Source organism: Cucumis melo, chromosome 4 (genome assembly GCF_025177605.1).
Source record: "Cucumis melo cultivar AY chromosome 4, USDA_Cmelo_AY_1.0, whole genome shotgun sequence".
In the NCBI taxonomy this organism is placed as follows: Eukaryota; Viridiplantae; Streptophyta; class Magnoliopsida; order Cucurbitales; family Cucurbitaceae; genus Cucumis; species Cucumis melo.
In genome coordinates this window covers 28879688-28948336 of record NC_066860.1, presented here as the reverse complement: position 1 = coordinate 28948336, position 68649 = coordinate 28879688, and the positions used below count along the sequence as shown (strand labels likewise).

General features: G+C 34.1%; 11 protein-coding genes across 16 annotated transcripts in view; 7 read left to right on the top strand and 4 right to left on the bottom strand.

Moving 5' to 3' along the window:
• LOC103487021 (FACT complex subunit SSRP1) overlaps positions 1-2063 on the top strand; it is a 6781-nt gene extending 4718 nt beyond the window's left edge. Inside the window, exons 13-16 of the mRNA XM_008445209.2 lie at positions 1015-1113; positions 1191-1370; positions 1471-1549; positions 1661-2063. Of these exons, the coding sequence (XP_008443431.1) occupies positions 1015-1113; positions 1191-1370; positions 1471-1549; positions 1661-1788 (486 nt within the window). The 3' untranslated portion in view covers positions 1789-2063. The remainder of the gene's footprint in view (positions 1-1014; positions 1114-1190; positions 1371-1470; positions 1550-1660) is intronic.
• Positions 2064-3937: 1874 nt separating this feature from the next.
• LOC103487022 (probable pectate lyase 19) lies at positions 3938-6173 on the bottom strand. The gene is made up of 4 exons (XM_008445210.3): positions 5718-6173; positions 4945-5605; positions 4617-4859; positions 3938-4531 (listed from the first exon to the last, which is right to left on the bottom strand). The coding sequence occupies exons 1-4, from the start codon at positions 5912-5914 to the stop codon at positions 4307-4309; spliced, it is 1326 nt and encodes a 441-aa protein (XP_008443432.1). The 5' UTR covers positions 5915-6173; the 3' UTR covers positions 3938-4306.
• Positions 6174-11735: 5562 nt separating this feature from the next.
• Positions 11736-14382, top strand: LOC103487029 (auxin efflux carrier component 8). The gene is made up of 5 exons (XM_008445216.3): positions 11736-12347; positions 13068-13242; positions 13320-13563; positions 13667-13743; positions 14097-14382. Exons 1-5 carry the CDS (start codon positions 11840-11842, stop codon positions 14161-14163), a joined length of 1071 nt encoding a protein of 356 aa, XP_008443438.1. The 5' UTR covers positions 11736-11839; the 3' UTR covers positions 14164-14382.
• Positions 14383-15205: 823 nt separating this feature from the next.
• On the top strand, positions 15206-18342 carry LOC103487026 (mitochondrial outer membrane protein porin of 34 kDa). The gene is made up of 6 exons (XM_008445214.3): positions 15206-15539; positions 15663-15730; positions 16408-16518; positions 17201-17287; positions 17466-17674; positions 17768-18342. Exons 1-6 carry the CDS (start codon positions 15491-15493, stop codon positions 18072-18074), a joined length of 831 nt encoding a protein of 276 aa, XP_008443436.1. The 5' UTR covers positions 15206-15490; the 3' UTR covers positions 18075-18342.
• A 13525-nt stretch (positions 18343-31867) lies between these two features.
• Positions 31868-33512, top strand: LOC103487024 (thioredoxin H2). Its single transcript, XM_008445213.3, has 3 exons — positions 31868-32358; positions 32530-32652; positions 33184-33512. The coding sequence occupies exons 1-3, from the start codon at positions 32110-32112 to the stop codon at positions 33328-33330; spliced, it is 519 nt and encodes a 172-aa protein (XP_008443435.3). The 5' UTR covers positions 31868-32109; the 3' UTR covers positions 33331-33512.
• A 1078-nt stretch (positions 33513-34590) lies between these two features.
• Positions 34591-39809, bottom strand: LOC103487023 (uncharacterized). Of its 5 annotated transcripts, none has more exons than XM_008445211.3 (4): positions 38955-39809; positions 35708-36331; positions 35214-35502; positions 34591-34966 (listed from the first exon to the last, which is right to left on the bottom strand). In XM_008445211.3, the coding sequence occupies exons 1-4, from the start codon at positions 39567-39569 to the stop codon at positions 34941-34943; spliced, it is 1554 nt and encodes a 517-aa protein (XP_008443433.2). In that variant the 5' UTR covers positions 39570-39809; the 3' UTR covers positions 34591-34940. The 5 variants fall into 5 exon arrangements, with proteins under 5 accessions (XP_008443433.2, XP_008443434.2, XP_050939864.1 ...); XM_008445212.3 differs by lacking the exon at positions 38955-39809 and adding an exon at positions 36679-36919; XM_051083907.1 differs by having other exon boundaries at positions 34591-35502; positions 38955-39648.
• A 1043-nt stretch (positions 39810-40852) lies between these two features.
• On the top strand, positions 40853-43465 carry LOC103487030 (pentatricopeptide repeat-containing protein At5g39980, chloroplastic). The gene has a single exon (XM_008445217.3). The coding sequence runs from the start codon at positions 41257-41259 to the stop codon at positions 43297-43299; it is 2043 nt and encodes a 680-aa protein (XP_008443439.2). The 5' UTR covers positions 40853-41256; the 3' UTR covers positions 43300-43465.
• Positions 43466-44748: 1283 nt separating this feature from the next.
• LOC103487174 (protein REDUCED WALL ACETYLATION 2-like) lies at positions 44749-48776 on the top strand. Its single transcript, XM_008445396.2, has 16 exons — positions 44749-44781; positions 44954-45045; positions 45118-45258; positions 45350-45406; positions 45609-45681; positions 46172-46330; positions 46417-46566; positions 46669-46924; positions 47083-47204; positions 47310-47396; positions 47728-47816; positions 47953-48015; positions 48117-48173; positions 48285-48381; positions 48515-48673; positions 48771-48776. The coding sequence occupies exons 1-16, from the start codon at positions 44749-44751 to the stop codon at positions 48774-48776; spliced, it is 1641 nt and encodes a 546-aa protein (XP_008443618.2).
• Positions 48777-55373: 6597 nt separating this feature from the next.
• On the bottom strand, positions 55374-56923 carry LOC127149077 (uncharacterized). The gene is made up of 5 exons (XM_051083906.1): positions 56813-56923; positions 56467-56723; positions 56161-56376; positions 55894-56085; positions 55374-55812 (listed from the first exon to the last, which is right to left on the bottom strand). Exons 1-5 carry the CDS (start codon positions 56898-56900, stop codon positions 55465-55467), a joined length of 1101 nt encoding a protein of 366 aa, XP_050939863.1. The 5' UTR covers positions 56901-56923; the 3' UTR covers positions 55374-55464.
• A 6536-nt stretch (positions 56924-63459) lies between these two features.
• On the top strand, positions 63460-67216 carry LOC103487031 (beta-glucuronosyltransferase GlcAT14B). 2 transcript variants are annotated; one of them, XR_537162.3, is made up of 5 exons: positions 63537-64443; positions 64544-64619; positions 64727-64842; positions 66175-66793; positions 66877-67216. XR_537162.3 is itself a non-coding variant. In XM_008445218.3 (4 exons), exons 1-4 carry the CDS (start codon positions 63864-63866, stop codon positions 66687-66689), a joined length of 1287 nt encoding a protein of 428 aa, XP_008443440.2. In that variant the 5' UTR covers positions 63460-63863; the 3' UTR covers positions 66690-67216. The 2 variants fall into 2 exon arrangements, 1 of the variants encoding a protein (XP_008443440.2); XM_008445218.3 differs by having other exon boundaries at positions 63460-64443; positions 66175-67216.
• Positions 67217-68545: 1329 nt separating this feature from the next.
• The window catches only part of LOC103487032 (AAA-ATPase ASD, mitochondrial-like), a 1565-nt gene continuing 1461 nt past the window's right edge, over positions 68546-68649 (bottom strand). Inside the window, exon 1 of the mRNA XM_008445220.3 lies at positions 68546-68649. This exon is cut by the window's right edge and continues 1461 nt beyond it. Coding sequence (XP_008443442.1) covers positions 68639-68649 — 11 coding nt within the window. The 3' untranslated portion in view covers positions 68546-68638.

Below are 68649 nucleotides of genomic sequence, written 5' to 3'. Positions count from 1 at the left end.
GAGTACTATTTCAGAAAAATAGTGGGGAATAACATTAGGAATACTAGCCGTGACATGTTTGTATAGAAGATGGTTTGTGTTTGAAAGTTGCTAATAAAGTTTTGAAAGTGTGACTTCCACCAAAAATTATTTGCAATTATGGGTTAATACATAGAACTAGCTGGGTGAATTCAACACCCACTTGAAGGAATGGATGGATGATGGAAAGGGCTTGTTATGTGAATCGGACTCCCACCAATAGTTATTTGTAGTCATGGGAAAGGACGAAAAGGGAAGGCATGGATAGTTTAAGGGTATGGTCAATTATTGAGTGTTCTGTGATCCATCGGCAACTAGGAATACAGTCATATCAGATATTCATTGTTTATTCATGACACATGGTACTTTTGGATGCCCCTGCCTGTGTATGGTGGTTAATTTATAATACTTGTGCCTCTCAAATTCTAGCGTTGCAGACTGGTTAAATGGCCTTTTACTCGGTTGGATTTTGGAAGTTTTGGAAAATCTTTACATCAAAAGTTTTGCATGATTGCCCAACATTTAGTGGTCAATAAAGAATATTGAAATGATATGAGGTATCTGAGGCTCAGTACAGTCTATATATTGAGAGCCATGGGTACTTGTGAATATCCATTCAAATGTAGATGTCACTTGTTGGCTTCTAAAAAAAATTGTCATTTGTTAATAGATTTACCATGGATTACCTTGTATGCAACATAATTTGCGAATTGTTTTGTTGTCTATTTTGTATTGCAACTTTTGCCTATAAGTTTATAAGTGCCTGATAGTTGCATCCTGGCATGTATTCAATGGACAATAGGTAGTACTAATGCTGAAGCTAACGAACTTATTTAGTATTGCAACTTTTGCCTATAGTTTATAAGTGCCTGAATTTGCATCCTGCCATGTATTCAAACATATCATTGTGTTTGAATGAACTTATGTGCGTATATATTTATATTTGCCTTTTGATGTTCATGTCCGGATCCATATAATTTGGTTGCGTTGTTATAGGATTCAGATTTTGTTGCTGACAAGGATGATGGGGGTTCTCCAACTGATGATTCAGGTGGGGATGATTCTGACGGAAGTGCAAGTGGAGGTGAAAAAGAGGTCTGCAATTTTTTTTTAAAACCCTAGAGTTGAAAATACACTTGCATTCTATATGCTCACTGAGCTTCCCTTTTCAGAAACCTGGAAAAAAGGAGGCCAAAAAGGACCCTTCGGCTTCCAAGGCACCTGCCAAGAAGAAATCTAGAGAAGGGGCTGACGATGGTTCAAAGAAGAAAAAACAGAAAAAGAAGAAGGATCCAAATGCACCAAAGAGAGCAATATCTGGTTTCATGTTCTTCTCTAAGATGGAAAGAGAGGTTATTTACTCAAGAAACCTCCCTCTCCCCAACTGTTGTTGGGTGTTTGCCATCGTAGGATTATTTTGATAGTTTGCTTACCTGTATTTCCTCATTGCAGAACATAAAGAAGAGTAATCCTGGAATTTCTTTCACGGAGTTAGGGCGAGTACTTGGAGACAAGTGGAATAAGATGTCGGGTATGTGGCGTTTTAAAATTTTAATTGGATATCTTGTATCAAAGATTCCTATGCCAACGTAAGCTGAGAAACACTTGTATTTTATCTGAGCCTTGATTAATGTACTTGCAGCGGAAGAGAAAGAACCTTATGAATCGAAGGCTCGGGATGACAAAAAACGATACAAGGAAGAAATCAGTGGATATAAGAATACACAGCCAATGAATATAGACTCCGGGAATGAATCTGACAGTGCTTAGATGATCGGATCAATTTCTAGTTCTATTTTGATGCAACTTTATGGGTGAATGGCATATTTACATGTACTAGGTTGTTCTGTTTTGTATTAGAGTATAACATAACCTAGTTCAATTCAGTATTAGGCTGAGGAATCTCAAATGTTGAGCAAGTAGAGGTTCTAGTTATGGCTTCTATGTATGCATTCTTTTTGAAGCAACTGAAAGAGAGATTGAACAGCCTAACTTGGCTTCTCTAAGCTGACACAACCTGGTAAATATTTAGAATCACTTCTTCACATTGAGAAGGTTTTTTTTCTTTCTTTTTTCTTCCTTCTGTGTTTCTCCACATGTAGCTGCAACTCATTATTAAAAGAAAAAAAGGAAAGGAAACAGCAGACGAGGAAGAAGAAAATGTCACAATTGCCAAAGTGGCCCTTTCGCAATTCCCATCAACTAAATATTGGTGTTGCATTTCAACTTTTACCCTTCCCGACATAACTAGCAACCATTAAGGACCTTCCAATGCTCTTTGAGTAAAAAGAAACACATTGTTCTCCATGTAGAAATAAAGGAATTGACACTGAATTCTGTCCCAAGGATTCCCAAGTTTTCAACATGGTGTTTTTAAGAGAACCAATGTCTGGTACAGATGAGTCGATGTTTTGAAGAAGCATCAAAGCTTATTTTGGTTTCACAAAATTCATTCAAAGTTGTCGGTCAATGTTGGTGTTGTCGCCATCTAAATTTTCGTCCAAAAGTAACTAACATAACGTAAGATCAAACAGTACTAAGTAGAAAAAGGTAACCAATGTAACAAAACGTCACTTAAACCTTGAGTAAGAAAAACTACGGAAATGTGCCACTTTCCTTTTTAGAAGTTCATCAATAAAGTATGCAAGTATTTGCTTAACCATTGGGTGCAACAAAGGATATGAAAGCCCCTTGGTAAATTATATATACTATCGATATATCCTCAATGTGATTAGCATAAATTGCTCATGAGCTCAAGATGTTTGTATGCATATAAAACTTGAGCGGGTTCAAGCTCCTTTGCGCATTACATGATCTTGAGCATTATGTTTATGCAATTTTATTTTTTGTTGTATCTTTTTCGATAGAATTTTTTATAGCTAAATAACCACTTGTTTCCTATGCCTTTTTTAATCTTCCACCTTACTAAGAAAAATGTTATGTACATTTAACTTTTTTCTCCCCTAGTTATCTTTTCCTACTAAATCATAACTAAATTAGAGAACATCAAGAAAACAAATAAAAGGTATTCACCAAAGAATGTGTACCGATAAGAGAGACATTCTTTCTTTTATCACCTTTCATGCAATTGATGAATCAAGAAGTTGTAATCTTTTCAATTTGGTTAGATACCTCAAAAAGATCACCGACCCCTCAACTATGGTCATTGCTTTTAACAAACTAAGAATAAAACATCATATGATTTTTAAGAAATTTCATCGAGGAAGGCTAAACATCTTGATGATCAAAAGTTTAAACTTTGAGAGGCCTTAGCTATGAACTCTATCGGCCATATTGGAAAAACCTCTTGATTTGAGTAACCTTTTGAGAACTACACGATGGAAGGCAGCTTATTTCATTATTTAACCTAAAAAGTATTTTGGCACTGAATTTTGACGATTACACAATATTATATTATAACATCCTAAAGCAAATGTATATGAGACAATAAACAACCAAAAGAACAAAGAGAGTAGATTGGCACTAACTCATTGTCATTTTAAGTCTCTTCCGAATTAAAGGTTGAGAGATATGATTCTTGGTAGAATCTTTGAAGATTTTGAGTTTGATTCAAAGGCTTTGATGATGATGGGAAGATTGTCTATCTATTTCGAGTTTGTTTTCGCGAACAACAATATATCATCAACAAAGTATAAATGAGATTATGAAATATTCCCAATAATATCAGATGAGTTATTCAATTATGCGATCATATCATGTTTTTCCTTCTCTTTGTTTTTTTGCAATGGAAACTGTATTTTGTAATCCATTAATTCTTTTTTGTCATGAGCTTCATGTTTCTACACTACATTGATATTTGAGATAGAAACAAATCGATATCCAAAAGGGACAGCCAACTTTTATCAGGATAATGAAAGGACAAAGAACAAAAACATATAAAATGAAAATAGATCAATAATAATAAAAATAAAATATTTTAATAAAAGGAAATGAAATTTGTCTCTTATAACCAAAGCAAAGTGAATGAATAGTACAAGCAACTGATAGAAATGACAAACAACAATAACAAATCGTCTAAATAATTTAAAAAATGAATGAAAATAGATCAGGCCTTCTTCCAGTTGCTTTGTTCATAATCTTCTTCCCTTTGCAGCTGATTGGTTTTCTGAAAGATTCCATTTTTGCAGTTCTCTCATCCTCTACGTTTCTCTTATTCTTCGCCATGATTTTGTGTTTTTTTTTCTTTTTTGGTTGTAAAATAGTGAAATAAATTAAAGTTTGAAAATAAAAATAAAATTTGGTTTGTTGATGGTCTGTTCTGTTCTGTTTAGCATGGGCGACCAACAAAACAGTTGAGTGAGCCAGAGAAGCGAGTAAGCCTTCTAACAAAAGTGCCAGGCTTAGCCTTTATCATGTCGAACCTGCTGTATGGTCTTCGTTTGCTTGGATTCCCGGACTGAATGAAATATGCTCCATTCATCATCAAATCTCCTTCCGATCTCCATGTCCATGTTTTCCATACACTCTCTGGTGCATAGTTTCTATTTGTAATCTGCATGTATACAAACATTATTCGTTAATGAATTTCTTTCTGTCAGGGTATCTATTAGACTGTTTTGGTTTTTTCTTCTTTTTACCTGTCTTGCAGCAGGGTTGGGTGGGGCAATGAAACGGTTTCCTTGACTGATAATGGTGGGATGTTGACTGCCACCAATGGCGTACATGAGCCAGTGAGTGTAATCATTGTTGACGACATGGAAGAAACCCCATCTGCATCTTGGCATTCTCTGCACTAATCCCTTTCCAAAATGGTTGAATGCGACGGTCACTTGCATGATCGAGTCGCCTTGATATGAATCACTTGCACCAAACAGCATCACCTGTGTAATAAAAGGGTGAGTAGAAGTTATGTTTTTGAAAGGTTAAAGAGTATGTGTAATAAGTAATTTGAATCATATAGTTTACATCATTGTGATGAGTGAAATGAGAGTTGGAGATGGTGATGGCAGTAGAGCCTTGGATTGCGTCGATAAGTCCATCTTGGCAATTAGACATGGAGAGATGATCGAGCCAGATGTTGGATGATCCAAAGATGGAGATACCGTCTCCATCACTAACTGTTCTAAGACCGACATGGTTGGCAGTGTCTCGGATCATGCCACCACCAGTCGAGATGACATGGTGGATGCGAAGGCCATGGATGATTACATTCCGAGCGAATTGAATGCTAAGACCAGCACCATAGGCAATGTGAACATTGGAACCACGAGCATCAATTGTCTTGTGGCTAGTCACCATAAGCTCCTTGGACAGCCTAATGATCATGCTACGCGCAAAAATGATCCATAGTGGTCGCTTCTGAAGAGCGCCATATCGAAGGGTTCCAGGCTTAGGATTAACAACATCGTTGTCTGATGGATCAGTCACAACGTAGATACGTCCTTTTTTGCCACCAGTGGTCTTTCTGCCGAAACCAAGCACACACTTGGCAAGTTTCTTACGGTTCTTGGCCCAATTTGGGTCACAACGCCAGCAACGATCAATTGGATTTGTAGCCAAGCAGGGCCCTTTGTATTTCGCTAGGCTCCTCCTAGTACTATTGCTTCCCTCTATCCCCTCCAAAGCTCTACATACAAAACAAAACAAAACAAAACATCAATGTCAATGTCAATATCTCTTAAAAAGTCCATCCAAATGGGAAGTCAGAAATGAAGTAGAAAGATAATATATAAACATACAGATGAACATGTTGATTGAAATGGTCAGTGACATTCATGGGGTCAGGGTGGAAAGCTTCAAGAGAAGCTTGTTTAGCTTCTTCAGCCTTTTGGAGCAAATAGTCATCAAATTCAGCAATACCAGCTCTAAGAGTTGGCATAAGAACAGCCATTGAAACCAAAACCATCAAAAGCTTAATTTTACAACCTGCCACCATTTTTCTTTTTTTGGACGAAGACCCAAGCAAAAATAAAATAGTAAAACGACCTTTCTTATTTTATGTTGTCTTTTTCTTTGAGGTTCTTTCTGAAAAGCAAGCTTTTTGGGCTGGTCAAGGTCTAAGAAAGAACCCCAAATAGGTAAAAACACCTAAGTTTATTCAAGACCTTGCCAGACCAAAATTAAAATGAACCAAACCTTTGTTTTTTTTTTTTTTTTTGTTTTTTTTCCTTTTTCTCTATGCTCTTATTGCTTGCCCTTTTCATTTTCCTCATCAATCCATTATTTATAGTCTCATATTCTCATTTTCTTTTTGGAACAACCACTCATTCTCATGGCTGATTTGTGGGAAGTTTGTTAGTTTTCATGGATTCATCTTTTTTATAGCAAAACTCTGTTGCTTCTTTTAACAGGTCTCTCCTTATGACATTTTCTTTTAATGCAAAAAACTATATATTTCAATTATTTTCCTTTTTTTCCATCTTAATAGAACTTCTTAGGCTCTAATTTATTAATTTGTGATGTCCAAAGGAATCTTCTAACTTAGATGAAAATTTTGATGTTAGAATATAATTTTATGTGGATAACATAATTAATTAAATTATTATTATGTATATATGCTAATATGTCACTGTGTTTCAATTTTTCCAAACATATAGGCTTGTGTGGATAATGGATTAATTATAACTTGTTTTTCATCTTTGCCCATTTCATTAAAGAATCTTTTCCCTCACCTTTTGAGTGGATTATTGAGTTAATATTTCTTTTATTTTCTTTTAACATATATTATTCGTTGTAAATTAAATTTTTTGTATTTAAGATCAATATTTTAAAATTAAAATGTATCGACTTTGGATTGAATTTATTTTATTTTAGTGTTATTCTTTATATATATATATATATATGAATATTTTTATTTACTTACTTAGTAATTTTTTAAAATTGTTCTATTTTGTGTTGCCAATCTTATTCTAAAATAAAATTAGTCAGAGGTATCAAAGTTGAGTGATTGATAAATTTTATATATTTAATAAATATTTTTCAAGAGTTTTAATTATATGAGAGTTCATGTAACAATTAAGATAATTGATTAAATACATATTTATATATCCTTTCACCAATGACTTAATTTCATATAATATAACTAATTATTTGATTCTATGCATATTAGTAATAATGTCAAAAAATTCAAATTAATTTTTATTGTCCCTTGCATGAAACTCTTTTTATTAAAAAAAAAAAAAAGAAAGAAAAAAGAAAACTCTTAAATCTTAAACCTACCACATATTCATTATCTTTAAAATTCTCTTATATATATATATTTGAAATTTCTTTTTCTTTATTTATGTGGAAATGTTTTCATTTTACCTTAAAATTTCTACCATAAGTGGAAGCCTCAATCAAATAAGTGCCAAAGTCCCACAATGCCATGGGACTTGATAAGAAGATTAATTCCTGACTTGAAGCTCTATTTTTTAAATTTTATTCCTTAAAATTTACTTTTTATATATATCATAACGAAATTATTAAAAAGGCTAAAAATAAATAGAGAAATTATAAAAAATGACAAAGTGAGCAAAAACATTTACGCATCAACATCTTTTACTCTTTAATCTTTTGAGAAGAAAAGATTTATACCATTGTCTTCGTCTGAAGCTTTCTTGTATATTTACCAGTGAATTTTTAGTTTTTTTGAAGTTACACAAGATTGTTGAACTAATTACTACATTCTTTTTAATATTTCTAAGAAGTTACTAACATTTTCATTTAACAAGTTTAGATTTAATAAAAGTCTTTTCTCGTTTAAAAGCTCTCTAGGGTTCGACCCGAGTTGGGTAAAAACAATTTATTTTTTGAAAGAGTGGTTTATAGAGTAAGTACTTTACTCTTTCATCCGGATAGATATGTTGCATACTTTTACTTTTCATTGATTCATTTCAATTTGTTACAATTTCTTGTATGTTAGCATTTTACGATCTTATCATTACATGCATTAAAAAATCACTTGTCAAATAATGGCAAGATCAAGTGTTGTGGATTCTTTCTCTCATGAAGTGTAAGTAGTTTTTATTTTTTATTATTATTCTTAAAAAAATCCAAAAATATTGTCTAATAATGAAGTTTGAGTATCGAATCTTAGTACAACTTTGCATCTAAAAAACTATTTAATAAATCAAGCGATTGATTATGTTGCACCTCTAAAATTTAAACATCGCTCAACTTAGTTAAAACATATATGTTTCTTTTTCGCTAAGATGTTGGATAGATTTGAATCCTTTCATCCTCACTCTCTCACTTAGTTGCATTAATCAAACTGTATATATATGTATAAACAATGTGCTCTTTTAAGAATAAATGTCATCTCCCAATATGATCTTGATGAGATTACGAGAAACCCCATGTTGTTTAGACGTTTCTATATAATAGGATAATAAATTTTAGATAGACTATCATCCTGGATTAAAGTAATAATAGTTTTTAAGTTATTTATTAAACCTACGACACTTATCGATTACTAGCACGATCCAATATTATATATGACCCTATATATATGGTCAATAATTATATACATCTTTCATGTTTTGAAGTGATTTTCTTTGGATTTAGAATGAGGTGAAGCAAAAATTGAGATCATGACAACAAGTTACTAATTACATTGATAAAAAGGGATTATAATTTAAGTAACATTCTTTTTCCTTTATATATATGTGGTCAATTAACTTCACAAATTACCAAAGAATCAGCTAAAAAGAATATAATTATGAGGCAAATTTGAAAAGAATAATAGTAATGTACAAAGCCAATCATATAGGAATGTTTAAACATTTTGGGAAAAAGGTTGTTCACATGTTATCACCATTTGTCCCTAAAAAATGTTAAGTTGAATTACACACACAAAAAAAAATTTCTACGTTTCTAAACGAATACCATAAGAGGAGAGGGAAAAGATAACATGACAAGTTAATTAGATTAGTCTAAAATTAGTTATTTGTAAGACAGAATTTAGTTAACACCCATAGACCAAATTACTAGTTACTAAAAATATAAGCTAACCAAACTTAGCTAAATACACACCAATTATTATGTCCTATATTTATTCATGAAATAATATCTATAGATTTTTATCAAATCAAATATAATAAAAATAAAAATAAAAATAAAAAACCAATGAAAATCAAACTTTATGAGAAAGTCATGACTCATTCTTACTTTTCCATTCAAGTTGTTAATTTAATCCATTCATGTCTTCCACTAGAAAATATATTAAACCAAAACTTAATTATATTTATTTTTGATTAATCATAAAAAAAAGAATATTAAAAAAATTTATTTTTCTATTTTTCTAGTATAATAAATTTTGTTTTTAGTAGTTTTGTTGGATGGAATTTAAATACATCGTTAAATTATTCTATTTTGAAAAAAAAAATCTTATTTTTTATGGCTTATTTAATATAATAATTAAAAAATTAATTTTTTTTTTTTAATTCACGATTGGTTTATGCATGTGTGTGCTCAATCTATAAATTTTAAATTAAATGTGCTTCTTTAGTCTTATGTTTGTAAAAATAGACTCTTAAGATATATATTTTTAGGTTTAAAATGTTCTAAGTACTTTTTGTTTGATTTTTTAAATAATAATACGATATGCAAAATTTGAAATGAATAGTTTTTTTTTAGAGCATATGATTTTTTAGAAATTATTCCTTTAATTTAAAATAAAAGTGAAATTATTTGAAAAATTGTTTATACTTAAAAACTCAAAAAATAAAAATGTATGTTTTGAAAACTTAGAGACCAAGTAAATTTATTCTTATAAACACGAGAATTTAAAAAGTACATTTTTAAACCTAAGAGACTAAAGATACATATCTTTCAAAACTTATAAACTAAAAAGTAATTTTTCAAAAAAATATGCTAACAAAGTTGCATAATAAACAACCTCTTTTTTTTCTTCTTTTTCTCCTAATAAAATAAAAGTGATTTGTGAAAACTTGAGATTGTATGAAGGAGGATGACTTTTGCACATATTTTCAAAACAAAATCACTTTATTTGTTTTCCTTTTTAATATTAAAATGAAAAGGGGAAAAAAAAAAAATATCTTTAGTTGATGAGTTTCAAAAGAATTAAAGTATTGAGTGGAAACAAGCTGCAGACAACAACATAAACAAACCCTTCTAAGACAGATACCAAACAGTGTTTCATAAACCACTGGGCAAAGTCACAATCAAAAGATATTCTATGTCACAACATTTTTATAACATAAAGAATTTTGAGATTATACATATTCCTTATAAACAGAGTTAATGTGGAGAATATAATTAATTTCAACAACTAGCTATTTGGCCACTAGGGAAAGAAAAAAAAAATTCTACATCTCACACACACACTAGAAGAAGAGATGGATTGTACACTTCCCATGAAATGGTCTTGACTTTTCTAATGAGTTGGCAATTTCTATTATCAAAAATGAATCATCTCTGATTTAATATAAATAAATAAATAAATAAATAAAAAGGATCTAATTCTAATGAATGAAGAAGGAAAAAAAAAAGGGATCAAATTCCATTTTCTTGAGCTACTTTTCAGACTCTACAAGGTTTCAGCATTATTCTTCTAAAAAGCAGGAAGGTGATGATGATGTCATGCATCAATGGCTTCTGATATCTTTCATCAATATATAATGGCTTCTTGTAATTTTTCAGCTCTTTATAGTAAAGAAAACTATAGCTAGAGACATTAGGTTCTGTATAGCAAAAAATTTGCATCGTCTCAAAAGGAAATTCCTTCTCTCATGACAATTATTCTCATACTTTTGACCATATTTAGGAAAAATTCCATCTTACAACAACTGCATTGAACTCTGCCACTATTTTTGCCATTACTTCACTTGCAATTCAGTTCTTTATTCCTTCTTCCCACTGTTGCAAGATAACCAAAAAAGAAAAGGAATTATCAAAAGCCTAAACACTTGCTGCTTCAGTTTAGATTACCCTATTGATATTGTTAGTGTCACATTTAAGGTATTACTGATATCGTAAATGTCGCATTATTAATGTTTTTAACAGTTTTTTAATACACCAAGGTAAAAGTTAACAATAAGTTATAATAAAAATGTTGCTGTGATATATAATAAAGGTTAATAAATGATTATTGTTGATTGAATTTGCAAGTCACGAAACAAGACACATTTTTCATGAGCTATCTATCCATTTTCTTTGACGGTAGTTTGAAGGACTAAAAATCAGTGGTTTTGACACATTTTTATAGTCACGTGTTTCTTCAGTAAGGAAATGACAAGTCTAAGCATAGAGTTCAAATGAAAGATAGATTGAACTGCAGAAAATGGAGGGGGGGAAAAAAATAATAATGGAAATCCCTTTTTAATGTTGTTTCAAAATGAAGTAAAAGACTAAAGCATGAAGTTATAGAGTTTATCATGTCAGCCTAGCTAGCTAGTTAGATCTCCTTTATTTAAAGAACTGATAAATGTAAATTAAAGCACATGAGCACAAGAATCCTGGAATGTGGAATCTACTTTTACCCTACAGTGACAATAATACCCCCACTTTCCTAACTTAATCACTTCCTGCAATTACATACTATTATCACAACACTTATAATCAATATCTAATCATCACACAAAAAGGTGATCCATAAAATCTATAACAAAATGGCTAATTCTTAATCTTAATTATTAAAAAAAAGATCGTATAGCATATCCAGTTTAATTATCAGTTAATAATTAATTCCTCTCCTATTATAAGATCTCTACATATACTTATTAATATCTTCTATAAATAAGGGAGGCGAAGGTCATTCTGGGCATTATTGGAATCAAGAAAAGCAGAGGAAAGTGCTTTATTAACAAGGAATTTCTATAGAGAATACGAAAAATTTTCAATCCTTCTTCAGCTGGTCACCATGATTTCTTTGTCTGATGTTTATCATGTTGTGGCAGCCACAGTCCCTCTGTATGTAGCCATGATGTTAGCTTACATATCTGTAAAATGGTGGAAGTTCTTCACAGCTGAGCAATGTTCTGGAATAAACAAGTTTGTGGCAAAATTTTCAATCCCACTGTTATCTTTTCAAGTCATTTCAGACAACAATCTCTACAAAATGAACCTCCAGTTGATATTGGCCGACTTTCTTCAGAAAATATTAGCTATTATTCTGTTGGGAGCAATCACTAAAATCACCTCTCGTGGAGGCTTGAATTGGATTATCACTGGTCTGTCTCTGTCAACCATGCCAAATACTCTAATTCTAGGATTGCCAGTATTGAAGGCCATGTATGGAAGTGAAGCAGATGTGCTTCTTGCCCAGATAGTTGTCTTGCAGAGCATTCTTTGGTACAATATATTACTGTTTCTCTTTGAGTTCACTACCACCAAAGCAGCTTCTTTAGCTCCAGCATCAGAAGCCACAGGTAGGCATTGAAATTTGCTTTCTAAAAATAGTAACAAAGAGAATAAAATCACCTCAACTCAACTTTATAAGTCATTTATGTGTTTGCTTGGGACTTCCCGAAACAAAAATGGTCATATTCATACCAATGCCATGAACTTCAGTAACCATCCCAGTTTAAGTGAAATGGCTGTATTCATGCTATCAACTTCAATAACATTCCTTCATCCTTGTAAGACCAAGAATGGAAACTTGCAAAATTTTCTATTGATTGCTTCTTTCCCTGTTTCCTAAATTTATATTCTCTTTCTACATCCATAGGTCATGAGTGCTATACTTAGGTAACTGTATTTGGGAGAAAGAATACTCAACATAGTTGTTCAAATGCCTCGAAGCTCTTGAGTTCTCGTGTCGAGCATATGTATTTATTTGTGAGTTATTTACGATAATCCTAAAGTTTTGAGAAGTACAATATATAAATTTTCTAACCTATAGGTGCCGTTTTGTGTTTTTGAAAACATTCTATTTAATAAGCTTATTCTTCCTCTATTCCGTGAACGTAGTTAATACATTGTTAGTGCACCACGTATATTTGTATGTCAATTTCTATACCGTTTATTGTATTGCTTAATTATTGATTTCGTAACAATAGTCTCACATGAATTCACATAACAAAAATGCAGAAACTAACTTTCTTCAACTCATTCATCCTAGTTATCGTGTTTGTCCTTTTGAAAAGCAGAAATTGAAATAACTCAAGAAGGACGAGCGAAAGAAGAGATTGAGGAGGCAAGAGATAGAAATGGAAGGAGTCTCAAAACCAAGTCCATTCTCTTAACAGTTGCTAGGAAGCTCATCATCAACCCCAATACGCATGCAACTATATTGGGACTCATTTGGTCAAGCATAAGATTCAGGTAAATTAGAGATCATAAGCTTTCACTTCAAAAAAATCTATAGATGTATTGAGATCATGGAACTAACATTCTCTCAGGTGGGGAGTAAAACTGCCAGTAGTTATTGACAGATCAATATCAATTCTATCAACTGGAGGACTTGGTATGGCTATGTTCAGCTTAGGTCTTTTCATGGGTTCACGGACTAGCATTATAGCATGTGGCACAAAAATGACACTGGTGGCCATGGGAATGAAATTCTTAATGGGGCCTGCACTTATGGCAGCATGCTCTCTTGCTCTAGGACTTAGAGGCAGATTACTCAGAGTGGCAATTGTGCAGGTTTGTTGTAATTTGTATTACTAACAAGTCCACATCCAGGAATTGGCAATTGTGTTTAACGTGCTTGTTTCTTGATCTTTCTTCTTCTTCTTCAATGGCACAGGCAGCACTTCCTCAAGGAATTGTTCCATTTGTCTTTTCCAAAGAGTATAACATTCATCCAGACGTTTTAAGCACAGGGTAACTATTGTAATTTTCATCTCTTGTCAATTTTTAAACAAGATATTGATCATCTCTTGTATTTAAACGTGCTCAGATCAGGATATTGATCATCTCTTATATAAAAAATTGAAGTAATACTAATGTTAATACTTAGCTCAGTGGTAAAACTGTCATCTACCCCCCTCTAGACCCATTCCTTACATTTTTTCCACATTATTTCTATTGAACTATAAATCCTCCCTCAACAAAATTCCTGGATCTACTGCTGGCTCAGTTAAAATAACTTTACTTTCAAGCAGTTTAAGTAGAAGCATTCTAGTTACATAGCTAAATTTAGTACATACTGAAATGGGGTTTTCTTTTGGTTACAGGGTACTTTTGGGGTTGCTCATTGCACTGCCAGTAGCACTCGCCTATTACTACTTGCTGTCATTGTAAAGCATCAATGCAGCCAATGCCACCACAGGATAACAAAAAAATTTAGGACATTGACGCTAAACATCAGTAAAAGACCACATGGAGATGTGAAGTTTTTGAGTTAAAAAAATTTTTGCCATTTTTTTTTTCCGAAATGGTATACTGCTGATGATTTAAAGAAGCATGTAAATGTTTGTGCTAAAGATATCAATGAAGGATGATGATATGCAATAAACAAAATAGAAGGAAAAATTGCAATGAGTTAAATAGGAAGCAAACTGAACAGAACTTTGCTACTAATCAGCTGCCTCATGTTTGTATAGGCTTACTATCCGTCGTTTGAGTCTGTAAATTTTCAAATATCAAGCCAGACCATGAACATTCTCTAAAAATTTAAACTTAAAACTATAGGGTAATAATATAAAGCGAGCAAGTGTCTACATTTATTCCCTTGTTATCACATATACAATATGGTCGTTTTGCCACGAATGTATTACTCTCACATTTTGAATGATTTACAAAGATTTGAACCAAAATTGTTACTTCATTCCCACTCTTTCACTCGTTTTTATTTGATTTCCAATTTCTCTAAGGATTTCGTTTGCTTCTATTAAAACCTCTTACTCAAAATAAACAAACAAATAGATAAAAATTGTAAAGTTAGAACAAGTGTCCATCACAAATTGTTTTCTAAAAGAGAAAAAAAAAAAATTGAAACACTATGTGAAGAGGGGTTTTCTCATCGTTTGGAGCATCTAGAAGAGCAATTCTTTTTAATGAGATCACAAAATACTCAGAAAAAGCAAATTTTATAAAATTAATTATATTTGCTTTCCATTTTAGACATCAACGAAAATGAAATATGAGATTTTGGAATAGATCGTAAATATTTTTGATACGTAAATTTTTCTTTTTTAAAATTCATATGCTGAATGGATAAAAGAAAAATTTCATGGATTTGTGTGATTTTCCCACTCATGCGAAATTCGAACATTCCAGAAACTAACAAAGTATTAAATATAATTCGAATTAATAACCAAATATTTTCGACAATTTCTTTTAATTACATATATTTGAGAAATATATATATATATTTTAAGACCGAACGGTCGTAAATGCTATTGGATGCCTTTTATTTTCGGATCCAACGGTCAGAAAATAAGGTAAAGGGAAAAATAAAGAAAGAAAAAGGGGGGGATGAAATTAGGGTTTTAAAGGTGTATATGAAAGCCACCGAGTCATCCACTCATTTCCAGCTGCTTTGGGGAAGAGGACTATCGTTTCCCTTTCAGGATTTCCATTTCATTTCATTCTTCTGTTGAATCTTTCACCTTCCATTTCAAAAATCATGGGAAAGGGTCCTGGTCTCTACTCTGATATCGGCAAGAGAGCTAGAGGTTATTCATTTCTTCTTTCCATTTCCACCCCCTTTGTAATATGGTGTTGAATCTTTTATTTTTGTTGATTTTTTTTTTTTTTTTTTTTATCTTTTGGTATTTTGTTGTTTTTTTCTTTGCCAGATCTTCTGTACAAAGACTACCAGAGCGACCACAAGTTCACCATCACCACCTACTCCCCCACTGGAGTTGTGAGTTCCTCTTGACAACACTCTCTTTACTTTCTAGATCTGTTTTGGGGTCCTACTTTCATCGGGGGATATAATTTCTACTGGTGAATGAATCGTAAAGAACACTAAAGAAAGAAAAAAGCAAGTGCAAAATAAGCTTCTTTGTGAATTATTAACTTTCTTTTTATTGTTTAACGGATTGCAATTATTATTATTATTTTTTCTTTTTGTTCATTGATTGAGAAGGAAGACTGCTCTTATATGTTTCTGGTTTGGATTGGGTTTTGATTTTTGGAGTTAATGAATTTAGGGTTTTTTTTTCCTTTTATTTCAATGGTCATTGAGAAATGCACTGGCATTATCACTCAGTTTATGAAGTATATTTGTTTTCTTTTCAACCCAATATGCTCCATCTAGTAGGAATTCTTACCGTCCTAATGTCTGGGTCGTGTTAAATCCTGCAGGATGAATGGTGTGGTTATTTTTCATTTTATCATATTGCATGCACTGGTTATTATCGATAGTGATACACGATTCTTTTGCACCAATTGTGTGTTTAATTTATACCGGTTCATGTTCAATATCCGCCCTGTGGTTGCTTACTGGATGCTAGGTATTTTGGAAGAAACATATATAATGCTTATCCTCTATTATTACAAGCTTTTCCTTATTATTTATTTATATCTTTCTATCTGCAGGCTATTACATCTTCAGGAACGAAGAAGGGTGACCTGTTTCTTGCTGATGTTAATACTCAGCTGAAGAACAAAAATATCACAACCGATATCAAAGTTGACACAAGCTCCAATGTAACCCATTTTTCTTGTTCTTTCTGCTTTATCATCGTATCCCCCTGCTTTAGATTTGAGTAGCGTACTTTCCTTCTCTTTGTCCCTCTTTCTCCATTACTTGTTGCTTGGATTTTCTAAATCAATTCCATAGACAATTCCTATTATCAGGTCAGAAACTTAAAAGCTTTAGTTTGTGTAGTATTATTGTTGTTTCAACTTGTCTAGTCAATTCCTTTATACTTTTGTGGAGCTGAAGTGAGTGTATCAGGCGTCTTTATTGTAAGGCTAGATTCCATTGTCTAGTCAATCCCTTTGCACTTTTGTGGAGCTGAATAGAAAATCACCATTCCGTATTGGTCCATTTTGATGTGAAAAGCAGCAAGCCTGCCTATAACAGTAGCTCATGATCATTTGACAATCTGAGTAAAGCTATGATGGTTTTCTCTTTTGTTTGAGGCAGTTATTTTCTGGACATATAATGATTTTTTTTAGACTGTAAGCAATGGGGCTCCTGTTTTTGTTTCTCCCACTCCCATCCACGTACACACAAATTGATGAAATTTTAAATTCTAAATTAAGGAAAGGTTGTGAAAATTGTACGTTTTTTGAGACGAGTATTTGGAGGGGAAGTTGTAAGTTTCTTGTTATATCATATTGCTTCTTGTGCAATTGTCGTGACTTCTGTTCGGTATTTGTGTAGCTTGTGACAACCATCACTGTGGATGAACCTGCTCCTGGATTGAAGGCAATTTTTAGCTTCAAAGTCCCGGATCAAAGGTCTGGTAAGGTGAGTAATGGAACAATGTGTTTTCAGTCTCAGGATATTGTGTTATATATTGTTTTTAGTTTTACTTTTTATGGAGCTGTGCATGTTTCTTTTACTTTTTGTGCTGACTAACATGTTACAATAGTTATAAAACAGGTAGATACAATCACCCTAACTGATTTCTGTTTTTGTCAAGTAGGTGGAACTGCAATATCTCCATGATTACGCCGGAATCAGCACGAGTATTGGATTGACAGCCAATCCTATTGTCAACTTTTCTGGTGTTGTTGGATCAAATCTTCTTGCCCTTGGTACCGATCTTTCATTTGATACCAAAACTGGAAATTTCACCAAAGTCAATGCTGGACTGAGCTTTGCCAACGCTGACCTAATTGCTTCTCTTACCTTGTGAGTTTTTTATTTAGTCGACTCTTCATTTATGCTTATAATGTGCTGTTTTGGTTCCTTTTTTGGTACTTATTAAGGCTAATTAATGTCCAGGAATGATAAGGGTGATACGTTGAGTGCATCCTACTACCATACAGTGAACCCTTTGACTAGCACCGCTGTTGGTGCGGAGGTTGCTCATAGCTTTTCCTCCAATGAGAACACCATCACAGTTGGCACCCAACATGCACTTGATCCACTGACCTCAGTGAAGGCTCGGGTGAACAATTTTGGGAAGGCAAGTGCTCTTATCCAGCACGAGTGGCGTCCAAAATCATTCTTCACTGTATCTGGCGAGGTAGACACAAAAGCAATTGAGAAGAGTGCAAAAGTTGGACTAGCTTTGGCCCTGAAGCCATGATAGGAAATTCGAGTCGCTAGTTAGCTATGGCTGGAAGAATTAAGGGTAGGGCTTCTGGTACATAGCCGGACTTGTTTGTTCAGACTTTGAGATGATGTGTTGATGTCACTCTTGCCAGTTGTTTTGGGTTGTCCAAATAAATGTTAAAGATGATGGTGTCACTAAACAGACCACTTTGGTTGGTGTACCCTCCCCCTTTTTTTGCACTCTGATCAGTCCCTTTCCAAACTGAGGCCAATGAAAACTTGTTGAGAAGATTTACCATTGAGATATTGTTTCTATTTTCTTTTTCGTTTTTCTTCTTTTAACCATCCCCACCTCCCCAAATGAAAAAAAAAAAAAAAAGAAAAGGAAAAAGGATAATGTTCAGCCCCAATTATACTGTTTTGGTGATAATATGTATATTTGATCGTCTGAGGGCATTTTCTTAGTGCAGGTTGTAAACGCGCGACAGAAAATTTGTCAAAAACAATAAAAAACTCACTTATCCAATGCAACTTCTTTTTTTAACATGCCTTTTTTATCCCTTGAGATGTGAAATATTGCCTTTCCCACTCTTTTAAATGATCACTTCTTCATTTATTCTCTTTCTTCTTAATTATCAAAAGATCATAGATATGGTTTTAACATTTTGCCCAAGTCTATGAACATGGTTAATGAGCAAAAGCTCACCAATCTCGTACTCAAAGGTTAGAAATTCGATTTTACTTCTCGAGTAATTATGTTGGTTAATTATTTTATTTTGTGTATGGGAAGAGTTGAGACTAGAGATTATCTATTGTTTGAATGCCCTTTAGTATGTAATGGTATCTAGTAGGATATCTAGTGGAACATGCTTTCTTGGGGAAGGTGTTCTCATATGCTATCACACTAAGATACACAATTCATATAAGGTAGAAGGTTGAGAGAGTCGGTGTGTTGTTTGCCACGTTCAGTTCTAACATAATAAGCGTGGCCACAGTGTCACTTTGTACCATGTTCTAACATAATAAGCGTGGCCACAGTGTCACTTTGTACCATGTTCAGTTCAAGCATAATAAACGTGGTCATAGTGTTGCTTTGCATTCTCTACGACTAATTAATTTGAATATTTAGTTTGAATTTTTATATGTTGTTCTCAGTGGACGACTGTTACTCGAGACGACTTCTCTTGTTGAGTATCAATAAAGATTTTTTTCCTCGAGTATAATTTATATTTTTGTAAGAATATTCTCTAAGTTTGTAATTAGTTGTTGGGCGAAAATGTTATGATAAAAGCCATGGTCCGCTTGGTTATCAAAATTTATACGCTATCACCTCCATTTTTCTTGCGCTTCAGAGGGAGAGAGAGAAAAAAATGGGAAGTTTTCTTTCAGTTTGTTCGGCCCCTCCTCGCCCACCGCCGAAGCTGCCTCATCGGAGCCGTCGTCGGTTAAGGAGTGCGGCTTGATGGAAACTCCTCTTCAATTCCCTTCAGGAAACTTCCAAGCTCGTAAGCATCTATTTCTACTTTTTTTTTTCCCAATTCCCACTGATTTGATGGAACGCCATTTTTCTGGGGTTCCTGTTTCTAATATATTGCTGATCTCTTATCTTTCTTCTCACTTCCTTCAATTTGTTGGACTGTGGGCGAGTAGATGGTGATTGATTTCTCCGCAACTTAGTGTGGACCCTGTAAGCTCATGGAGCCAGCCTTCAACGCCATGGCTGAAAAATACACCGATGTTGAGTTCGCTAGAATCGATGTCCGACGAGATAGCTGTACGTCTCTCTCCTTCTTCACTTGGAGTGATTATAGACAATCCTTAGAGAATTATCAAAGTTTATTAGAGGAATTAGGCATATAAGAGAGCAAAAAGTTGCAATTTTTGCCAATTTCTTTGAAACTGGAAGGAGAAATATAAGAGACTTTCCTCCCATCCTAGATAAGATGTCATTTAAGTTTAGTTCATCATAGGCCAATGTCAATGTAACGCCCCAAATTTTCAAGCTAAACTTTTACCACCTTATTTAATTTTTAGGGAATTTTAAATTTTGGATTAATTTCTGAAATTTTGGAATTTTTAATTGTAAATTTATATAATAATAATATAATAGTAATTATATTATTATTATTCTTATTATTAATTATTATAAGCTTTATATGTAATTTAATATTAATAATATCCTTTATTTTGTTATTATTAGTATTATTATAATTATTATTTAATTATACAAAAGTTAATACATATATATATAATAATATTTTATATATATTATTATTAGTAATTAGAATTATTAGAGTTGATATATATACATTTAATAATGTTTTATTTATTGTTATTATTATTATTTTTTTTTATTTTTTTTTATTTTATTATTATTATTATTATTAATTTCTTAATTTAATATATATATATATATTTTTTTTAAAAAAAAAGGGAGAGGAGGAAACCTACTGCGCGCGAGTCCCCCCCATCCGTTTTCATCTCTTCCTTGCGCCGCCGCCATCCACCGTCTCCATCTCTTTCTTCTTCATTTCTGCGTCATCGCCGCGTCTCTCCGTCTTCTCTTCCGCACGCGTCTCCATCATCCATCCTCTCCGTCTCCGTCCTCTGTCCCTATCTCCATCTCCGTCGGCGTTCTTAGCTTCGCCGGACGTTCGCCGCAGCCACCATCCGCAAGTCGCGCCGCCTGCCGTCCACCTACAGCCGACGTTTCTCCCTCTCTCCCTCTTCGTTTCTGCCACCGCCAGCATCCTCTCCGTCATCATCTCGTGTTTCCGACGCCGACAGAACACAGAGGGGAGCGCCGTCGTCGCCGGAAGGGGGAAGGGATACACGAGCCGTGAAGTGAAGCCGACCCGAGAACCCATTTCCAAGCTGACCCGACCCGAGAACCCATTTCCAAGCTGACCCGACCCGAGACCAATTCCAGCCGAGCCGCGAGCCGCAAGCAAATTCAGCCGAGCCGAGTAGCGATCCGAGCCAAGCCGCGAGCCGCGAGCCGAATCAAGCCGAGGACCTAGCCGAGCCGCCGAGCCGCGAGCCGAGTCAAGCCGAAGACCGAGCCGAGCCGAGTCGAGCCGAGCCGAGCCGAGGCCAAGCCGAGCCGAGCCGAGTTGAGCCGAGTTGTGAGCCGAGGCCAAGCCGAGCCGAGCCGAGAGTGAGCCGAGCCGTGAGCCAAGGCCAAGCCGAGCCGAGCCGAGAGTGAGCCGAGCCGAGCCGAGCCACCTAAGCCTTCCTCCCTCCACTTCGGGTCACGGTGAGTTTTCGGTAAGGATTGTTTTCGATGAATTCCCTAATGTTGCTACATCCGATTCGAGTTTGAATATTGGAATAAGATATGGCCCTACTTTTCTCCCTTGAAGGTAGTAAGGAGTTGACGCTTAAGTTCTCGGGTCCCGCGGCAGGCTTGTTTGGAGATAGCTTTCCTTTCCTTGGGTAAGTCAACGGGTGTCGTTTCGGACCTTTTAAAACGACTTCTACTAGAGTCATCAACTAAAATCTTTGTGTTTTCGTTTAGGTTGATCCGCTGAGCGTGGATTCGATCGAGGGGCATAACCGAGTATCAGGTAAGGATTTTCCTACTACTGGACCTCGGATCGAGGCTGAAAACGTAGTAATCCACAGGGGATTACACGTTAGTGACTGTACTGAATAACTGTATGTGTGTTGACTGTTAAGCACTGTTATTATATTTTGTCTGTTGTAAAGGTACTGTGACTGCTAATTGTAGATTGGGATTTTATGTTGATGGACCTTGAAGTTACGGTTCAGTATGTAGTAATCATTGGTCTGGATGTTGATCATGGAGTTTGGACGGGGAAGGACAATGAGTCCGGCTTTGGTTGGTTAGTTGGTTGGGTCTAGGGTTTTCCCTAATGGTGTGCGAATTGGTGATGCGTATAGCAACTGAGGGTGTAGTTGTTTAAACCTATACTATCTGACTGACAAAGCCTATGGCGGAACTGTAATATGAATGCCGTTGGGGTGTGACTGATGTAGACGGTTTAGTATGGACTGAGGGGTAACGGTTAGCTTCATCTATGGGGTAGTGTGCCTTACGGATAGGTGCATCCTTCGGGAGCACTAGACTGATACGTGCATCCTTCGGGAGCACTAGACTGATACGTGCATCCTTCGGGAGCACTAGACTGATGTGTGCATCCTTCGGGAGCACTAGACTGATACGTGCATCCTTCGGGAGCACTAGACTGATATGTGCGTTCTACGGAACCACTAAACTGTTATGTAGGGTACCCCCGAATAGGAAGTTAACTGTTGTCCCCTAACGGGCCCAGTAGTGGGTCCCTTACTGGGTATGTTTATACTCACCCTTTTCTCTTCTTTAACTTTTCAGGTAAGGGCACAGCGAGGGGCAGACCGACGAGAGGCAGGAAGGACGCGTGAAGGCCATATGGACGCGTCTGGCTTTTCTTATCGCTTCCGCTATGTATTTTGTCAGAATATTTGACTTGTGATTTTGAACTGATGACTTGAGTTTTTATTTGAGACTTTTTATGATTGATTTAAAATAGGGCCCGAAAATGTCTTTTTGTAAGGTTTCTAATGCTTTAATGAATCGTAACTGGTCCGTTTTAAATTTTGTGTTGAATGGTCGAGTTTTGGTATTTGGTAGTGACCTCAGCTTAGTCCGGAAAGTTGGGTCGTTACAGTTGGTATCAGAGCCTAAGTTTTAGGTTCTGTAGACTGGCTTATAATGTGAGTCTATGTTTTGTGTCCTTATGGCTGAAACGATCCTTGCCGCTCGTCAGGTACGCTCCCATGAAAGTATATGTATAACTCTACATGCATTACCTTACCTAAGTTAAACTGCAAATTCAATTACCATTTATGACTAAAGGGATCGTTGGTGGTTGTTAGGGAAATGCCGCCAAGGAGAGGTGCACGTAGGGGTGGCCGAGGAAGGGGAGCAGGACGCGTTCAGCCTGAGGTGCAGCCTGTAGCCCAAGCCCCTGACCCGGCTGCGCTAGTTACTCATGCGGACCTAGCCGCCATGGAGCAGAGGTTCAGAGATTTGATTATGCAGATGCGGGAGCAGCAGAAGCCTGCCTCGCCAACTCCGGCGCCAGCTCCAGCACCAGCTCCTGCTCCAGCTCCGGCTCCAGTACCAGTTGCGCCCCAGTTTGTGCCGGATCAGTTGTCAGCAGAGGCTAAGCACCTGAGGGATTTCAGGAAGTATAATCCCACGACGTTCGATGGGTCTTTGGAGGACCCCACCAGGGCTCAGATGTGGTTATCGTCCTTGGAGACCATATTCCGTTACATGAAATGCCCTGAGGATCAGAAAGTTCAGTGTGCTGTTTTTATGTTGACTGACAGAGGTACTGCATGGTGGGAGACTACAGAGAGAATGCTAGGTGGTGATGTGAGTCAGATCACGTGGCAGCAGTTTAAGGAGAGTTTCTATGCGAAATTCTTCTCCGCTAGTTTGAGAGACGCCAAGCGGCAGGAGTTCCTGAACTTAGAGCAGGGTGACATGACAGTGGAGCAGTATGATGCGGAGTTTGACATGTTATCCCGCTTCGCTCCCGAGATGATAGCGACCGAGGCGGCCAGAGCTGATAAGTTTGTTAGAGGCCTTCGACTGGACATTCAGGGTTTGGTCCGAGCTTTCAGACCCGCTACTCATGCCGATGCACTGCGCCTGGCAGTGGATCTCAGTTTACAGGAGAGGGCTAACTCGTCTAAGACCGCTGGTAGAGGTTCGACATCGGGACAGAAGAGGAAGGCTGAGCAGCAGCCTGTTCCAATGCCACAGCGAAATTTCAGATCAGGTGGTGAATTTCGCCGCTTCCAGCAGAAACCTTTTGAGGCAGGGGAGGCTGCCAGAGGGAAGCCGTTGTGTACCACTTGTGGGAAGCATCATCTGGGCCGTTGCTTGTTCGGGACCAGGACTTGCTTTAAGTGTAGGCAAGAGGGTCATACAGCTGATAGATGCCCGTTGAGACTTACGGGGAACGCGCAGAATCAGGGAGCAGGTGCTCCACATCAGGGTAGAGTCTTTGCTACCAACAAGACTGAGGCTGAGAAGGCAGGCACGGTAGTGACAGGTACGCTTCCAGTGTTGGGGCATTACGCCTTAGTTTTGTTTGATTCGGGTTCGTCACATTCTTTTATCTCTTCCGCATTTGTGTTGCATGCCCGCTTAGAGGTAGAGCCCTTACACCATGTTCTATCAGTATCTACTCCTTCCAGGGAATGTATGTTGTCGAAGGAAAAGGTGAAAGCATGCCAGATTGCGATAGCAGGCCATGTGGTTGAAGTAACGCTGATAGTCCTGGATATGCTGGACTTTGATGTAATCCTGGGTATGGATTGGTTGGCCGCTAACCACGCCAGCATAGATTGTTCACGTAAGGAGGTAACGTTTAACCCTCCCTCGATGGCCAGTTTTAAATTTAAGGGAGGAGGGTCAAAGTCGTTGCCTCAGGTAATCTCAACCATCAGGGCCAGTAAACTGCTCAGTCAGGGTACTTGGGGTATCTTAGCGAGCGTGGTGGATACTAGAGAGGTCGATGTATCCCTGTCGTCGGAACCGGTGGTGAGGGACTATCCGGATGTCTTTCCTGAAGAACTTCCGGGGTTACCTCCGCACAGAGAGGTTGAGTTTGCCATAGAGTTGGAGCCGGGCACGGTTCCTATATCCAGAGCCCCTTACAGAATGGCCCCCGCAGAACTGAAAGAATTGAAGGTACAGTTACAGGAATTGCTTGATAAGGGATTCATTCGACCGAGCGTGTCACCTTGGGGTGCGCCAGTTTTATTTGTTAAGGAGAAGGATGGATCGATGCGTCTATGCATTGACTATAGGGAGTTGAACAAGGTAACCGTAAAGAACAGATATCCCTTGCCCAGGATTGACGATCTATTCGACCAGTTACAGGGAGCCACAGTGTTCTCTAAGATTGATCTTCGGTCGGGATACCATCAGCTGAGGATTAAGGATGAGGATGTACCGAAGACAGCATTTCGTTCCAGGTATGGACACTACGAGTTTATTGTGATGTCTTTTGGTTTGACGAATGCTCCGGCAGTGTTTATGGACTTGATGAACAGAGTGTTTAGGGAGTTCCTAGATACTTTTGTGATTGTGTTTATCGACGATATCTTGATATACTCCAAGACGGAGGCCGAACACGAGGAGCATTTACGTATGGTTTTGCAAACACTTCGGGATAATAAGTTGTACGCAAAGTTCTCGAAGTGCGAGTTTTGGCTGAAGCAGGTGTCCTTTCTGGGCCACGTGGTTTCTAAGGCTGGGGTCTCTGTGGATCCAGCTAAGATAGAGGCAGTCACCGGTTGGACCCGACCTTCCACAGTCAGTGAGGTTCGTAGCTTTCTGGGTTTAGCAGGTTATTATCGACGGTTTGTGGAGAACTTTTCTCGTATAGCTACTCCTCTCACTCAGTTGACCAGGAAGGGAGCTCCTTTTGTTTGGAGCAAGGCATGTGAGGACAGTTTCCAGAACCTTAAACAGAAGCTAGTTACCGCACCGGTTCTTACTGTACCTGACGGTTCTGGCAGTTTTGTGATTCATAGTGATGCTTCCAAGAAGGGTTTGGGTTGTGTTTTGATGCAGCAGGGTAAGGTGGTCGCTTATGCGTCTCGTCAGTTGAAGAGTCATGAGCAGAACTACCCTACACATGATTTAGAGTTGGCAGCAGTGGTCTTTGCTTTGAAAATATGGAGGCATTACTTATATGGTGAAAAGATACAGATATTCACGGATCATAAAAGCTTGAAATACTTCTTTACTCAGAAAGAATTGAATATGAGACAGCGAAGGTGGCTTGAGTTAGTGAAGGATTACGATTGTGAGATACTGTATCATCCAGGCAAGGCGAATGTGGTAGCTGATGCTTTTAGTAGAAAGGTATCACATTCGGCAGCACTTATTACCCGACAGGCCCCATTGCATCGGGATCTCGAGCGGGCTGAGATTGCAGTGTCAGTGGGGGCAGTCACTATGCAGTTAGCCCAGTTGACGGTACAGCCGACTTTGAGGCAAAGGATCATTGATGCTCAGAGTAACGATCCTTATCTGGTTGAGAAACGTGGCCTAGCAGAGGCAGGGCAAGCGGTTGAGTTCTCATTATCCTCTGATGGTGGACTTTTGTTCGAGAGACGCCTCTGTGTGCCGTCGGATAGTGCGGTTAAGACAGAATTATTATCTGAGGCTCACAGTTCCCCATTTTCCATGCACCCAGGTAGTACGAAGATGTATCAGGACCTGAAGCGGGTTTATTGGTGGCGTAACATGAAGAGGGAAGTAGCAGAATTTGTTAGTAGATGCTTGGTGTGTCAGCAGGTTAAGGCACCAAGGCAGAAGCCAGCGGGTTTATTACAACCCTTGAGCATACCGGAATGGAAGTGGGAAAACGTGTCCATGGATTTCATTACAGGGCTGCCGAGAACTCTGAGGGGTTTTACAGTGATTTGGGTTGTGGTGGACAGACTTACTAAATCAGCGCACTTCGTTCCGGGTAAATCCACCTATACTGCTAGTAAGTGGGCACAGTTGTACATGTCTGAGATAGTGAGATTGCACGGAGTGCCAGTGTCGATTGTTTCTGATAGAGATGCCCGTTTCACTTCCAAATTCTGGAAGGGTTTGCAGACTGCTATGGGCACGAGGTTAGACTTTAGTACAGCTTTCCATCCACAGACTGACGGTCAGACTGAGCGTCTGAACCAAGTTTTAGAGGATATGTTGCGAGCGTGTGCATTGGAATTTCCAGGTAGCTGGGACTCCCACTTACATTTGATGGAATTTGCTTATAATAACAGTTATCAGGCTACTATTGGCATGGCACCATTTGAGGCCCTGTACGGCAAATGTTGTAGATCCCCGGTTTGCTGGGGTGAGGTAGGTGAGCAGAGATTGATGGGCCCTGAGTTAGTTCAGTCTACTAACGAAGCGATTCAGAAGATTAGATCACGCATGCATACCGCTCAGAGTAGACAGAAGAGTTATACAGATGTGAGGCGGAAGGATCTTGAGTTTGAGATAGGGGACAAGGTGTTCTTAAAGGTAGCACCTATGAGAGGAGTCTTACGATTTGAAAGGAGGGGAAAGTTGAGTCCCCGTTTTGTTGGGCCGTTTGAGATTCTGGAGCGGATTGGCCCTGTAGCTTATCGCTTGGCGTTGCCCCCATCACTCTCGACAGTTCATGATGTGTTTCATGTTTCTATGTTGAGGAAGTACGTGCCAGATCCATCCCATGTAGTGGATTACGAGCCACTGGAGATTGATGAAAACTTGAGCTATGTTGAACAACCCGTTGAGGTGCTTGCTAGAGAGGTGAAGACGTTGAGGAATAAAGAAATTCCCCTGGTTAAAGTCTTATGGCGGAATCACCGGGTAGAAGAGGCTACATGGGAGCGAGAAGATGACATGAGGTCCCGTTATCCCGATCTGTTCGAGGAGTGAAACTTTCGAGGACGAAAGTTCCCTAAGGAGGGAAGAATGTAACGCCCCAAATTTTCGAGGTAAACTTTTACCGCCTTATTTAATTTTTAGGGAATTTTAAATTTTGGATTAATTTCTGAAATTCTGGAATTTTTAGTTGTAAATTTATATAATAATAATATAATAGTAATTATATTATTATTATTATTATTATTAATTATTATAAGCTTTATATGTAATTTAATATTAATAATATCCTTTATTTTGTTATTATTAGTATTATTATAATTATTATTTAATTATACAAAAGTTAATACATATATATATAATAATATTTTATATATATTATTATTAGTAATTAGAATTATTAGAGTTAATATATATACATTTAATAATGTTTTATTTATTGTTATTATTATTATTATTATTATTATTATTTATTTTTTTTATTTTATTATTATTATTATTATTAATTTCTTAATTTAATATATATATATATATATATATATATATATATATATATTTAAAAAAAAAAGGGAGAGGAGGAACCCTACTGCGCGCGAGTCCCCCCCCCCCATCCGTTTTCATCTCTTCCTTGCGCCGCCGCCATCCACCGTCTCCATCTCTTTCTTCTTCATTTCTGCATCATCGCCGCGTCTCTCCGTCTTCTCTTCCGCACGCGTCTCCATCATCCATCCTCTCCGTCTCCGTCCTCTGTCCCTATCTCCATCTCCGTCGGCGTTCTTAGCTTCGCCGGACGTTCGCCGCAGCCACCATCCGCAAGTCGCGCCGCCTGCCGTCCACCTACAGCCGACGTTTCTCCCTCTCTCCCTCTTCGTTTCTGCCACCGCCGGCATCCTCTCCGTCATCATCTCGTGTTTCCGACGCCGACAGAACACAGAGGGGAGCGCCGTCGTCGCCGGAAGGGGGAAGGGATACACGAGCCGTGAAGTGAAGCCGACCCGAGAACCCATTTCCAAGCTGACCCGACCCGAGAACCCATTTCCAAGCTGACCCGACCTGAGACCAATTCCAGCCGAGCCGCGAGCCGCAAGCAAATCCAGCCGAGCCGAGTAGCGATCCGAGCCAAGCCGCGAGCCGCGAGCCGAGGCAAGCCGAAGACCAAGCCGAGTCAAGCCGCGAGCCGAGCCGCGAGCCGAATCAAGCCGAGGACCTAGCCGAGCCGCCGAGCCGCGAGCCGAGTCAAGCCGAAGACCGAGCCGAGCCGAGTCGAGCCGAGCCGAGCCGAGGCCAAGCCGAGCCGAGCCGAGTTGAGCCGAGTTGTGAGCCGAGGCCAAGCCGAGCCGAGCCGAGAGTGAGCCGAGCCGTGAGCCAAGGCCAAGCCGAGCCGAGCCGAGAGTGAGCCGAGCCGAGCCGAGCCACCTAAGCCTTCCTCCCTCCACTTCGGGTCACGGTGAGTTTTCGGTAAGGATTGTTTTCGATGAATTCCCTAATGTTGCTACATCCGATTCGAGTTTGAATATTGGAATAAGATATGGCCCTACTTTTCTCCCTTGAAGGTAGTAAGGAGTTGACGCTTAAGTTCTCGGGTCCCGCGGCAGGCTTGTTTGGAGATAGCTTTCCTTTCCTTGGGTAAGTCAACGGGTGTCGTTTCGGACCTTTTAAAACGACTTCTACTAGAGTCATCAACTAAAATCTTTGTGTTTTCGTTTAGGTTGATCCGCTGAGCGTGGATTCGATCGAGGGGCATAACCGAGTATCAGGTAAGGATTTTCCTACTACTGGACCTCGGATCGAGGCTGAAAACGTAGTAATCCACAGGGGATTACACGTTAGTGACTGTACTGAATAACTGTATGTGTGTTGACTGTTAAGCACTGTTATTATATTTTGTCTGTTGTAAAGGTACTGTGACTGCTAATTGTAGATTGGGATTTTATGTTGATGGACCTTGAAGTTACGGTTCAGTATGTAGTAATCATTGGTCTGGATGTTGATCATGGAGTTTGGACGGGGAAGGACAATGAGTCCGGCTTTGGTTGGTTAGTTGGTTGGGTCTAGGGTTTTCCCTAATGGTGTGCGAATTGGTGATGCGTATAGCAACTGAGGGTGTAGTTGTTTAAACCTATACTATCTGACTGACAAAGCCTATGGCGGAACTGTAATATGAATGCCGTTGGGGTGTGACTGATGTAGACGGTTTAGTATGGACTGAGGGGTAACGGTTAGCTTCATCTATGGGGTAGTGTGCCTTACGGATAGGTGCATCCTTCGGGAGCACTAGACTGATACGTGCATCCTTCGGGAGCACTAGACTGATATGTGCATCCTTCGGGAGCACTAGACTGATGTGTGCATCCTTCGGGAGCACTAGACTGATACGTGCATCCTTCGGGAGCACTGGACTGATATGTGCGTTCTACGGAACCACTAGACTGTTATGTAGGGTACCCCCGAATAGGAAGTTAACTGTTGTCCCCTAACGGGCCCAGTAGTGGGTCCCTTACTGGGTATGTTTATACTCACCCTTTTCTCTTCTTTAACTTTTCAGGTAAGGGCACAGCGAGGGGCAGACCGACGAGAGGCAGGAAGGACGCGTGAAGGCCATATGGACGCGTCTGGCTTTTCTTATCGCTTCCGCTATGTATTTTGTCAGAATATTTGACTTGTGATTTTGAACTGATGACTTGAGTTTTTATTTGAGACTTTTTATGATTGATTTAAAATAGGGCCCGAAAATGTCTTTTTGTAAGGTTTCTAATGCTTTAATGAATCGTAACTGGTCCGTTTTAAATTTTGTGTTGAATGGTCGAGTTTTGGTATTTGGTAGTGACCTCAGCTTAGTCCGGAAAGTTGGGTCGTTACAGTCAATATCAATCGACTTATGGAAACGATGTAATTGAAAATTTTAAAGCATGTAAACATGGTCATAGCTATTCTCACCAAAAGGTATGTCTAGTCCCATATGTTGCTACACTCAACAAACAAAAAATGTTGAAATCTGAGACTAAATTGGAAACACGAACTAATTTTTTTTTAAAACACATGAATATTGGAGACAAACATATATTTAGCTGAGGTTCAATTGGGAGATTGACAGGATGGAATCAGAATGTGGGTCAGGAATTTGAAGTACAAGCAATGCCAACATTTGTGTTGCTGAAGGGAAGGAAAGAAGAAGAATGAGATGCACCGATCGGCTGGAAAATTATGTATATTCTAACTTATTAATTTGGGGGCGAAGTTATTATTGCTGTGAATTTTTTAACATTTTTAATCTTATTTATTTATTTCTTTTCTTACCTTTTGATATGTGAAATTCCTGGAAGGCCTTTGGGTCAAGAAATTGATTGTTCTAATCTAAGTTGTTATTTTAATTAGATTAGTTATTATAGTTAGATATGAATATATATTATTTTAGTTTGAATTATAATAATGTGTTTTGTGATCTAAAATAGGAAAAGAAAATAGTAAGTATTATAACAAATAGTAGAAATTGTACTAAATGAGGTGTTTTTAGATATTGTTGATTATAGCTAATTAGAGAGTAGAAAATACAATTTGTTATAATAAAAAGTGACTATTATAATATTAGATACTCCTTATATTCGAGTGATTCTTTTAATACCAAAAACATGAAATGTAATAATTGATCCAAGTATAAACTCTGTGTGAGGTTACTTAAAAGTAGAGATGTTCTAATATTTTACCCAATTTTATAAACATGGTTGGTTGTCAATTAGCTAAAATGGGCATAAATAAAATTACTGTTCACAGGATAAAAGGTGAGCAATCTCCAACCCCACCATAAATTTAGAGGTTCAATAATTCTACTTCTCTACACATAGTTAATTAATCTCTAATATTAGAGAGATACAAATACTAAAGAAATAGTAGCAAACTTAGAGTTAATCAAAGTGGTTGGTTGCAAACATGTGATCATGTTAAATGGTAAATGGTGGTGTATGATATTCTCAATAACTGTATTTCATGTACTCGAAGAGCTAAGACTAGGGATTATCTATTCTTTAAATGCAAGTAGTCTGTTTAGGGAGACATGCTTTTGTAGGAAGGTGTTCCATATGATATCGCTTCACTTGGATTTACCATTCTAGGAAAAGAGAATAATATGTTCCTTATCTTGTTAGAAGTAGAATGATATGTTCACTTGGATTTACAAGTAGAAGGTTAGAGATTTGTTTGGTGTGATGTTCCTTACCTTGTTTAGTGCAAGCACAATGAGCATGTCTATGGTGCTACTTTACGTCCGCAATAGGTAATTAACCTAGATATTTGACATTAGGTTTTTATATATTATTCTAAGTGGATGATTGCTTCTCTTCTAAAGAATCAAGCAAACTTTTTTTCTTAAGATGTGTAAGTTTGTTTCTTTTTATTTTCTTTTACGTAGTGTTTTGTTTGTGTCTTGACCTTAGATTGTGAGACCTCTTTTATCTTAACAATCTACCATTCTTGAAAAACTAAAATTTAGAGGTTTTTTTTTCTTGAAGTGCTCTCGTTTCATATCTAGATTTTAAATTGATATAATTATTTTATTTTATTTTTTTATATGAAGTTTTTAATTAATAGGAGGTAGATTATAATGTATAGTTTTGGAACAATATTCGTATTTCAAAAGTTAGGATTTAGTTGTTGGGCCAAAATGGTATAATAAAAAGCGATGGGCCCATTTGGTTATCAAAATTCTACGCCGTCACATTCCATTTTTCTTGCGCTACAGAGGGGGAGAGAGAAAGGGAGAAAAATGGGAGTTCTTCTGTCGAGGATCGGAGCTCTTCTTTCTAATTGGTTCGGCCCCCCCACGGCCGCCGCCGAAGCTGCCTCATCGGAGCCGTCCTCGGTTCAGTCTTTTCACTCCTCAGCCAGATGGCAGCTCCACTTCAATTCCGTTCAGGAAACTTCCAAGCTCGTAAGCCTCCTTTTTTTTTTTTCTTTTTTTTTTTTTTTTTTTTTTTTACTTTTTCCAATTCCCACTTATTTGATCCAACGCCATTTTTCTAGGGTTACTGTTTCCGATTCTATTGGTGATCTGATTTTTCTTCTCTCTTCTCTCTTTTTGTTGGACTGTGGGTGAGAGTAGATGGTGATTGATTTCTCCGCAACTTGGTGTGGACCCTGTAGGCTCATGGAGCCAGCCTTCAACGCCATGGCTAGCAAATACACCGATGTTGAGTTTGCTAAAATCGATGTCGACGAGTTAGCTGTACGTCTCTCTCCTTCTTCCAATTTTGGATTTTCTTATTTCTGTGTGAATCTGCAATTGTAGCTACTCATACATCTTTGTGGATAATGTGTAATTTAATCTTTCCGTTGCCCAATCTTCAACTGAGGTGATTATAAACAATACTTGGTGAGTCATCATAAGTTTGGAAGAGGAATTACGAATTGGGCACATAAGAGAGCAAAAAGTTGTAATTTTTGCCAATTTCTTAGAAAGTTGAAGGAGAGATAAGAGACTTTACTCCCATCGTAGAAGATGCCATTTAAGTTTAGTTTGTCATGAACCAATATCAATATTGACTTATGGATATGATGTTATTGAACATTTTTAAAATCTCTAGTCTCACTTGTTGTTGCACTCAACAAACAAAAAATGTTGAAATGTAGAGATTAAATTGGAACTTTTTTGAACAACAGGAAGTAAATTTTAAAAGAACACTTGAATATTGGAGACTAAAACATATATTTAACTGAGATTTAATTGCAAGATTGACGCGGTTATGTGTGGAATCAGGATGTGGCTCAGCATTTTGGAGTACAAGCAATGCCAACATTTGTGTTCCTGAAGAGAGGGAAAGTGGTGGATACAGTGGTTGGAGCCCGTAAGGAAGAGCTGGAGAAGAAGATTGAGAAGCACCGATCGGTATCTGGTTCAACTTAGATCCAAAAACCCCCAATAATAAGTTCTCTCACTCTCATTCTTACTCTTCTTCATCTTTTTATGTAAACATTTGAAAATTATCTATATCCTAACTTGGTCACGATTTGAATTTAAATATGTTATATAAACTCCAACCTTGTTCTTGTTTGAAATCAATCTAACTGTCTTCTCCCTTCTGTAAAGCATACCCATTATTTGCCTTATTTGGTGAAATGATTTTTTTTGTTTATTTCAATTCTCCTATCCTCCATCTGCAGAGATGCTCGAAAGCACCACAATTTTGTGGTGTTTTCTTGTCAATAGCTAAGGCTTTATTAATTTCTATGATCTGGAAAATTTTGTTGTCCTATTTCTTCTTTTTCAGCCTCTTTGCTAATAAAAGCGTTTTGTTGTAGTATCCTTTGTGGGAAGAAAAATTCTTTACTTGTGAGAAGGAAAAGGTTATATCTCCTTCCTTCTGGTGGGGTTTTCCAAAAGTTGTTTTTGTATTTTGTTTTATAAATGAAAAATTAAGTGAAAATGCATTAGTGCAATATTATCTGAACTTATTTTCTCTGTTTCTGTTCAATATATGGGAGCTTTGGTTTTTTTTTTTTTTTTTTTTTGGTAAGTTGTCTGTTATGTGTGGGGATGTCTTCATCTTTTTGTGAATTACAAATCTTAGAAATTAATGAAAGTTTGCAGACATAGTTTCCCTAAAATGGATAAGGAACAAGACACCGTTGGGACTTTGGAGTACATGTTTTTCCTTGATCTCGAAAATTCGTATAATTGGATCATGTTCAATACAACGTTTGATTTGTTTTTGTTTTTTTCTTTATGCTCTTCTGTTAAATTCCGTTGGGATTTTAGGTGAGATTTAAGAAATGTTCAATGGGTTGGGGTTTGGTTGTTTACTAGTGTTGTAGTGTCTATTATGGATAGATTTTGAAATTATGTTATATTTTGCAAATATTGTAGTTTATCACTCTATATTTAAAAAACATGTGTTTTTTTTACCGAAAAAATATTTTCAAATTATTTTAGGACTGTTAAAATGGAAATGGTACATAAAAATCTCGTTAAGAGTCCCTATTCACAAACCACACTCTCAACAATTTGTTATTTGTTTCTCCCTCAAAAATCTTACAATAGGACACACTTTCTAATAGATAGATGGATGAGGGACTACACCCATTAAAATCACATTCCAAACCAACAAGTAAAACCTATTATTAAAAAGAAAACCATCCCATGTACTAAAATATAAACAACCTTCAGTTTGTAAACAGACTTCCCATTTTTGTCATATTAGCAGTTAGGTTACATAGAATACTTGTAAAAAGAAAAGAAATTACAAACGGATACAAACAAAGGGGCATTTTTATATGTTACAATTGACACAAAAATTTCAATGAAAAAGACTAAGGTGGGAATTAACAACATATATGGTAGTAATATCAGTCGTACAATTTTGGAGCTGAGCTTCCACAAAAGAGATGAAATTACTACACTCCTTTTCTCTTCTCTCCATCTCTTTAATTCAATGGCTTAACACCTTTAATTCCATGGCTTAACACATTAATGAATCAAACCTTCCTAGAAAATAATTGTCATTTGATTTCTTTGCTTTAGGGACTTTCGGGCGTCTCGGAATCTAGTAACAACAAAAGAGTGTAAAAACGACAATAACTCAACTGATGTAAAACTAAAGTGTTTGGCTAACTTTAGATTTTTGTATACAAATTGTGACTTTTCAAACAATAGAGGTTTAGAATAATCTTACTCGATTTTTAGATAGACTAAACAAACAAACATGAATTTGAGAGTTTAGGCAATGGAAAGTAGTACACATATTTGGTGGGATTGTTAATGAGAGAGGGAGATAGAGATTTGTAACTGACCTTCGGAGGAAGGGACGACGACAACGTGCAAGTCGGCATTGTTGGGTGGAAGATGAAGGCGAAGGGGGAAAAGTTTCCCATTGAAAGGGTTGCGAGAGCAAACGACGATGTCATGGAGGCCAGTCTCCTCTCTCAATCTCTCCTTCAATTCTTGTACTTGACTCCCTTTGAATGTAAACTTCACTTCTTCTTGTCCATCCTTCACATCCCCTTTCTCATTTGCAACATAGTAATGGATCACCCTGCCCTCTGCTTTCATGGGGGACTCGTGATCTAGTGAGTCGCTTGACTGCATTAGATTCAATATTAACAAGAGGGATTAATTAACATTTTCTATTATATATATATATATATATTGGTCATTAGATATATATATTTCTGTAAAATGAAGAACTCTACCCTCAGAATGCCTGTCAAAATAGTATATTAAATTCGTAGTTTAAGTTTTTTGTTTGAGTTGGTGATTTAGGATGTTATAAGAGATTTAAGCAAACCTCATGTTTAGAATGATGATGATGATGATGATGATGATGATCATGGGACGGCGATGACTCTGTCTTCGAACGGTGGTGACCAAAATAGTGATGGGACTTTTTGGACTCCCATGGTGGGGGCGGTGGTGGAAGAATAAGTTCTTCAGAGCGGGAGTCAATGGAGGTAAAAGTTCGAATCTCAACGATGTCAACGTCCCAAAGAACCCAATCCTGGGTGGTAGTTCTATGAGGAATATCATGAGTAATGGAGTTACGCCAAGGTGGCAAGCCACCATTGGCCCTTAGGAATTGGCCGTACCGAGTTTTGAGCCTGACTTGAAAGCCTTCTCGAACGGGCTCCCACTCGACGGAGGAATCAAGCCTTTGGGGGAGTGTTTGTAGGACCTTTTTGCCGGTCATGCCCAAAAGAAATGGGACGTTGGAGGCGGTTAGGTATTTGCCGAAGCAGCTCTTGAAGCGAAGGCCGTCGGAATGTTCGACGAACTCCACCGTCCATTTGGCGTTTCTGACTGAGCCGTTGCGGTCTTGGCATACACTTTCTTCATCTTCCTCAGCTAGAAGGTATTTGTCGTGGTGGCTCCTTAAACGAACCACTTTTGCCTTCTGGAATAGCTCCATTGCACTCTGTAAAGTTTATATCGTTCCAATAATCATATCATTCTTAATCACAACACATTAATTACTTACGCTCATCAATTTATGTCAACCAAAAGGCTTTTTTTACCTATGATCTTTCGGATCCTTCCCTAGACAATATGGATTTTAATTAGGAGTTTAAACAACCGAAAACAATAGAAATTAAATCATATGGAAGAAACAAACCAGCCAACAAGTTAACCAACAACAACAATAATAATGAAAAAAAAGGAAGAGAGAAACTAAAAATGATGTTTGGAATGAATTGAAAGAGACAGATCCAGTGCAAAAAATGAAGGAAAGTGGGAGATCAGAGATGTAAGAAAGAAAATTACCAAAAGACCAAAAAGAAGATGAAGAAAGGTAAAAAAACTGGCAAAAATGAAGAAAAAAAGATATAGAAAGTATATGAGGAGGTGTTTTTTCAGGTGAAAGAAAAAACAGAAGGAGAGGAAGAAGGGGAAAATGACAACGAAAACACACAAAAATACAAACGTTAATCCGAAAAAGGAGGACCCCACCCCCACGGCCTTTGCCTTTGCCTTTGCCGGATTCCGTTAATTCTATTATTCATCATTTTGTGGTTCACAAAGCCTTTCACTAACTTATCTAACCTTTTTTTTTTTTTATTATTATTATTATCATTTTTAATTTCCTTTTAAATGCATTTTCCTTTTCTCTATATGTATTTTTTATATTAGTTGCTCCAATTTTATATTTTTAAATGAGTTAATAAGTTTACGTCTTGAATTAGTAGGTTTGCTAAATTTGTGTCAAAAGTGTACAGTTGTATGATGAAGTTTCTTGATAAGTGTGAAAATAAAGACATTGAAGGAGATGAAGTTCTTTGATCGGTGTGGAAAAGTAAAAAATAAAATATGTGCAAATATCAACTTAAAAAATTGGTAGGTGGCACAGTCTCTTATGATGTATTTGGATTGACTTTTTAAGTGTTTAAACAATAAGTATATATTAATACAAAAAAAAAAAATATACAAACATTTAGAAAGTCAATAAAAAAAATGCACTTAGTCTTTAAATCTAAGGAGACTCTTGAACAATGGATTGTCTAGGACTAATAACTATCTAGCTACAATAAATAATGTTTACAAGTTCCTAGTTAGATTAAAGTAAATACTTTCAAAGTTCTCATTATTTGCTATTTCCTACAAAACTAAATAGTCTACACACCAAACACTAGAGGTGTAAGCGTGTGGGATACATTTTCAATCCAACCCATATTTTCGGGTTGGCAACCCAAAACTTAAAATATGGGGGCTGTTTAGTTGTCGTCTTAAGTATCAACCAAACCTTTTTTTTTACCCCCATTTTCTTCAATTAATAGTTAAATATATATATCATTAATTTGGTTAGGTTGGGTTGAATCAAATTTCTCAACCCCCAACCGAACCCGACCCTTATAATATGGGTTGGGTAGACTAGTTGTCAATTATTCGATTATTCTTACACCGCTACCAAACATCTACTATTATAACCCAAACTAAAATAACATACTACAACCATAAACTATTATATCCCCTTAACAATGACTTACTTCTCTTGCCCCCAAACACTTCATAAAAAATTACATTTTACATTTTTTAGTTTTATTTTCAATAATATAATCTTTTTGAGTTTGAAGATTTATACTTTAATCTTTCATTTTTTATTAAAGACTTTTTATTCTAAATTGTTTAATAAAAAATACTTTTCATCCTATGTTTGTTGTCCGATAATTTATATATAAAAAAATTAAATTAGTTTTGCACAATTAAATTTAATTTAAATAGAGTCATTTATTTTCCGATACACATCAAAATTTTCTTTACATTTAATTTTTTTTTTCTTAATTTGACATTGATGTATAGAGTTTACTCTAAACTTTGGGTCTTTACTTTCCCTTTTAGAATAATTCTACACAATGTTTTAAAAAATAAATAAAATAAAAAACCTAAAAGAGTTTTTAATTGAAACTTAATAGAGGGATGTGTATTTCTTGGCTTATTTATTTAGCAAGTGCCCACGTTAATAAATATTCGACCCACTTACATCTTTTATATATCTATATTACATAATATTTTTTATAGAAAAAAAAAGTATATTTGAATAATTCTCGAGACACATCCAAATCACAACATATATTAAAAATAAGTGGACAAAAAACACATTAATTTTAATAAATATTTACATTGGTATCTAATTTACGTATTTTTACTAAATAAATATCTAAAAACTTTGTTCATTGAATTTATTGTTTTCATGTTAGATACCAAATATATATTCTTATTTTCTTGTACGATTGTTATCAACTATAAATGAAGACTACCCCATTTTCAAACCTAAAATAAATATCGTTTAATTATATAATCTTAAGTCACATTATACATGATAAAAAAAATTAAAATATTTCGAGTACACTTATGTTTTTTATTATCAATCAATATTATAAAATTTCTTATTTGCAAAAGAGTTCAAAAAAAGAAAAAGAAAAAGAAACATTTGAATTAAGTGCATTAGTCCTAAAAATATTAAGACATAGGAAGAAAAAACACAAACAAACGGCAACTAATAAGACAAAATGGATTAAACAGTGGTAGAAGAGAAGACGTACCTGATCTCTACCCGTGAAGTAGCCGGAGCCGGAACCGGAGATTGACATTGACGGCGACCGTGTTTCCAACTCATAATCACCGTTACTCGATAACGATGAAACGCTAGAAAAACTCACCGCCGGTAAGATACAACCGGCCGCCGAATCATCAACCGTTATGATATCAACAACATCCACACTCCATAGCACCCACTCCTGCGTCGACGTCCGGCGTGGGATATCATGGGTGACGGAATTTCTCCACGGCGGCGCCCCGCCGTTTGCTCGGAGGAACATCCCGGCCCTCGTCCTCAACTTAATGAAAAACCCATCTTTCCTCGGTTCCCACTCTACGGCGCCGTCGTACGCGGCTGCGGAGGTCGGATCAGTCTGGACGACCTTTTTTCCGGCGGTGCCGAGAATGAATGGATCTTCGGAGGCGGTGAGGTACTTGCCGAAGCAGCTCTTGAGGCGGATGATGTGGGGTTTTCCGTCGACGAGGTCGACCGTCCATCGGACGTGAGGGGTGGTGGCGTTTCGGGTCTGGCGAACGGATTCTTGGTCGTCGGCGGCTTGGAGGTACTTGCCGAGATGGCTCTGGAGGCGAACGGCTTTGGCGCTATTGAAAAACTCCATGGATGATATGAAGGAAAGAGAAACAGAGGTTGGTTAATATTAATTATGAAAAGAGAAGGGGGAAGATGAATTTGGAGTTTTGCTTTTAATAATCGGAAGCAATGAAAGGGGTTGACCAACAAGTCTATGTCTTTTAATATAACAAAAAAAAATAAAAAATAAAAAAAAATCCCACATTCTCTTTTTTTCTCTAAATATTTGGAAGGTTTGAAAAATATGCAATATATGGAAGTATGGTAATAAGTAAATCAAATCAAGTGAAATTAAATTTTCTCATCACTTTGGTATATTATAGTAATAAATCACTAATATTGTTTGTAGAGATAATCAAAGGTTGACCCAAAATCTAGGGCTAATTTCTTATGAGCAAGAGAAGTGAGAGTGTGAGATCATCCCAACCTAACTACCATCCACAATCTCATTGTATTTCAATCAACTTCATACTCATATGATACAAGTAGAAGGTCAGAACATTGACCTTCCAAAATGTCTGCAATCCATAATAATAATATTAATAACAAAATGGTCACTAGTCTATATAATATACATAATTTAATTTGTATTGAATTTATGTACATTGTCAAATGGGAAAGGCTTGAAAGTTTCTATTTCTAGTTGGATCCAGTTGGATAATGTGAATATTAATTTTATGTCTTGTGTGGTTGTCTCCATACTCAAAATTATGTTTACATCATGTATATATATAAACTATATGCTTGATTTGAACTTTTGGTTAACAAATTTAAGTCAACATGGGATTCAGTTTGAGGATCCTTATGTCTATCATTAGATTCTTCAACTGTCCTAATTTTTAGTTTTAACTGTTAAATTGGATAATTTGTTTTCAGAGTGTAAGTCTTTTAAGTTGAATGGGTCTTTTTGGAAAGGTTCATAAGTTCATACCACATTTATGTTGGTATCTCTGAGGTGTGTTCTCCGTCATCTCTTGTAAGCAATGATTTTGAGATTAAAATTTGTATTCTAAAATCAATTTAGGTTAAGAAAGTTTCGTTATTTAATTTCTAAAACTTCAAAATTTAACAAGAGAAATGATATGGTGTAAGTAGACTGTTTCACTGGCATAATATTGCAAGAGCACTTGTTTACTCAATGCTCGTTGTTGCATACTTTCATTTCATATTCTTCGTTCGTTTTGTAGAGGAAGTCATTCCAACTACTCAATATTCGATGTTTGTTGCTTTACATTCTCACTTCTTTCTCATCGTCTATCTTGCAGAGGAAGCGATGTCAACTACCAGCAAACCTAGTAAAACATAAAAAATGAAGAAGATGCACGGTGTGTGTAAAAGAGGATGTGGGAGAAAGAAAAACGACAAGAGATATTTTTGTATGAAGATCGAGCTAGAAAATAACCTACAAACTAGATTTGAAAAAAAGGAAAAATTTGCAAAAACCAATAAAAAAAAAAGGGATACAGATATAGTAGTAATAGACCAAATTTTACGATATGATGTTTATATTTATATGGTTGATGAATTCTTGTCATTTCTTTTGAAATTTGTTTATATGGTTGGTTATTACATTTAGAGCAGCCAGCAACTGAAACTTGTAGTGGATTAAATATCTCCATCACCATAACCGGCGCCGGAGATGGAGCTGCGAACAATTCTCTGCTTCCTCTTCTCTCCCCTCTTCAAAATTATGAACTAATGCTGTTTTTGTCGAAATGGGCTTCTCTTCGATTCAATTACAATCTACTTTATCCTTCTCTTCCCCCATTCCCTTGTTCCTAATCGAAACCAGAGATTACCCCAAAATTCGCTTCAACAAGATCAAAACAAAGCCCAGAACTCGAATCCCAATCTTCAGAGCCTCATCTTCTTCAGCATCCAAAGATATCTGGAGAAGAAAAACCCCTTCTGAAAAATCAACCACAACCCTACTTCCCCAAAAGTACCAACGCAGTGCCAGAAGGCAAAGAGAGTCCTCCCATTTAGACCACAGCATCGACATGGACGAGCTTTTAGCTTCAATTGGGCAAACGAAGAACGAGCAAGAGCTGTACTCGGTTCTGTCGCCTTACAAGGGGCGGCAGCTTTCAATGCGGTTCATGGTGTCGCTTCTCTCGCGAGAGTCGGACTGGCAAAGGTCGCTTGCGATACTTGATTGGATCAACGAAGAGGCTCTTTACACTCCTTCGGTGTACGCTTACAATGTTGTTCTACGAAATGTGTTGCGCGCTAAACAGTGGGAGCTTGCGCATGGACTGTTCGACGAAATGCGCCAAAGAGCTCTTGCAGCTGATAGGTATACTTATTCTACTCTTATCACTTATTTTGGCAAAGAGGGTATGTTTGATGCTGCTCTTTCATGGCTACAAAAAATGGAGCAAGATCGTGTGTCTGGGGACCTTGTTTTGTATAGTAATTTGATTGAGCTATCTCGTAAACTCTGTGATTATTCAAAGGCTATTTCTATTTTTTCAAGATTGAAGAGATCTGGGATTACCCCAGATATTGTAGCCTATAACTCAATGATAAACGTGTTTGGAAAAGCTAAGCTTTTTAGAGAGGCTCGTTTTTTGTTGAAAGAGATGAGAGCTGTGGATGTTATGCCTGATACTGTTAGCTATTCGACTTTGCTTAATATGTTTGTTGAGAATGAAAAGTTTTTGGAGGCACTCTCTGTGTTTTCTGAGATGACAGAGGTCAACTGCCCGCTTGATCTTACGACGTGTAATATTATGATTGATGTTTATGGTCAGTTGGATATGGTGAAGGAAGCTGACCGGCTGTTTTGGAGAATGAGGAAGATGGGAATTGAACCCAACGTTGTGAGTTACAATACAATTTTGAGGGTTTATGGAGAGGCTGAGCTTTTCGGGGAAGCGATACACCTTTTCCGGTTGATGCAGAGGAAGGAGATTGAGCAGAACGTTGTGACATATAACACAATGATCAAGATATATGGGAAGTCTTTGGAGCATGAAAAAGCAACAAATCTCGTACAAGAGATGCAAAATAGAGGAATTGAACCAAATGCTATTACGTACTCAACAATTATTTCGATATGGGGAAAAGCAGGAAAGTTGGAAAGAGCTGCAATGCTATTTCAAAAGCTAAGAAGCTCTAGGGCTGATATCGATCAAGTTCTTTACCAGACTATGATTGTGGCCTACGAGAAGGCAGGCTTGGTTGCTCATGCCAAGCGTTTGCTTCATGAGCTAAAACAACCAGACAATATTCCAAGGAAAACAGCAATTACCATTCTCGCTAAAGCTGGTCGAATTGAAGAAGCCACATGGGTTTTTCGTCAGGCATTTGATGCGGGAGAGTTAAAGGATATATCTGTTTTTGGGTGTATGATTGATCTGTTTTCAAGGAACAAGAAGCACAAAAATGTTGTGGAGGTATTTGAGAAGATGAGAAGTGTAGGACATTTCCCCAACTCGAATGTTATTGCTCTTGTCCTCAACGCTTACGGGAAGCTTAGGGATTTTGACACAGCTGATGCAGTATATATGGAGATGCAAGAAAAGGGCTGTATTTTTCCAGACGAAGTGCACTTCCAAATGCTTAGTCTCTACGGCGCAAGAAAGGATTACAAGAGATTGGAGTCGTTGTTCGAAAGGCTCGACTCCGATCCCAACATCAATAAGAAGGAATTGCATCTAGTTGTTGCTAGTATTTACGAAAGAGGTAATAGACTTAATGATGCATCTCGGATTATGAACAGGATGAACGAAACGGCAATTTCAAGATCATCATGACTTTGAATTCTACCTTTCTGTACAGCAAAGTTTTACTAACAGATTCATCAATTATTGTTTACATACTTTGAACAATGTAATTTGTATATTGCCACACAAACATGGTCAATGAGGCAAAGTTACTATTGCTGAACAACTTTTGTGAATGATATTTTCTGTTCTATCATGAGAACTCCTGGAGATTCATTGTTCAAGATTTTAACCAACTGGGTATATGCTCTCCTAGAAAGGGAAAAACAAGAAGAAAAAGAAACGCTTAACTAAATTATGAGACCGATCCTCGTAAATTTAAATAATATAGACTTCAATCTTTAAAAATGTAAGTTTATGAATGCAAATTCTTACTTATTTGATACTATGTATTTATAAATCTTAAACTTATTTGACACAAAATTAAAAATTTAACACTCTGTTATAGACATTCCAATATATTGATTTGTTAACTTTTAAAAATATTGCATACCCGTCTTATTAAATATATCAAAGACGTGTATGATATAAGTTTAAAAACCTGTTTGACAATTTTGAAGTTAATAAACAATGTTATACATAGAATGACTTCTTAAGTCAAGAAATATCATTTCAAAGCCTGATGTTTAATCACCACATTTATGCAGTTCAGCACTTAAATTAAAAACTTATATAATATGTGGAGTAGGAATCAAACCTTTATTACGAATGTTAGGTAAGTTGACAAAATATTAAATCTTTTGAAAAAATATTCGAAAAACTAGAATGAAGCAACCAAATATATTTAGTCATTAAAATTGATGTCTCATTCAATTCCACCCGTTTAATTAATTAAAGAAATAATTATTCCTACTTCACATATACATCCTTCATTATGATCAGCCTGTGGTTTCATTTGGTACAAAAAATGAATTTAAGACAAATTAATAAAAGATGGTTAGATCAGTTTGAAAGAGAATACTTTTAACTTAACATTAATTACACAGTTTAATTAATTTGTAGCACATCGGCATATTATTATATCATATTTTCACTCTTTTTTTCTTCAGTTTATTTTCCAATAATAATGTCTTTGAAACTTCTCGTTCCTAAGTTAATTAATTGTTTCCCTCCAACCCCCACTATAGTTTTTAAAAAAACGAATTATTCACATTAATTTTCAACTTAATAACGTTAACCCGATATAATTCTTTATATATACATATATATATATATATATATATATATATATATATATATATATATATATATATATATATATATATATATATATATATATATATATATATATATATATATATATATCCCCTCCTCACTTAACGAAAATGAAAACCATGATGAGCTGAAATCAAAATCAATTTTGAGAAAGAAAAGAAAAACAATAATAATTAATTAGAATGATTCTTGTTATTTTGTAAAAAAAAAGCAATTAACAATTACACGATCGACTTCTTCTTCCATTTTGAATTTGTCGTAGCAATGGCTTTGCTCGGCCCTGTGACTCACGCTCAGGTTTGTATTTCATTATAAATTATATTCAGTGAGATCACTACGGTTTAATTATACGTAGCTGTTTCATGATAATTATTGTATTTGGTTAATTTCTTGTTAACAAAGTCTGAGGTTTTGTTGGTTTATTATTCAATGGTTAATGTTACTGATTCTGACATTTTGATTGAAACAGGTTTCATTTCTTATTGGATTTGTAACCATTGTGGTTGCATGGGCTTATTCTGAGTACTTAGCATTTAAAAAGAAGTCCATCTCTACTAAACTGTAAGTCAATTAGAATAATATTTATTTGTTCATAAACATGTACCATACTGACTTGAAATTAAATTATTTTAGAAGGCACGTTGATGTAGGATTGAGTGAGGAAGAAAGTCATAATATAAAAGAAGATGACAAAGCTGTTTTATTGGAAGGAAATGTCATTAAGTCCACTCCTTCAGGACCTACAATTTCATCAACCTTCTCAACTATTATTAGGTTAAGTGTGTTCATCCTTTCAGAAACAAAATCATATGTTATTTTAATTCTTTTCCTTAGGTTTTACTAATGTTTTATGTTTGCCTGTTAGGTTCATTACGTTGGAAGAATCATTCTTGATAAAACATCGAATGCTACTCCGAGCAGCGTACGTAAACTCACTGATCTTACTTTGAAATTTATGAAGAAAAACTTGCACGTATGCGCTCATCTTTTTGCTGCACGCCCACGTACTATTGGGTGGTCGTTGGTTATAAAAGATGGTCGTACAACTTAAGCTACATCAAAGTCTTACCCTTTTTTTTTTTATTATTACTATAATATATAATTCTCTCTTTCTTATTTTACAGATCTGAATTTGGTCTTCTTTTAGCATACTTCTACATTTGTGATCGCACTGACATATTTGGAACATCAAAGAAGGTGTCTTATAGCCAACGACTCTTTTCTTCTACTTTTTTTTTTCTTTTTAGTAGTGTTTTTTCTTATAGTGAAATTATTACTATTATTCACCAATTTCATAAAGATTGCTTGAAAATATATAGAGAAAAAACTTGAATTAAGGGTATGTCATTTGACCCCGTGAATGAAGTTAGTTTGTTGGAGTTGTTTGAAGTGTAAAGTAGAAAAAGTTTCCCGTGAAAAATCACTCGATAAATATAAAATATAGAGATAGATGAGAGGGGAAGATAAGACAACGAAGTTACTGTGCAAAATACAATAGTGTTCACTGTTAAACCAAACGGCTCCTAAGAATACAGAGACCTAAAATGAAATAAACACGAATTTAAAACTGGGGAACTATCTTTTCACATCATTATTCATAACATAAACATTATTCTTATTACATTTTATGTAGTAGTTGCTGTTAAATAAATATCTTACAATATATTGTAAATGAAATATTTTGCAGAGTTACAATAGAGATCTGTTCATCTTCCTCCTCCTCCTTCTCATCATAGTTTCAACAGTAACTTCATTCAAGATTCATCTTGATAAATCACCGTTTTCAGTTAAACCCATTCTCTTCTTAAATAGACATCAAACTGAGGAATGGAAAGGATGGATGCAGGTATTTAAATTAATTAATCACTCTTATTATTATAATTTATACTCTTCTTTAATTAATTCACACTTTATTTTTTTCTTCTTTTATAGGTGATTTTCTTGATGTACCATTACTTTGCTGCAAGAGAAATTTACAACATGGGTCGTGTATGCGTTGCCTCATATATCTGGATGACGGGATTCGGCAACTTTTCATATTACTATGCTCGAAAAGACTTCAGCTTTTCTAGATTTGCTCAGGTATACATACTTCAATAAATTAATGTCTTCCTATCCCCTATTTATTATGTTATGTTCGATAACCATTTGACCTATAATTTGACAGTTTATATATGTTTGCAGATGATGTGGCGGTTAAATTTCTTGGTGGTTATGTGTTGCATTGTCCTTGACAACAGCTATATGCTATACTACATTTGCCCTTTACACACATTTTATTCTCTTGTAGTATATGGTCTTGTTGCCGTTTTGAATAAGTACAATGAGAGTAAAGGAGTGATTGGTGTTAAATTCTTTCTTTCCTTCTTGGTAATTATCATTGTTTGGGAAATTCCTGGAGTCTTTGAAGTCCTCTGGGATCCATTTACCTTCCTTCTAGGTAACTTTTCTACCTATCTCGATCATACCATCATTAATGCATCGAATTCCATTTGAACTTTGCAACTAGGCTTGGACGAGAGTATATGATACTAAGTTGGATGACTAAGTACTCGTGAAAAAATTAACATTTGTTAAATCTGTTGTTGTGTATCGTAGGTTATAAAGATCCTAATCGATTGAAAGAAAACTTGCCTCTTATGTATGAGTGGCATTTTCGAACGGGACTTGATCGCTATATTTGGATATTAGGCATGATGTATGCTTATTATTATTCAACAGTGAGTTTAATTTAAACAAATGCTCTTTTGTATACTATCTATTATCGTTATCGCATTCTCTTGATCAAGGAAAATGCTTTACACAATTGAAAATGGTTTTGATAGATGGAGAGGTGGATTGAAAAGTTAGACGAATTGAAACCAAAGGGCAGGATACTGATCAAAACAATAATTGTTATGATTTCGTTAACGGTAAAATATTCTTTACTTTTATACGTACACTAAAAAGAAATAATTATGATATGGCAACTATGTCAAACTAAGAAAATTTTCATAGTATTTGTTCACGTTAAAAGTTTGTTTTCATTAATGTGCAAGTGAATCACACCCTATTTCTAAAATTACCATGACGTGACATAAAATTTTTCGGTTAGGGCAAAGTTTAGTTAGACGACTGCAACAAAAAAAAAAAAATGTGTGCAACCTAGAATGTAACCTAAGTAGTTTTTTTTTCAATGGATAAACAATCCTCTCTTTGTTTTCTCGTCCTCTAATGGAAGTAATTTTGTGGATTATTTTTCAGGCAATATATCTATGGTTTGAGTATGTATTCAAAATGGATAGTCTTACTTACAACAAATTCCATCCTTACACTTCTTGGATTCCCATCACGTATGTTATTAATATAATTAACTAATTAACAAATTAACCTTTTCTTTATATATATATATTCAAACTTATTCATGAAATAATATAAATTAAAGTTATGCTTATAAATATATTATCTGTTGTTGTTAATATGGAACAGAGCCTACATATGCATAAGGAATGTTACTCAGAGTAGTCGTAGTTATACTTTGACACTTTTTGGGTAAATCTCTTCTTCTTCTTCTTCTTCTTCTTTTGTTTTTCAATTAACTTATTGATCATTATCATATATATAATTTAACTTTTAATTAAAACATGATTTAGATGGATTGGAAAGATTTCACTGGACACATACATTTGTCAGTTCCATATTTGGTTAAGGTATGAGTTAATTTATTTAATTTTAAAGTGGTGTGTTTAGGTTTTAGTTTTAGTACTTAATAATGTTAATTAAAGTAATTGAGATAAGGAACGTTATTGTAATTATATTAGATCAAATGCTCCGGATGCACAGCCGAAGTTGTTGCTGACTATCATCCCAGATTATCCTTTATTGAACTTCATGCTCACCACTTCCATTTTTATGATGGTAATTCTTCAAACAAATTTTTAATATAGTTAAGAACACACGTTACGCCTTTGTTTCATTCATTATATATATTAGGGATCTGAGAATGTGGTAACATTTTGATGAGGTGTGTTGTTGTTGGTTTGGTACACAGAGTTCATATAGGATATCAGAGCTGACAAATACATTTAAAATGGCATTTATACCAAGCAAGGACAGTAAACACATAATGTATAACATGATTGCCGGTGCTACATTTATGGCTATCTTATACTCCTTCTCTTTTCTTTTCCTTAAACTCCCACAATTCTTGGTAATTATTTTTTTCTCCTAATTATTTCTCACTCTTTCTCTTTTCTTTTCTTTTCTTAAATACTAATTAACTATATGTATTTGTGTTGCTACTGCAGGTTTGAGAATTGAAGAAATAATAACAAGGGGTTGTACAGAAAGGGGAATTAAAAGCAAGCAGAACTCAAATTTTCTCAATTAAAGAATAAAAGGAACTTGAAATTTGTTTTGTAGGTTAATTATTATTCAATGGCCACTACTTTAGGGCATGCATATTTGAGATGGCCAAGGGGGGGTCTTTTGGTATTATATTGAATTATGATTTCATTTTCAACTAAATAGTTATGTTACTTTTCAGCAGTGAATTGATCAAATAAATTAAGCAATAATATGCTGTTTTATTGATCTCTCTGCCTTGTTTCATCAAAATAGTCATTTTTTACGAGTATGTTCATGGACTAGAATGAAAATGAATGTTTTGTAATAGTCGAGAGGTGTGTCAAGGGGCGATCTATGACGGTATCTTTTAAACTTAATGTCTTTGTGTAATCTTCTCTCTCATTTGGTGATGCTTGTCTTTAATTTGTGTTGTCTTTTCTCCTAGTGGAGATTATCCGGTAAATGTACGACACATAATTATCGAGGTGCGACCTCGAATCATTATCTTGAAATCAAATTTGGAAAAGAATGGTAAAGGTCAAGGGAATGATCTTTCAAATACCAAAATCAAGACTTAGCTTGGGAATGGTGTGTTGTAGATGGGTAGATGCTAAAGGGAAAAAGAACCCTAAATAAAGGAAATTAATTAGTTTTGAAGTCTTCAAAATCAATGCCAATTGTAGCACAAGTCTTTGCAATTGAAAAGAAAACTTAATAGGTAATAAGGATGGAAATAAATATAGTCGTAAACTCTTTTTTTAAAAAAATCAGTTTCTCCTCTAAATGTTTAATTTCATCAAATTAGGTTTAGGGTTTCTACTCATATAATTTTTACTTTACCTATTCCGTTCGATTTCTATATTTTTTTTTTTTAGTTAAGGTTCGAATGTGAATGAAGATACTAATAACGTATCAATTTAGTTGAAATATTTCCGTATATGGCTAAGAAATAGTTCTACTAATTTTAACAAAAGGATGGAGATATCATTTTGGAAATCATCAATTTTAATTATGTCAATATCGTTTCATTTGAAATCTTTTATCTATTTTATACCGTTTGAATACTTTTTATAATTCATTAAAGCAGGTGAGAATATTCTATGTAATATATTTTCAAAGGAAAACTTAGCAATGATAAAGTTTCGACACTTATCCAAATTAAAGTATAATTAATAATGCAATAACATATATTTGTGTCCGATTTGATCCAATTAAAAGCCTAAGTGAAACTACATATACATCAACATTTTTAAAAATCGTAAATTTTAACAGTCTATCACTAATCTACCATATTGCAAATATTTGTTTATCACTTATAGATTATAAAAGTTTAATCAATAACAAAGTTAATAGAAGTCTATCGTTGATAGATCTTACTGCCTCTCTATTTTTTTAAAAATTTGTTATACATTTTATTATTATTCTTAAAGTTGCTATCCATTTTAATTGACTTTTATTTTTATTAAAACAACAAAAAGTGATATATGTCCAAATTGAATTAGTTTTCTTTTTAAAAGGAAAAACCCCATATTAAACTTTGGTTTGATGATTGTTCTAGTTTTCAAATTTCTTAAAATTAAGAAAGAAGAAAAATGTTATAGAAAAAGGTAAAATTGTTTAGAGAGAAAAGTAAAACAAAATGAAATTAGAGACTTAAAGATAAAAGTATGGGGTTTTTACAAAAAATTATTAAAAGAGAACAAATTATTTATCAGAAAAAACCCACTAAAAAGCAAAAATCTACCGTAATAGATTTTTTTTTGTTATAAAGTGTAAATATTTTATTCATTTTTCCTATTTCTGATAATTTCTAATAAATAGATGTAGGATTTTTTTTTAAAACATAACATTCATCTTTGTATATATCTAATAATTTGATCGATTACTTTTTTATTCGAAGTTAACTAAAATTGTAAAAGAGTAATTATGAATAAAAGAAGCCAAGCTTTAAATAAATGTAATATTTAACGTGTGGTGTGACAATTAAACCTATCTATTTAATGTCGAGTTGTTATGAATACATATCTTTAATGTTTATGTACTCTCTTAATTAGGTTCAATAATTAAAATGAGTTTATATAACACAATTGACATTAAATTATAAAATTATTTTTGTATGGCTAATCTTTGAGGTTAGAGTTTCGATCAATTCACTCTAAAATTGGTCCAAAAAAGTCACATTTAATCGTAAGCATAGAAGTAAGCATAGAAAGATCAAATTAAAATTTTGATTAAGAATTTCAAATTCTTAATTAAAAAAGAAGTAAGACATTGTAAAAAATCAAAAGATTATAGGATTTGATTTTCATAATCCAAAAAATCAAATAATTATCTAAGATAACATTCGACTATCTTCAAACACTCAAATAAATAACTCAAGGTTAAATCATAATGAAATAACTAAAGTATCATTTTATGCAATAATATAACCCAACTCAAACTTACATTCAATATAATATAATGCTAAGGTACAAATGAAAATTTGGCAACCCCATATTTTTTTAGGTTTAATTTTATTTATTTATTTTATGTACGTCAACATTAGTTGTTGAAATTGGTATAAATATAATGTTTATGTCATTGTATTCATGGAATTCATGAAATATATGGTATATGGAAAAACGTTGGGTTGAGAATTCGAATTGTGTCGATGTTATAATTACTATTAATTAACATCAACGTCGAATTTGTTTATTGACATCGACTACAAATTTGATATTGAAATGAAAATTGACATTATAATTCACCTCATAAATAGTTTTTAATATCGTATTTATAACAAGACAACGACATGTGATACCAATATCGATTTAAAATAGATGTAATATCATGCTTTCAATCGAAAATTGTATATGACATATCAACATTATATGTATTAACAATTTGTTTAAATTAAAAGGAGTCACCATCTTAATTTCATGTAGATCATATTAGTCTATATTGAATTAGGTTGATATTTGTTTACCTATATTTAAATTTAGTTGCATATGAATTTAATGCCTTCTATCTTTTACTTTTATTTTTCCCACCTAAATTTAACATCTTTATTAATTATCTCCCTTAAATTTCTCTAATTTTACTTGAACTAAAAGTCTAAAATAGTTATTTAAAGATTTAAAGATGAAATTGAAAATAATATTAATTACTCAAGGCAAGGCATTGTTAAACTTTTTTACGTAGATGTTCAATTTTATTTCTTTTTTTTCATTTTCTACCATTTTCTTTTATGAAAAAATAACCAAAGTTTAGTTTTGAGAAGTAAACAATAATAATAATAATAATAATAATAATAATAAAACCTTTTCATGTTTTTTTAAATCTGACCATAAGAATTCAATTTTTGTTTTCTAAAAAAGAAAGAAAAGAAAACAACGGTAAGAAATAATTATAATTTGGTAGGAAAGAAACACAAATTTCAATTTAAAAAAAACTATAAATGAAATTAATTATTTTCAAAGAGGACCTAATATAATTAATTTCACAAAGCTTTTATTCTTTCCTCACTAAATTATAGGTTCGGTTTTTTTATTTTTATTTTAACGGTTTGGTATCTAATTGGGTTTATGAATTTTAAAATATGTCAATATCATTATAAATTTTCAATTTTATGTCTAAGAGTTATAGAATATTTTTTTCTATTAGACTATTTCTATACTGTCATGTCTACTAGACACAAAAGTAAAAGTTTAAGATTTCATTTAACAAAAAAATTATATTTATATCTAAATGGGCATTTAGGGTTTAGAGTTGTTTTATCATAGTCTGTGGGTATTAAATAGTTATAAGTGGTTGGGTGGATATTATTTTAGTATAAGTTATCATAATTATGTAAACTATTTTTGTTTGAGTAGGAAATAGTAAACAACCGTTTAGCAAAAAAGAAGAAAAGAGAGGATGAGAGAAAAATAATTAATAAAGATTGTAGCAAAGAGAGATTGTTGAAATAATATTTATTATTAATTGTAAGTGTCTCAAACATCGAGTGAGCTCTAAAAACCCAATACATCAACTTCTAGCTGGTTCCCAAATGACCCCTAATAAAAATTAAGAGAGGGACATTTGGGACTACAATGAGTTGAGTGGAGAGGGTCCATCTTAGGATGTAATAATAATCCATGTTTAGGTTACAAATTATTTGAATGAGTAGGAAATAGTAAACATATAATAACAAAAAAAAAAAAAAAAATTGAAACGGTAACAGTTTAATTTATTGTATATTGAAGCTCCAACTATTGTAATTTGAGCCTTTAAACATGGATCGAGTATAATAGTCAACTCCATCACTTGAAGTTGGGGGCCAAACAAACATTTTATTACATTATTTACTATTTTTTAAAATATGAAATCGAGCTACTTTCTTAAATGAAAACAAAATAGTAAAAAAAAATTAAACGTCAACAAAAACAATCTACACACTACCAAACATATACTACATACTATAACCTAAATAGTAAATATTATAATAATTGTTTGGACCTCAACTTTATATAAACAGGATAGACTATTATAGCTCACTTCATGTATATATTTCAATTATTAGAATTGGTATTTCTAATTACCTACCATTAATTATAATATCAATACTTGAAACCTCTCTATTACATTATTTATTATTTCATTCATCATCTCTCTTCTTCTTTTTTTTTTTTTTCTATCTCAGCTAAAAAAATCTAATACTCCAAATGATGGAAACAAAATTTCCAATTTAATATGATATGGGTGACAAACTAAACTTTCTATTTAATGCCAAGCTATTATGAATAATTAAATTTAATGCCAAGATTTAAATCTTTTGATATCTTTAATGTTTATGTACTCTTCTCAGTAGGGTTTTTAATCTCTACATTTACTATATCACTTTCATCTTTCTTTGGAGTTGAGTTGAGCAAAGCCAAAAGACATCTAACATATAAAATTTATATCATCAATTATTCTAATATTAAAATAAAATTTTTCTATCTCATTTTTTTTAATCAATGCGATTAAAAAAAACATACAAAATTTAAATAAAGTATAACCCAATAATTAAAACTACAATTTTATATTTAGATATAAGCATAATTCAATTAAGATAATTATGTACTACCAACCTCAAGACGGGAGGTTTCAATCATAATCTCACATATACATATACTCAAGTTTAGCCTAAGACTTCATTAGGCTTTTAAATTTACATCGTCTATTAGCTTTGAAATGTATGTAATAGACTATATATACTTTTAATCATATACAAAATTTGAATGTCGTTAAACTTTTCATAAACAAGGCAAAGATTAGATTGGAACTAAACCCGTTAAATTTCACATATAATACCAACTAAACCTTCTAATTAAATGCCTATAGGTACCATTATTTTTTTGTCAAATTTCTTTAATATCTCTAATTTCTAATTTCACTTCCCTAGTTTCTAATTCCATTACAACTAAAAGTCTAAATATGTTACTTTATTTTTATAATAGACTAAGTTTATGATAATTACTAATTACAACCATAGAAATCATATTGAAATTAATTCCCATTTAACCATAGGGCCAAACCAAACTTAGCATTCAAGATAATGCTAATGTACTATATTAACTATATAGATTAAATTTGTATTTCTTGACTTTGACAAGTATGTTATTTATTTATTTATTTTATCAACATAAAGATTAGTTGTTATTGTTAACGTCATGATCTAAAATGTAGATATGGATGAAAATGTTGAAATCTTAATTTTAAATATCAATAACCACGTTGATACGATTGAATATTTTAAAAAAGAAATATGATTGTTTTAAAAAAATTAAAATAATAAATATATATTCTACCCCCTTTAAAACAAGTTAAAATATATTATTTATATATATAATATTTCACATTAATGATATTTTGTTTTCTCTTTTGTGTTTTATGAATTATTTTAGGATATATATAATAGAATTTTGTGCCTCAATCCCTCTGTGTTGGTGTCGAGCCATAAAAGTTAATAAATATTTGATCGAAAATATTAACATGTTTGATACAATTTGTATACCATTGTTGAAATTGATATGAAAAGGTGTGGGTCTCCATTTGCTTAAATCAAGAGAATCAACGTAAAGAAAGGTAGTGTTAAGGCAGCAATCACTACAAGAAACGGGGGTACTCCCGACGCACCAATACGTCGGCGAAAATGCAAAGTACGTCGGAAAAGGATATCCCGACGTACAAAACGGCGTCGGGAAGCACGTCGGGAGAAATGCGTCGCGAGAGGCTTTCCCGACGCCGTACCAAAGCAGCGTCGGGAAAGGTTTTCCCGACGCCGGAATATGCGTCGGCATGACGGCGTCGGGAAAACCTTATTCCCGACGCCGTCTATGCCGACGCATATTCCGGCGTCGGGAAAACCTTTCCCGACGTTTTTTTCCCGACGTAATGAACGTCGGGAAATATTTTTTTATATATTTTTTAAAATATTTTATTTTTACTTTTTTCCTTATAATATTTTGCTCAAACATTCACAATGATGTTCGGATTGCTCAAAAAAATTTCGCGACGTTTTGGATTAAATTAAAATAAATTAATAAATATACAAACACAAATTAAAAAAATAGAATTAAAATTAATAATACGAATAAGTTGACTACAACAAAATATAGTTCTCAATATAGAAAAAACATAAACATAATGAAGCTAGGGATCATGTGGTGGTCCCTGTTGTGCACGAGTTAGGTCTTCAATCATCTTTTTCATAGCTTCCACTTGTGAAGCTAATGCTTGGTGATTTCTATCTTGTACTTCAATCCGTTCCAAAGCTTCATGAAGTTTAGCTTGTAATTCAATCTCTTTTTGTGTGGACTGCGAACAAGATGTCGACGAACTGCTTGCACTTGCCGTTCTGCGGGCCTTCGGCTTGGGTCCCCAACCAAGGCCTTTTGAGTAGCCTGGTCGTCTACCCAACACCTGATCGCATATCTCATCCTCAGAGAGTGGCTGACTACCCTTTGGGATAGGCTGGGATTGGAGTTCCAGCATTTGATTCTGCAACAAATTTAAAAATTATGTTAGGTAACGCGCAAAAATATATAATAAAAGTGGATAATTAATAAGGGTATAACTTACATGCGCATCCTCGGCGGCTTGCGACACGAATGTCCCAGCTCGAACGTGTGTTTCCCGGAACAATTCCACACGATCGACCGGCTGCCCTCTTCTTTCAGCGAGCTCATGCTGTCGTTGTAGAAACGACTTGGACCCGCTACTATGATTGTAAGGCTGCTTCTGTCTAGCAGCCTTGTTTGTCCGTGATTGCTCCTGCATTAAAACAATTATATTGTTTATTTCTTATACATATAAAAACTTGTTATCATAATTAATCATGACAAATACCTGGAATGCACGACTGATATAATGGTCGCAAAGGAAGTGCCAATCCTCATCACGTCCAACCAATGCGTTTGGTGGGTTGGCACGAGCCTCCTCCGGGTCGCTGTACTTTTTGAAATGTTTATGACAGTCGGCCCGGAACTCTTTAAAGGTCGTGAGCATCTGATGCTCAACAAACCTGTTCATTGCTTGATCATTGAAATCAAGCACAAAGAATCGCTGCACATTACAAACATAACACATTAGATTGGCTAAAGTTAGATATGTTTCAAATGAAATCATATATAATTGTGTAGTGCATTTAATTACCTGGAGGTCGCCCTTGACGACCTCAATGTATTCTCTCCCAACGTCCGTCCACTTAAGACAGCGGACGGGAAATGTCTTTCGCACGCACACGCCTATCGCCTGGCTGAAGCGAACGGCGTGTGGAGAAATAGGCTTCTCCGCTCCAGGGGCGATCGTCATCGGAATGCGCCCATTTATTGCAACGTGGCGCTCTAACTCCAAGAGTCGAGACTGCGCACGTCTCCTAGGAGTCGGAGTCGTTTGTTGAGAAGAAGACTCTGCTCAATAAGTAGACAATAACATATAAAGTTAGAAAAAAGAACATGAAATATTTGTAAGTTAAAATGAAGAAAATTCTTAGACTCACCCGTATTGTCGCCCACAGATGATGACCCTCTCGCGATGTTATTATCTAAATCGTCCTCAAACTGGAGGAACATATCGTCCGTCTCCATAAAATTTGATGGTCGATATGACATAATGACTATGGACATAGAAAACAAACATTTTCAATTTAACTTAAACCTCCCTCTCCCCAGATAAGTAGTAATTCCATTTCATAATAATTACACGACCACTGTACACAAGATAATCTTCCCCATAGAATTTCTATCAGATCAAGACATCTCGGTATAAACTTAAGCATATTCAAAAATCTCATGCTAAAACTTTAACTTTCTTAAGTTAGCATGCTTATGAAAAAAGAAACTCTTGCATTAAGCAAGTCTCAAATCTAGCTTTGCTTTAAATTATCTCTTTGCTCTAATATTTTCAGAAACTTAGCATTCTAACACATTCTCATAAATCTCATGTTTTAAGAAATATGTTGAGTAGACCCATTAAAACCATCCGTATATAAGATTGAAGAATGTTAAACATTTTGTATAAACACAAAATTAAAAGTTTATTAGGTATTTCTCAAAGTTCAAACGACTAAGTAATTGGAGATCCTAAATCACAATCTCAAATTCAATAAACACCCCCCCCCCCCCCCAATTCAATATAACCTCAAAAATCTCTACACATTCAAATTTTTTATCAATCTCAAATTCAATTTCAACTTCAATCTCAACGTCAATCTTAAATCCTAAAACCACTTCAAATTCAAATTCAACACTAAAACCTAAAACTAATTCAAAATCTATATCCTAAAACTATTTCAAAATCTAAATTCTAAAACTAATCCTAAAACTAATTAACTAAAGCAAAACTAAAACAAAAACAAAAAAGAACTTTAAACAATTTCAATAATACATACATTTTTTTAACTTTGAAACAAAAAAAAAAAACAAAAAAACAAACAAACCCTAAACTAATTTTTATCAAAAAAAACCCTAAAAAAACTAAATAAATTTACATATTTCACTTACCTAAAGTGGCAGACGGCGACGAGGAACAACGGCGAGGCGGTCGGCGGCGGAACAAAAGGAAAGCACGGTCGGGCGACGTTCTTCTTCTTCTCCTTTCTTTTTCTCCTCTCCTCTCGGCTTCGGTTCTGTGAATACAGAACGGAAACGAATTTAAAGGGGATTTCCCGACGCAGTGACGTGGCGTCGGGAAATCCCTCAAAATGCGTCGGGAAAAGGGGAATTCCCGACGCTCATTAAACCCCTTTTTCCGACGTTTAACGCGGCGTCGGGAAAAACCCCTATTCCCGACGCCGCTCCCGACGCACTGTTCACGGTGTCGGGAAAAACCCCTTTTCCCGATTTACTTTTTGCCGACGCCTTCATGTTGCGTCGGGAAAAAAGGTTTTCCCGACGCATCTCCCGACGCGTTGTTGAGGGCGTCGGGAAAGCCCTTATTCCCGACGTTCTTTATGCCGACGTGCTTTTCGGCGTCGGGAATTCTCCATTTTCTTGTAGTGAATGTAAAGAAGACGTAAGACTATTTTTTCATCATGAGAGAGAAAGATTTGAACCACATACTTCTTAATTGCTAACACATCTATATGTCAAATGAGTTATGATCGCTTGTTGGCAAAAGAAGCTATAGATAATCACACATTCAACGTTGACATATATATGTTTGTTAGAATTGACATCGACTATGAATTTGTATTGGAATGACAAATAACATTACCATGCACGTAGTTTTGGTAATGATTACATTAATATTGATAACAATAACATCGGTATCGATTTATAGTAGATGTGAAATAGTGTTTACAATAGAAATTGTATATCGCATTAACATTTACTATTTGTTTTAAAAACTCACCATGAGAAAGATTGATGTACGATTATATCAAATTATTGAGTTACGTTTATAATTGGCTCTTCAGTATAGAAAGTTATTTTCTATCCAAATTTATTTGTGCATGAATTTTGTTTTGCAATTCCCCTTTTACTTTTCTTTAATTGCAATTAGTTACCAAACAACCCTTCTCTCTATAATTTGTTCTAATTTCATGGGATGTACTTAGTACATACATATAAAATAGAACATTCGAAAAAAATTAAACCCATTGTAAATATTAAAAGAATTATAAAAAATATAAATATTTATAAAATATTTATACTTTGTAAAAATATAAAATGTAACGTAATAAATCGACAAACTGTTAATTTTATAAAATTAAATTACTAAAAGACAAACTTCACTTATAACTGATTAAAAATCGATAATTGTTTAAAGATTTTAAGATGAAATTAAAATAAATGTAGAATTTGGTGTAGAGTGTGAACTCAACTTTCATTTAATGTCGTGGTACGAATAATTTATTGATGATTTTTATATCTTCAATGTTTCCTTTTTTATATACATTTTTTAGTTTAATAGTTCAAAGTATTAAATTATCAAATCACCTTTTAATGATAATTAATATCATCTTTATTTATTATTAATTTTTTATGTCTCTATTCTATGTTTAATAATTTTAATCTTGAGAAATGTTTGTATGCAATGTATTAAGATTTTTAACCTTGAGAAATTATTTCCCCTCATTGTTCTAATTTTATGCTAGTAATCCATATCTTATTGCATAGTGTTCCAAATATATTAAAAAAATTTAATCAACATTTTTTAGTAAAATAAATAAAAACTTAAATTCTATAGGTTGATATTCTTTAAATATTTTGTTAGATTTGTCATTTTTTATAAAAAAAAATTCCAAACTTAAATATTCGTTACATGTATATTGTTATAATATTTGACTATAATGTTGGATTTTTTTTCTTGATCGTCTCCTAAAATATTTAAATTTGAAAATGTATAAGAATTGTTTGAATATCATCTTACTCTTCTCTACATATTTATTTTGTAGATTTCGACTATTTTGCGATGAGTGAGATGTTCTTTGTACTATAATGTATTTTTAATAGTAATTAAGGGTTCTATAGTGCATAAGAGTTAGCTCTCATCGGTTTTTTAAGAATTGGATCATCATAAATGAACATTAACGTTTGGGAGATTGGATTATTCATACAAAAATCTTAGTTTTCAACTCTTTCCCGTTTTGCCTAACCTTTGAATAATTCAAAGAAAACTAAATATATAGAAAATGTTTGGTTATGTTTTTTTTTTTTTTTTTTTTTTTTTTTGTTAATTTTTGGAATTTGGTGTAGATATCAAATTTGGTGATGTTTGTTGACATACCTAACTTGGGCCAATGTGAACAATTAATGTTATCAAATCAATGTCACCTTCAATTAGGCTGCAGGCAGATTAAATTAAATCTATTTTGTACCAATATGCTATCAATTAAATCTGGGCTGTAAAAATTATTCAATTTTACTTTGATTTGGTCAACCCTTCTTCCCTATAAATTGCTTTACATTAAATTATTGTCTCTTTTTTCCTTTCAACTTCTAATTTTATTTACATATCTAACCTTTCATTTTTACCATTTGTTTGCAATTTCTAAATCTCGATTTAATATTAACAATTTTACTGAATACAATCACCATTTACAATTTAACTCTATATTTATAAAGAGAAAAAGAAATCATATATATTGTTAATCTAACATATTTAATGTTTTTCCTATTAGAATTATATTCAAATTATCAATAACTATACTGATCATTTGACATGTTAAGATGAGAGATGGATGATCAAGAACATCAAATTCATACAATAAATATATATATATATATATAGCATGAATCGTTTTAAAAAGTAAAATGATAACAATTGGTCAAACCACATTGATTGATTTTTATGTTATAGAGACAATAAATGTACTTTAAGTAATGGAAATTCATGTCTCACATAATTTTACTATTAATTTTAGGAAGAACTCGAAAGAAAGAAAAAGAAAAAGAAAAAGAATCGTAATTTTTGAAGATTATTATGGAAAATTCTAATTAACAACGGACCTCTCTTTTTCATTACTATCTCTTCGGTTTAGTTTCTAATAATAATAATAAAATTGAAACATCCCCTTTTAAGTAATTGGTTGACTTTAAAGAAAAGCAAACTTCCTCTCACAAACACAAATTCATTATATCAACTTCATCCAACTTTTTTCAAAAAAGGTTTTCTTACATTAATGATTTTAAAAAAAAAAACCTTACCGAAATTTTTCAAATTAAAAACTAACCGCTATCACTGGTAATTGTTTTACTATCGATGATATGCTATCCCTGATAGTTGTTATCGATTTTTATTATCGGTGGCATGATATCGATGATAGAAGATAATCTCTAGTGGCATGAGAGGAAGGAAACTGAAAGGCAAAATTCATATTTTAAAAAAATTACCATATGACTGATAAAAAATTGTCATTTTTACAAATATTGTTTCTTTGTGCTATAGATTATATTTATTGTCTAATTTATGTTATTTTGTGCAACTTTTTAAATATAGTAAAATTCATCACTCTCTATAGTCTATTTAATTCATATCATTAATATTATTTTAACTAAAATGGATTAAAATGTTACTTTATCCCAAGGTATTAATTTTTTTTATTATCTATGTGTCAATATCATAATTAATATTTTTATTTGTCCAATGATTTACATCGATGTAACGAACATTGAATTGACATTTACAATATATTGTAAAAGAATTAACAAATATGAAAAATAAACAAGTACATAAACTATAATTATAATCTTATTTTATTATATATCGTAAATATTTTCTAAGTTTTTTCACTATTTACATAAACTTCTCTGAACTTAAACTATAAATATTAATATTAAGAGTTCTAATTCATTCAAAAGTAAATGGTTTCTTTATTAATTTATATATATTTCTTTGAACTTATGTGCTTATATACATGTATATATATTTCGAAAACCTTTCATAATGATAACTTTGCTAATATTTTAATTGATCACAGGATAATGATTAGGTATAATATAGGTCACGTATAACTTTCATTTATGATATATCTCTTTTTGTACATAAAAGAAAAAAGATAATCATTTTAAAAGAATACTGTCGCATGACATATTTTTATTAGGTGTAGATTGAGTTATACAAAAAAATTAAATCACTTCTTTTGACACTTCTATCAACATTGATATTTTAAATATTGTTTATACTCATTTGATGAACAAGGTATGGAAATTAAAGTTTAACAAACGACAATAAAATTGCAACGGGAGGATGTTTGGTTTCACCATTTTTATAGGTCTAAATACATTAAAAGACTAAAGTTAAATGCTTCAATTTAATCTAAAACATATGTTTGAAAAAATTTAAGTAAGTCTTCTTTTGTGGTTCACTCGCTTGCTCGTTCTATTATTATTATTATTATTATTATTATTAAGAAATCCTACCTTCTGCTATGAAAAAAATGTATGAGACCTCTTGTAAGCCTTGTTTCTCGAATTGATTTTTCTCATATGTTAGACACTTTAAAAAACTAAAACGTAATTCCTAAAAGTAAATTAAAGAAAGAAATATTGTTTTCTTTTTCTCTAAATATAAAATTGAAATGAGTAAAACCTAGTTGATAGAAGTTTTTAACACTCCACAAGTTAACAAAATGATAAGAAAGTAAATCAATAAACACTATTCATACATTGTTTGTTGTTTGGTTTTATTTTAGTTGCATGAAATCCATGAATACTTTTTTAAAAAGATGCTTTTTTTTTCTTTCTTCCTTTAATTATTTGATCTTTTGCAAATTCCTTCCTTGCATAGACAATCTCCTCCCCTAAGCCAAGAGAAAATTGAACATTTCTTTTTTCCTTTGTGGAGAAAGAAAAAAGGAAGAATTTTTTTTTATATAAGATTGAAAATAAACAAATATATTAATGTTTTGATTTAATCACTTTTGAATTTTTTTTTTTTTAATGTGTTGAGGATGAAATGAAAGTGGCCTAATGATCTAAACACAACAATTAAAATGGTCATTTAAATTCCATCTTTATCTCTCAATTTTCTAAACTATTTTTTCAATCATAAAATCTAATTTAATTTCCTTTTTTTTGTTCTTTGTTTTGACTTCATAGGCATTGTATTTCAATTCCTAATCAAGATTATTGTTGTATTTTCGTTGTTTTTCTAAATTGCTCAATGATGCTTTCATTTATATTTAACAAATGTTTGTTCATACATTCAAAAAAACAAAAATAAAAACAAAATACACATGCTTCTTCGCAAGAACTTTATCGAAAAAAATGCATAAAAATTAAAGATAAGAATATTTAATTATATATATATATATATATATATATATATATTCCTTTAATCTATTAAATTATATTAGAGTTAATATTTTAAAACGTTGATATCAACAAAAAAAAAAAAGGTAAAAAAAATTGAAATTTATTAAAAATTGTTAGTAAAATTATCAATAAAATGTAAATGTAAATGTAAATGTACTTCAAAAATAGAAAACTTATAAAAATAAAAATATTTAAATTAATCAATAAACATTTTATATTTTTTAAACAAGTTTACATAATTATTAAATATTTGATGGACATAAAGAAAGGATTTTAAAAAATAATGAAACATTAAAGGAAAACCAAACTAAATGTTAAGATCAAAGGTTAACATTAGTCAAAGAGACATTAAAATTAGATTAGAAACGCAAATTTTAATGAGAAAGTAACATACCAAAGAGAAAAATGTGAGAGTGAAATAATTTGATAGCTATATAAGGCTATTCCACCATTGTTGAATAGATCAAATCTTTGCTTACATTTTCATCCAAGGTAGATTAGGGAGAAGAGTCAAAAAATGCAATGGCAGCCTGAAAGAGAGAAAGAGAGAGAAACTGAAATAGAATGTATATTTTTCTCATATATAAAAAATGTGTTCTAGTTCGTTTCTCAACTGAACACTCAAAATCCCTTCTTTTTCTGTATTGAACCCAAATCGTGTTGATTCCAATCCAGTTTCAGCAAAGATCGGTGAACACCCAACTCGATTTTCAACTCATTTTTCCATTTACACACTCAAAACCCCCATGTTTGAAGCAATTGCTTTGGGGGTCATTCGATTTTGAAGGCGAAATGAAGAAATTAAGGACTTACTATATGCATTTGAGACACCCACCAAATATGGAGCGGCGATGGATCTTCCCGTTAGCAATAGGCTCGATGGTTTCTCTGTTCCTTCTCTTTCTTTCAATGGTGGCCTCCCCCGGAGGGACGCCTTTGTTTCCGTTTTACAAATCTGTGGCTGTTTCGAGTTCGTTCTTTGTTGAATCGAAGCTTCATCCGGTACCAATTTCATCGCTCCCTCCGCCGCCGCGATTTGCGTACCTAATTTCGGGTTCAGTCGGAGAGGGAAACATGTTGAAAAGGACGCTTGAAGCGCTGTACCATCCGATTAATCGGTATGTTTTACATTTGGACCTCGAATCGCCGCCGGAGGAGCGGCTGGATCTGCAAAAGTATGTGCAGAATCATCCCAATTTTAAGAAATTTGGGAATGTGAAGGTCATCACTAAGGCTAATCTTGTTACATATCGAGGCCCGACTATGGTAGCTAATACATTGCACGCGGCGGCGATTTTGCTCCGAGAAGGTGGTGATTGGGATTGGTTTATTAACCTCAGTGCTTCGGATTATCCTCTTGTTACACAAGATGGTGGGTTTTTGTTATTGTTCATTTCAGTCTCCTTTTATTTGGGTTTTTCTCTTATATGAGTTAACGATTTTTGTTGATGCGTTTTGGATTTTTTTGCTAGATCTGCTGCATACTTTTTCTTACTTGCCTCGTGATCTTAATTTCATTGATCATACTAGTAACATTGGATGGAAAGAGTAAGTGAAATGTTTCTTCTTTGGTATTTCAGTGTTTCTTTTTTATTCTTTTGGCTCGTTTTTTTCCTAAAAGGGTTGATATTGAAATTGAGTTTTGATGTTTGTAGGAGTCAGAGGGCTAAGCCAGTGATTATTGATCCTGGGTTGTATATGTCGAAGAAAGCTGATGTGTTTTGGATTACACAGCGTAGAAGTGTGCCAACAGCCTTTAAACTCTTTACAGGTAAATTTTGAAAAAAATAAAATTCTGTTTCTTAGAACAAGAATTTGATTGATCATGGTTTAGATTTAGATAACAAATGGTTTCTCTTTTCCCTTTTGATGTGTGTATGATATAAACTGACACAGAAAACTCCAATTGTTTAGTTTTTGTTGTAGTGCTGCTATGGGAATTGCCATTTAGATATTGACTTATGGATGTAGGTCTTAGAATTATTTGTTCAGCTAATGGACTTCTGAGTTTGCTAGAAACTTATCTTGGATCATTCAGTTGATATTGCTACACGAACTTCATAATTTGCGCCATTGCTTTGCAACTGCTGATCATTGTATCGATTATGTGACAACATATTTGTACTTTCTTCATTTCCTAAGAAACAGATGAGAGGAACAAGAAATGATTTAATTGCCTTAATGTCTTGTTTCTTTTTGCTTTCAAAGTGTTGGGGAACTTTGCAACGTTTACGTGTTTGCACCTTCATGTAGTCTAGGTTTTTCTATTTTAACCATGGTGGGTTGGTATAGTGATACAAAGGAAACACAGTCTCAATAATTAATTAAGAGGTTATGTGTTGGTCTGAACACTAGTGGATATCCAAAAAAAGTATGTATTTTCTATTTTGTGTTTACATCTTCAAAGAACTCTAGAAATTACCAAAGAATGGTGGCAAAAGTTTCAGGATGATTTGATCATTATGTTATTAATCAAAATTAAAATTTGAAGGCCATTCAGAAGTATAGATCTTCCTTCTCACTTTATATACTTGAATGCCTTGGTGTAAACATGTTCTTATGCTTTAAGGTTATTACAAGTTATGGTGGAAAATCTCAAGTACATGCTTAGAATATGATTTGGTGATGGGAAAATTTTCATGTAGGTAATATTAAGGATATTCATTTCATTTCTTGCCTGCATGAAGTGTAGCCTTAGAATCATAAACAATACGATGGCATAGACCATGAACATGATACAAAAAGTGGAACCACTGACAACATAGTATTAACCAAAAAAACAGCTTGAAGGATGTAGACATACATTCTTTTCTTTTCTTTTTGGTTAAGATTAGATATGATGTTGGATTTCTTACATATAATTTTTTTTTTTTCGAGGTGCAAATTTAGATTATGTTCTGCATAGAACTCATTATTTTCTGTGAATATCAACTGAATGTTTCGTTTTGCTCACTTTTTGTATGTAATTCATTACTTCGTTAGCATATATTTAGGCCATACTGTAATTCAGCAATCCTACAATCTCTAATCCCTATCTTTCTTTGAACGGATGAATTTTTCTTTAGGAGTTCTTTTACTGAACTCTTGTCTTGCCTTATCACAGGGTCCGCTTGGATGGCACTTTCTCGGCCTTTTATTGACTACTGCATTTGGGGGTGGGAAAATCTACCTCGAATCGTCCTCATGTATTATGCAAACTTCATATCTTCCCCAGAAGGGTACTTCCACACTGTCGTCTGCAACGCACAACAGTTCCAAAACACGACTGTGAACAGTGACCTCCATTTCATATCATGGGACAATCCTCCCAAACAGCATCCTCACCATCTCAATGTCAATGATATGCAAAGGATGGTGGATAGCAATGCTCCATTTGCAAGAAAGTTTGTTGGAGAAGATCCTGTACTCGATGAAATCGACAAGCAACTCCTACACAAACGCCCCAACATGGTAGTTGCTGGTGGTTGGTGCATTGGAAGCCACGAAAATGGAACAGATCCATGCTCCATCACCGGCAGTACTAATGTATTGAAACCTGGTCCTGGAGCAAAACGGCTCGAAACCCTGATCAACTCTCTATTATCCGAAGAGAATTTTCGACCTAGACAGTGCAAATAAAAGGAGATACAACATCATCCACAGCATACTAGAATTCCCAAATGGATAAATTCATATCATGGAGAATTGGGAAGGAAATGGCTGAAGTGTACACAACTCCATCAGTAGGTTACTAGAAATGGTTCAGCCATATCCATTTCTATTAGTTCTTTTTTTTTTTTCTCTTTCTTACAAAGCTTCTTGACAGGTTTATTTCCACAATCCCTTTGCTGCTGCTGCCAACACTTGTGTTTTTCGTTACACTGATGCCTTTGTAATACCCAAATGGATGGAAGAATTTGGCTGTGACTGATCAGTTGATGAAATGTATGAAAAACTATTAGTACAAAATTCAGTCAGAATCTTTGTAAGGCCTAAAATATAGTTTTCTTTCCCCTTATAAAAAGGTTAGTTACTTTCTAATTTGGTTCTTCAGGTTTAAGAATTTTTGTACTAGTCTTAGGAGTTTGATATGATAGGTTCTAGTCCTTGTTATTGAAATTTGGGTATGAAGTCAGATGAATAAAATTATAATTTTTTTCTTTAAATACTATTTTTTGGCACTTCGAACTTTTATTCATTTTAGTTTTCACTTTTAAAAAGTTAAGTTTGATTTATCACATCATAGTACTATTTATGAGATTTTATCCAATTACAAGAATTAAAGTTCAACTTTCTTTGAACTATGTTGTAATTTAAATGAATTTCAACTTCTTATATTTTGTTCAAAGTAAATAAGTTATTTTTAAGTTTAAACATTTTAATGTTTAAAATTATATCGTAAGAATTAATATTAAGAACTCACAGAAGTTAACTGACAGAAGTTCAATTTATAGAAGAAGTGCTCTCTGAAATCTCCCCATCTCCATTGTGCAAAAAAAAAAAATGCTAAATAACTTTTTCTCCTTTTAAAACAGTGATGAATTCAATTAATGGACTTGAACAAAAAGAACTCGAACATATATTTTAAGAGCCAATTTCACAAGAAAAAGAACTATTTTGACTTTTGATATAAAGTAGAAAAAAAACTTGTTGGATAGAATTGAAGTATTCAGATTATATATTTATTCAAAGTAATAAGACTTTGACTCTTGACTTTGATTGGACAATAATTCCTAACAAGGAGGGAACAACCATTGATGTTTGCTAAAGAAATGCTATTTCTTCTCTTTAATGCCTAATGCCTATGGCTTAGCTTGTCATAAATATATACCCTTTTCTTTGTCTCTCTTTTTCTATATTTTGTCAATTTCATCTCAATTAAATAAATACATAAACACATCAATTAATATAAGAAGTCTAATCTTTTCCTCTACAATATTTGAATTAAAATATCATCTTTATTGAAAAAAAGAACATCTTGTGAGTATCAATTAACTTTCGTATATAAGTAAAAATCAATTTCAACTTTTAATTAGCATCTACTTTAAGAACCATTCATGCATAATTCTAAAGTCCATTTTGTAAAATAGATATATGAAGAAGTTTATATATGTTTGATGTATGAATTATTTTCAAAAGACAATAATGATTAATTGTACGAAATCAATTTAGATTGAAGGATATAAATTAATATACTTGCACAGAACTTTGATAAATACAAGGATGGAACAAAAATAAATATTTGTATTAATATTTACATATTATATAAGTAATGAATAAGTATACCACAGTGTAAAAAGGTTTCTTTAGGGTAATTGTTTCAAATCACAAAATACAATATTTTTTTAAACATTTATTTGTTGGTTGATGTTGCTAAACTTGAAGATGTATTTTTTTAGAAGAAACTAATTGCAAAGTACAAGTTTTGACAGGTACTTGTAGTTTATTTCAAACCTTTTCAAGAAAATATTCTATGAAATAAAAAATTGGTTGAAGCAAACTATTTTCTCAAATTTCATTATTTCTTCTTCTATTCTTTTTTTTTAACTCTTCTGCCCTTTTTGCACCCTTTTCTTCTACCTTAGCCCTTAGCCCTTAG

Excerpts from the sequence above, each read along its gene's own strand:
- LOC103487022 (XM_008445210.3), bottom strand. The coding sequence starts at position 5,914 with ATGGTGGCAGGTTGTAAAATTAAGCTTTTGATGGTTTTGGTTTCAATG. Across the intron at positions 4,860-4,944 it reads ATTTCACTCATCACAATGAT|GTGATGCTGTTTGGTGCAAG; the intron begins GTAAACTATATG and ends TTTATTACACAG. Across the intron at positions 4,532-4,616 it reads CCAACCCTGCTGCAAGACAG|ATTACAAATAGAAACTATGC; the intron begins GTAAAAAGAAGA and ends GTATACATGCAG.
- LOC103487029 (XM_008445216.3), top strand. The coding sequence starts at position 11,840 with ATGATTTCTTTGTCTGATGTTTATCATGTTGTGGCAGCCACAGTCCCT. Across the intron at positions 12,348-13,067 it reads TCCAGCATCAGAAGCCACAG|AAATTGAAATAACTCAAGAA; the intron begins GTAGGCATTGAA and ends TTTGAAAAGCAG. Across the intron at positions 13,564-13,666 it reads TCAGAGTGGCAATTGTGCAG|GCAGCACTTCCTCAAGGAAT; the intron begins GTTTGTTGTAAT and ends TCAATGGCACAG.
- LOC103487026 (XM_008445214.3), top strand. The coding sequence starts at position 15,491 with ATGGGAAAGGGTCCTGGTCTCTACTCTGATATCGGCAAGAGAGCTAGA. Across the intron at positions 15,540-15,662 it reads TATCGGCAAGAGAGCTAGAG|ATCTTCTGTACAAAGACTAC; the intron begins GTTATTCATTTC and ends TTTCTTTGCCAG. Across the intron at positions 16,519-17,200 it reads AAGTTGACACAAGCTCCAAT|CTTGTGACAACCATCACTGT; the intron begins GTAACCCATTTT and ends GTATTTGTGTAG.
- LOC103487024 (XM_008445213.3), top strand. The coding sequence starts at position 32,110 with ATGGGCCCATTTGGTTATCAAAATTCTACGCCGTCACATTCCATTTTT. Across the intron at positions 32,359-32,529 it reads TTCAGGAAACTTCCAAGCTC|ATGGTGATTGATTTCTCCGC; the intron begins GTAAGCCTCCTT and ends GGGTGAGAGTAG. Across the intron at positions 32,653-33,183 it reads TCGATGTCGACGAGTTAGCT|GATGTGGCTCAGCATTTTGG; the intron begins GTACGTCTCTCT and ends GTGTGGAATCAG.
- LOC103487023 (XM_051083907.1), bottom strand. The coding sequence starts at position 39,569 with ATGGAGTTTTTCAATAGCGCCAAAGCCGTTCGCCTCCAGAGCCATCTC. Across the intron at positions 36,332-38,954 it reads ACTTCACGGGTAGAGATCAG|AGTGCAATGGAGCTATTCCA; the intron begins GTACGTCTTCTC and ends TAAACTTTACAG. Across the intron at positions 35,503-35,707 it reads ATCATCATTCTAAACATGAG|TCAAGCGACTCACTAGATCA; the intron begins GTTTGCTTAAAT and ends AATCTAATGCAG.
- LOC103487030 (XM_008445217.3), top strand. The coding sequence starts at position 41,257 with ATGGGCTTCTCTTCGATTCAATTACAATCTACTTTATCCTTCTCTTCC.
- LOC103487174 (XM_008445396.2), top strand. The coding sequence starts at position 44,749 with ATGGCTTTGCTCGGCCCTGTGACTCACGCTCAG. Across the intron at positions 46,925-47,082 it reads TCCATTTACCTTCCTTCTAG|GTTATAAAGATCCTAATCGA; the intron begins GTAACTTTTCTA and ends TGTGTATCGTAG. Across the intron at positions 47,397-47,727 it reads TTGTTATGATTTCGTTAACG|GCAATATATCTATGGTTTGA; the intron begins GTAAAATATTCT and ends ATTATTTTTCAG.
- LOC127149077 (XM_051083906.1), bottom strand. The coding sequence starts at position 56,900 with ATGGAGACGGACGATATGTTCCTCCAGTTTGAGGACGATTTAGATAAT. Across the intron at positions 56,377-56,466 it reads TCGTCAAGGGCGACCTCCAG|CGATTCTTTGTGCTTGATTT; the intron begins GTAATTAAATGC and ends TGTAATGTGCAG. Across the intron at positions 56,086-56,160 it reads ATATCAGTCGTGCATTCCAG|GAGCAATCACGGACAAACAA; the intron begins GTATTTGTCATG and ends GTTTTAATGCAG.
- LOC103487031 (XM_008445218.3), top strand. The coding sequence starts at position 63,864 with ATGAAGAAATTAAGGACTTACTATATGCATTTGAGACACCCACCAAAT. Across the intron at positions 64,444-64,543 it reads TCCTCTTGTTACACAAGATG|ATCTGCTGCATACTTTTTCT; the intron begins GTGGGTTTTTGT and ends TTTTTTTGCTAG. Across the intron at positions 64,620-64,726 it reads AGTAACATTGGATGGAAAGA|GAGTCAGAGGGCTAAGCCAG; the intron begins GTAAGTGAAATG and ends TGATGTTTGTAG.